This window comes from Chenopodium quinoa, unplaced genomic scaffold (genome assembly GCF_001683475.1).
Source record: "Chenopodium quinoa cultivar QQ74 unplaced genomic scaffold, ASM168347v1, whole genome shotgun sequence".
Lineage (NCBI taxonomy): Eukaryota > Viridiplantae > Streptophyta > Magnoliopsida > Caryophyllales > Amaranthaceae > Chenopodium > Chenopodium quinoa.
In genome coordinates, this window is record NW_018742329.1 from 1,933,373 (window position 1) to 2,005,461 (window position 72,089).

The following is a 72,089-nucleotide window of genomic DNA, read 5'->3' on the forward strand; positions in this document are numbered from 1 at the left end:
TGTTCTGTCAGGACGCGAGTCATCTAAGATCAGGTCCGTATGCTCACCAGCTGGCTGAGGGCGGAATTCATCCGACCGCTCCTCTGCCAATGATTGCTATTTTCTGTCTTTTCTCGCGGCCCCTGTCTGGGATGCCTTTCTCTTCTTGTCGCCTGCTTCTTGAACAGGCGCACTCTCCTTGACATTGTCAAGGTCTATTTTTCCACCGCTCGACCCAGTGGCCATAACAGTGGGCTTGACATCCGAGAGATAGCACTCTCGGGCCATCCTCTGATCTCCCCTTAGGGACCCGACTGTTCCATTATCCCTCTCAAACTTGAGCAACATAAGAGATGGGATTATAACAGCCTTGGAATTATTCAGGGTTGGTCGTCCCAGAATCATGTTGTAGGCCGAGAGTTCTTCTACTACCAGGAACCGGACTACCATGTGTCGTCCTTCTCCTTTTTCGCCCAGGCGGATGGGTAAATCCACTCGTCCCACTGGGTGGACGACTCCTCCTCCAAACCCTTCTAAAGGGTGGGATGCCGGATGTATGTAATCAGTCTGATATTTTAGTTTCGACAGACATTTGCTACTGATGAGATCTGAGGAGCTTCCGGTATCTATGAGGATTCGGCCAACTCTCTGGTTGGCCACTTTACATTCAATAACGATAGGGTCGTCATGCGGCCCTCTTACCCCTCCTAGATCTTCTGCAGTGATGACAATCTCAGGAAATGAATATTTGGAGGGCCGTTCTTGGTGAACGGAATTTACATCTAACCGTCTGATATTGTCTTTGTTGCCCCTAATAGTGGGGCCGCCTCCTGAGAAGCCGCCTGCAATGGTGTAGACGGCTGCATCATCTGTATCAGAGCTGTCGGCCTGTTGATTCTTTTTGGTCGACTGCTTTTTTGAGGAAGTGTTCCCCGTAGATTTCTTGACATAAGTGTCAAGATCACCTTGCTCAGCCAGGCGGTCCAGATACCGCATGAGAGTGATGCATTCATTGGTGTGATGACCAACATCTTCATGATAATCACAGAATTTTTCTTGGTTCCGATTGTTTGCAGAACCCTTCATGGGGACCGGCTTTTTAATTGAGATCCGTCCCTTGATTTCCTTTAGGATAAACTGGCTATCCTTGTTAAACACATACTTTGGGGAGTATGATTGAATTCTTTTTTCTTCTTCTGGGACGGCTGTTTAGAGGAATCAGTTGCCCAGACCTCTATTCTCTTCTCGTCTTTGTTTGACGACTGCTTCTGTCGTCCTTCTCTTTTGTCTGACCTTTTCCCGTCTGACTGTTTTACCGTACTACAAAGATCAGTCGCCTGTATATAGGCTTCCGCTTCAATCAAGGCCTCTTGAAGAGTCGCCCCCTCTTTCGGACCAAATCAAATTTGAAGGTCGACCCGTCTTTGAGACCTCTGAAAAAAGTCAGTATAGGCTACTTCATCCGGTAACCCTTGAATCTGTATTCTCATCAGGTTAAACCGCCTGATGTAAGAACGAAGCCCCTCCTTCTCGCCCTGCTGAATTGTTCCTAAATCAAGGGTCGTCTTCTTCGCAGGGATGTTCATGGCGAAGTTGGAGGTGAATAAGTAAGTAAGCGTCTTGAAGTTATTTACACAACCAGTCGGCAGGTTGCCGAACCATTGTTGTGCGATTCCTTTGAGAGTCGCTGGGAAACACTTGCACCAAGTGGGATCATCCAACCCTTGAAGGTACATCAGATTGGTGAATGCCATCAGATGGTCTTCTAGGTTAGTAGTGCCGTCATAGGCGCCTACTAATACATTTTTCACTTTGGCCGGCTGAGCGGCTTCAGTAATTTCCTTGGAGAAGGCCGACGGCTGTTCACCAAGTCTAAGAAACCGTAGCTGCCAGTCCATAGGTTGGACATTTTTTGCTGCATGTCCACCAAACGGAGGTGGCTGTAAAAAATACTGTTGTTGCGGTACAAACGGTAAGTTTGGTACCGCCTGGTCGCTATGAAAGCCGGACTGACGGGAGGTGCCGCCTGACTGACTCTCATGATACGACTGAGTATGCCTCATCGAGGTATTTCACAGACTGTCTTGGAAGTTTGAAGTAGAGGCCGACTCTGACAATCGGTCACTCTTCTTCTGCTCTAGCAGTAGCCGAGCGTCTGTGTATGTTTTCCTCGACCCGTCCGCCTGAATATGACGAACAGGTTTCCTATTTCCTGGAGTAGGAAAACGGTATTTTGTGAAATCAAGGGCAGGTGGCTCCCACTTCCTAGATTTAGGATGAGGGGTCGCCTCTCGCCCTTGAACTGGTTTCCTCTTCCGTGAGGTGGAGGGTTTCTTAGCCGACTGCTCCTTGTCCAGAGCAGGCGGCTTCTTGTTGATCAACTCTTGAATTTCTTTCTTGAAGTCCCTCATGAAGGTCATGAGTTCGTTCCTTGTGATGGGAGCAGACCCATCAGTCGGCTGCTGCCGAACAGGCGGTGCGCCTGCTGGCTCGCTTCCAGTTTGAAGATGTTCCCGTTCCCTCCTTTCGGTATGACGGGTACGTCGGGCCTTTAGGGTCCCGTCTGAAGCTGTGTGAGCTGCAACTTCAAATTCATTCTCAGTATCGTGGTCCGACTGAACTAGAGGGTCGTCCAGGGGACGTCTCTCTTCAGGAGCCGGTACAAACGTGGATGCCATCTCAGAAGTACTCTCCCCACAGACGGCGCCAAGATGTTTCGGGGTTTTCTGATGTCCTGCGGGAGAGTTACAATTCCGAGACTGGAACCGGACGCCTGTACCTGCAAAACAAACGGATGCTCCGGATGATTGGAGATCCGCCTTCGACGGTCAAGTTAGTACTTGATTAAGGAGTAATTAATGCGGAAATTAAAGTGATTGGGTCTCTCTAGGTGAGAGTGTTTAATGTGTGTAATCTGCGTTTTTAGCGTAATCTCCCTTAATGTGGATTAAGGGAGGTATTTATAACCTCGGGAAACGTGTCAATATAGGTTTAGGTTAACCTTGGGCTGATTGGGCTTCCCTCGGAAGTTGGGCCTAGGTGACCGGTTATCCCAGGTGTCATGGGAAGGACACGTGTCGTGTCGTAATTGGTCCATAGTGGACGGATCATTGCTTGACACGTGGCAGGCTCCTATTGGCCCATGTGACGGACACATGGCGGAACCTGATTGGTCCACTTGTCAGATGGTGATTGGTGGGGAAAAATCCCCTAATCACCTAGGGTCTTGCTTTTATGCTTTAACATGATTATGATTATTATTATGATATGATTATTATTATTATCATGATTATTATTATTATGTTGCTTGGTACATTATTTTATATTTATTTCTTGATCACGCCTTTTATGCATGTTTATAGGGAATTTGGTATTTGCAATCATGCTTAATAAGATAATTAATAATCTTGTTAGGGTTATATGATTATAATTCAAGTGATCGCCAATAATAGTTTATTTGTGCATTATATTCAACCAACATAGATTAAACAGGTTTAGGGTTAATCCTATTGATTGCATGTTAATTAAAAAGCGCACATGAATATGATCAGAATAAAGTAGAGGCCTATTATTAGGGCAGGTTCAATCTCTTTTAGGTTGGATTTGTACCTTCATCCCCGAACCCTTATTTGGTTCATGACCTTATGGAGTTGACGATCTCTTGGATCGTTAAGGGGTGTAACCTTCACCTCGTGAACGGTTTACAAGTTCCTTAAAAACTTGTTGGCGACTCTTTTGCTCTATCTTCTTCCCTTTTGGACGCCACCGTACTTTAGTGTATGATCACAGTGGGGTTCAAGCTAGTGGGATTTAAGGCTTGAAATTATTCCCTACAGCTAATTGACGATTTTTTTCTGTATTTTTTTTCAGTTGTTTTACTTTGATCGCAATCAAAAGAAAAGCATCATGCCACCAAGAACTCCTATCATATCTGTATGGACAAAGGATATGGAGGTCGAAAGGATGAAGTTGGAGAGCCATTGAGTTGGATTGGGTAATATTTTGCCTAGAGCTGAAATCAAAAGGAAAACAACACAAGAAGAATCTACTAATATAACAACGGCCAAGGTTTGATTAGAAAATATATCAATATTATTGCATGTTCATTATTTTCATTTATAATGTTCATGTCTGGTTTGATCTGCATGCAGTTAGATTAAGTCTAAATTATGTATAGTTTTACAGACCTATTTCCTTGGCTTTGGCTGATTTAGTCATTGATCTGTTTGGTCTATCTTCATTTTTCCAAGCACTTGGGGCCATCTATTTGTTTGATGTTAGTAGACATTAGTATTGTTGGTGTTTTGAACTTCAGTCTTCTTTTCTAATCGGAGGACATGGATGCAGGACATGGTCTATCTTCAGTCTCGCTTTCTTCTATGTTAATGATGAAACAAGTCTCTTTGGTTTGTTCAAGTTCTTGTAGCTTGTAGCTTTGTCTATTTCAGGTTTTGTTCATCTTAATGGTAGGAAGTTAGGAAAAGAGCATCCTATTTCTGTAGTGATTTGTGACCTGCATTCTATTGGTTAATGGTAGGAATTTCTTTTCTAAAATGTTCACATTCACTAAAGAAAACGATGATTGTGTTCATATTTTGAAATGCATATGTTCACATTTGGAATTGCTTATGTTCATATTTTCATGCCTATGTTCACTTTCTGAAAATCTTTTATTCACTTTAGGGAACTTATGCATATGTTCATACTTTGCATGATTATGTTCACTTTATTTTATTTGTATATTCACTTTTTTATGCGTATATTTCATAATGATATTATCTTTTATTTCTTTATATTTTATTTTCATATTTGAAGGCATTATATTCATAATGTCTGTTCTGTATGTTCTTCTGTAGAAGGAATTTATGGAAGAGTTTATTAATGTGGTCAGAACTATGGGTGGGAATTGTGAAAAACTGTGTGAAATGATAAATCATGCTGAAGAGCTTTTCCCAAATAATCTTCTTTACAAAACAGTGGGAGATTACATGCAAAAGAAATTTAAGGATCCTTCAAATCCTTCAGTTTTGAGTCAAGATGAAGAATTATTTGGTACAGATTCTTTCTTGAATGCTTTAGATAAGGTTGAAAAGGAGTATTTGGAGAAGGTACAAGCTGAAAAGAAAGCAAGAGAAAAAGAAGAGGCAAAGGGGAAGAAGAAAGTAAGAGAGTCATTGGATCCACAAACTGCTTGGAATTTAGGGATCGACAAAGAACAAACTCCTAGTCCAATGGTTCATCCAACGGAGACTCAGATTGGACAAAACATTGATTTGAACCTCGGGCTAGGTATGGGAGGGTCAATTAGTGCAGGTGTGGAGCAGGAGCAACCGGTGATTGAAGCATCGAAATTTGATCATATGTTCAAAACTCAAGACCCTACATTTGAGGACATTTTGAACAAACCATTGAATTCAGAATTTCAATATGCAGGGTAATGTGACTCCTAAATATGATATATATTTTGTAATAACTAGCTAAGATAGTCTATGTAATGTAAAGAGAAAACTAATGTTAATTTTTTGGATGAACAAACTAGAAAAAGTAATGTAAATTTTTTGGACATCAAAAATTATTATATATTCTATGAAACTTATAAATTATATTATGAAAATATTTTTTTACTATAAATATCTATTATTGTTTGATATTCATTTTGTTTTATATTATGTTCATCTATTGACAGATCTAAAGGAGAAGCGAAAAATCCAGGGTAAAAAATGGAAAAAGCTTATGTTCATTTATATTAAACAGTTGTTCATTTATATTCACATATTGATCACTTTTACTTATTATCTGTGTTTTGCAGAAATGTGTCAAAGGACAAAACAGCAAGGTGAATAATAAAAAAAAAAAAAAAAAAAACCTATTTACATAATTTTGACATTTTATAAACTAACAATGTTATTTTATGTAGTGAAATTGAAATTGGCAAACGACCTATAAGACATATTCACAATTTGTCTGCTTGTCTCAAATCACCATTCATGGTAAAATACAAAGATTTTTTCAAGGATGTGAATTCAATGAATGCAACAATTTCTGACTATGCATTCAATGATGGTCCTAAGGAGTAAGTTGCTCATTATTATATTACTTGTTCATAAAATAATATGTTTTGTTCATTATTATTGTTCATTTTTTAAAAATGGATTGTTTTGTTTGTTTATTGCGTGTGAAGTGAGGTAATGTACTTTGATGGAGAAACTAGTATTAAGAGATCTCAAATGAAGACACTAGGCACAGATGAAGAAATTGACAATTCCATTATTGATGCTTGGGCTACAGATTTTAAATTACAAGTGTCGAAAAAACAACATTTACTTCAGCATAATTCCATATGTAAGTTCATATATTAGAACTAGCTTAGAAGTTCATTAATTTTTTTTTTGACGAGCATTAATATTTTATTAAACGTTCATATATATTTGATGTTCTTTAATATTTTATTAAAAGTTCATATATTAGAACTAGAAGTTCATTAATATTTTATTAAAAGTTCATATATAGGTACTTATTTATTTATGTTTTTTTATTTATATGCAGGTGATAGTGTGCACAAACCACATTGTTAAGAAAGAGGGTGACATGAAAAAAAGAATTTCAAAATTCATTTCCAGACTTCAAATTGAAATGAAAAACAGTGGTATCAAAAAAATAAAAGAAGTCAAACAATTCTTTTTCCTAGTGTCAGCATTTAACCACTTCTACTTGGTTTGCTTCAATATGTATAATGCCACTGTTGATATGATTGATAATAGAAAGCTTCCCATGAATATGAAAGCAAAAGACAAATACAGTATCTGTCCCATAAAAATGATAAATATTAAATACTCATCTTTTTTAATTTGAACTTTCTGTGAATTTCACTAATTTATTTCTATTGTTCATTTCCTTATAACTAACTATTGAATGTGTATTTTCAAAATTAGCTTGAAGCTTTTATAGGGTTTTTGAAAAGCCAAAATTACAATGAAAAAGAACTAGATGAAATAAAAGCTTTCAAGCCTAACTTGATAAAAATGAATTGGAGGAGCAATTGGGACCATAAGAATTGTGGTGTTTATTTGTTGAAGCATATGGAAACATACACATCAGAACCTTCAGTAGAATGGGTTTGTGATCTGAAAGCTGATAATGTAAGGTTTCAACTCTTTTAAAATTCAATTTATAACTATGTTCATTTATATAGAGTGTTTGTTCATATTTTAAATATCTATGTTCATACGTTTTTCCAGATTGATCAAATCAGAAAGCTAAGAATGAAGTATTGTGCTGAGATATTACTAAGCAATACCAATAGATAAGCATACAGAATAAAGATGGCTGCAAGACGAAGGATTGAAGAATCAACTTAGTTTTTTATAGTTAATAACTTTGCAAAGACAACTTACTTTAATAGTTGTGGATTCCTTTTATGACTTGAAACATCAGTTTGCATGATATTTTGCATTTAAATTTGAGATTTATCTCATTATTATATAATGGTAGATCACTTATATAATGCTAATTGATCATCTTTCTTTTAAAAAATCAGTAAATTAATTCTTGGAAATCAAAAACATTTATAAAATAAAAATAAGTAATAATTTGTTTTGTTACAACTTTTAGGCAATTGAATAAATTGTCAATTATTAAAAAATCAAAACATTGATTGCCTTATCAAACATGGATAACATTTCATTATATTGTGAAACATTTGAAGATCCACCAACTTCACACCCTTCATTTGTAGCATTGCGCAAGCATGAAAAAAAAGAGATAAAATAAAAAATAATTACAAAAACACATAAGTTCAAAAATAAAAAGCAAATGTTCATAAATGTAACTAGGTTGTTCATATTTACCTGATACCATTTGATGTTCTCATAATGAAAACTTCCTTTCTTAGCTTAATATCCAAATTGACTTGATGAAGAAGGTTGACTCGTATTATTGTTTTTCTTTGAGGGTTGTCGTCCATTACCCTGTAAATTAATTTTGAGAATGAAGTCTGAGAAGCATTTGTTGAGGTATTAGTGTTATTCTTTGAAGATTGTTGTCCAATACGCTGTAATAAATGTTCAGGCTCTGTAGCATAAAGTTCATATAATTAAGCATAAAATTCAAATAAATGATTACCTGTGAATTGTAAGTATTTTCCCTTGATGAAGTTTGAGCATCATTTGCTGGTACTTTTCTCTTCTTACTTGCACCTTGAACACCCTAAAAATATTATAAAACATTAATAATAGAATACTATTCTTTCAAAAACAAAAATAATAGAATACTATTATAATTGAAAGTATTTTAAAAATTACCATTGATGATTGCCCATTCATCTGTTTTGGAAGGACATTAAGACTTGAATCTTTTGTTGTTGGGTGTGAATAAGTCAAAGGATAACCATCATCATCTAAAGCCTGCAATATAAAACACAAATATAGTTATGTTCATATCCCATACAAAAATATTCACTTAAATACACAAAAAGTTCATAAAAGTACCTGAAAAACCTTTTGAGCAGTACCTTTAACTTCATCGTTGTATTTATCTACTTTTTTCTTCCACCCCTTGGCCTTATTACAAGGTTTTTCAATAGTGCTCTTTGGCCTATCATTCCTTTCACCCTTTTTCCTCATTACTTTTGGATTTTGAATAGGTTGTGCATCCTTTTCAACCTCTTAAACCTCTTCTTCCTCATCAAAATCAATTGGCCCCCTAACACTCTCAACCTTATCCCTTAACATTTCAAATGTATATTCAATTTCAGCTCGTGCTTCAAGGTGATCTTGGCAAGATGTAACAAGTTGAACAAACTTTCTTAACATATGAGCTCTCCAAATAGAAGAAGAAATCACATTCTCTTGAACAACATCTTCATCAACCACATGACTACACATCGCGGTTTTGGTCCATCTCTTAACAATGTATACTTCGGGTATCTTTTGAACACAATGAATGTTGTAAATACGAAGGGAATGCGAACACAATAAACCCATTTCACTCCAATACTTACATGTACAATTGATTACCCTAGTGAATTTATTTAAAACAACCTCATGCCTAATAATATCAGGCCTCCATACCAAGTAACTAATTGTCTCATCATTTTCATACTTTCTCTCTTGAGAACAAGAAATAGCTTTTGCAAATTGATCTTCAAAGACAATATAAACCGAAATTGTATAAACCTCTCTAGCATGAATAAGAAGACTTAGGCCATGTTTGGTAATTGACTTTTTAATGGCTTTTTGGTTAGCTTTTGGCTTTTGGCTTTTTTAAGTGGTCAAACAACCAAAAAATGTGTTTGGTGATTGGCTTTTTAGTCAGCGAAAAAGCTGGCTTTTAAGTCAAAATGAAAAAAACTGCTTTAAGTGGCTTTTTTGTTGCCGTTTGGCTTGTTGGCCCAGAAATTATCTAATAAACAGCCAACAACCAACAATTAATTTACCAAACACTTTTATAAACAACCAGCTTAAACAGCCAATTTCAAAAGCCATTATAAACAGCCAAACATTCCAGCTGGTTAAACAAGCCAAGTGAACCAGCCAACAGCCAACCGCCAACAGCCAGTTGCCAAACAAGGCCTTACATTAGCAACCGCCAAATGACGATTACCTCTCAAAAACCGAAAGTCCTGCTTACTTTCCTTACTCCTCCACTCAGCCACAACATCAAGAAAAGTCTTGTAAAAATCACACAAACCATCCGTCTTCCTCAATCCATGAGAAACCGAACGGTTTGTGGTTTCACTCCTTTGGGAACTCAAAACTCCTCCGAAAAAATATTCTTTAGAATAGGCTGGACACCATCTTTCTTTGATCGAGTACAAATGATTTAACCAATCATTATCATTACAATTGTACTTGTTCATCATCCTAGCATAAGAAAGTTCACTTTAATAAACATTATATTCATATATTACATTATTATGCTCATAATATATTTATATATGTTCATAAACATGTTTATGACGTTCATAAGAATAACAACAAACAAAACAACCAGTATACAGGTTCATACTAAACCAACAAACTCATAAAAACATATATTCATAAAATAAAGGAATTTTTGACAATTACCACCTTCTGTTATGTCCATTTTAGCAATTACCACCTTCTATTTTTATTTTTTTTGAAAATTACCACCTTCTATTTTCATAAACATCAAAAGTTACCACCTTCTTGCTTCCCAACTACCACATGACGTCATTTTGGGCTCATTCTTTCCCTTTCCTCTCTATTTCCCTCACATTTCTCATTCCTAACTCGATTCTCATCCCCCCACCCTTTCACTTTTTTTCCCCCAAACAATCAAAAACACTACTTCAATTCACTCCTCCAAATCAAAATTGACGAACAATTACTGGTGGTTTGGGGGAAAAAAGTGAAAGGGGAGATGAGAATCCACATAGGAATGAGAAATGTAAGGGAAATAGGGAGGGAAGGGAAATAATGAGCCCAAAATGACGTCACGTGATAGTTGGAGGGCAAGAAGGTGGTAACTTTTGATGTTTTTGAAAATAGAAGGTGGTAATTTCCAAAAAAAAATAGAAGGTGGTAATTGCTAAAATGGACATAACAGAAGGTGGTAATTGTCAAAATTTCCTAAAATAAACCTATAAATTCATAAAATATCTAATTATGATCATAAACAATTATAAACATGTTCATATAAATAACAATGAGCAACAACAAAATTAAAGATAATTAAATTAAAACATATGTTCATGTTTTAATATAATAAATTCATTGTTTCATAAAGAAAGTTCATAATGATGTACCTTGGCCAATAATGTTCGAATTCAGCAGCAATTTCACAGTACTTGAGCAGATAATAAAAAAGATCAGTGAACCCCTTCAAAACTCTGAATTTACCGATATTTGTTTTTGAGTTCTCCATAAGATGCCATGTACACAAACAATGTCTAGAATTTGGGAAAACTTCTCTTATACCAGCTGCAATAGAAGTTGCTTGGTCTGTCATTATAGTAATCGGATGACGCCCACCACCCATTGATCTCATGAAAGACTCAAACAACCATATGAAACTGCTTGTTTTCTCATCTAGAACAAATTCCATCCCAAACATGACATTGTTACAATGGTGATTCATACCAACAAAAGGGGCACATATCATGCCATACTTGTTTGTTCTATAAGTAGTGTCAAAAACCATCAAATCACCAAAGTGTTCATAATCCCTTTTCATTCTTCCATCTCTCCAAAAAAACACAAGTAAGGGAATTTCCTTCATCTACCTCAAACTCATAATAGAAATCAACTTCTTTTGCTTGCCTTTGAGCAAAATACTTGATCAATTGATTACAATCAGAGCCATCAAGTCTATTGGCCTTTTCAGTATTCAAAGCATTGTATATATCCTTTCTAGTACACCCAAGATTCGGCGAACCACCAACTTCTTTGGACAAAAGACTTAGTGAATCAGTTACCCTAACACCACTTGCCTTCATTACACTTATGACCTTCAATTGCTCTTTATTCACATTTCTTTGAGACCTTAACAAATGTCTTTTGTCAATTGGTATAAAAGGATGATTATGATCCATCTAATGATCCACAACAGTCCATACACCTGGATCAATAATAAACTCCACAAAAGCGCCACAGTTTGTACGAAAATCTAACTTCTTAAACTTCCTCACATGCCTCTTAGAGTCATTCTTCAAACCAGCACATGAACACACATATCCCCTACTTCGCCAAACAGAAGTCTTACCAACTGTTCTTATATTTCCCTTCCTTATACTAAAACCAATATTAAAAGCATAATCATTGTACAAATTATATGCTTCATCATCACTAGTTACTGTTTTCCTCATTAATTCAAATTCTTTAGCTTTTGTGTATATAGTTTCAACTGGAGTATCTGAAATAAATAACACTGAATGTTCATAATGTATAATAAGTAAATTAATAAATATGTAAAGAATATTCATTAGACACCTAAATGAATACAAATAAAATATTCATTATCAAATGTAATGTTCATTATTTAAGACTCAATGATCATCATTTAATAGACAATGTTCATTATTTAATAAACAATGTTTATAAGTTCATAATTTTTAAATGTAATGTTCATCATTTAAGAATCAAAGTTAATGTGCAATAAACAATGTTCATAGCTTCATAATTATAGATGTGATGTTCATTTGTTAAGAGACAATGTTCATAAAAAATAAAAAATTACGAAAATCATAACAACAAACAATTGCAGCACGCAATAAGCAACAATTAATCACAGTAATCACACAAAAATCAAGATTAGCGCAAAATCAAGACGTAATTATACGAACAAAAATCAATTGATTTTATTATTGATTCATCAAAAATATCACATTCATCAAAATTATACGATCAATTTCAGTAAATCAAGACATAATCTATAAAATTAATATAAAGCATAAAATATATACATAAAATTGATTGAAAAAATGCAGAAAATCACATAAAATTCAATTCATAATAATAAAGAAAACCATATAAAACCTAATCAATCAAAATTAATCAGCTCATAAGAACTCGAAATTTATACATAATACATCAAATTGATCGAACATAACCAAAAATCAGATGAAATTGAATAACTGATCAATCAAAACTAATCGAAGCTAACCTAAAATCATACAAAAAACAATTACAATTGAAACTAACAAAAAAAAAATCTAATTACAAATCGCAAAATCAAGCAACTTACCTGCATTGACGATTTCTTCATTGAGAACAACCTATTCCATATTTATCCAATTGAAACAGATGCAATCGCAAAAACAGAGGATAATTTTTCCAGAAAAAACAGAGGAAAAAGAAATTAAAGAAGGAGAAAAAAGATAGAATAATTTTTCCAGAAAAAAACAGAGAACAAACTATAGTAATGAAAATTTTTATGGAAAACTTTGATGAGAATTAGGAAATATAGGAGAAGAGAGAGAATTGGAAAAGAAAAACCAAATTATTTTAAAAAGGAAACTAAGAAACTTGAGTGGGAAGAAACATTAGAGAACACTAAACAGGCGGGCTGCGTTTCACGTAGTTTCTCCTGCGTTTTGAGCAGTGACACCTAAGAATATGTGAGAGCACTACCCAGTAACATTTTCTATCCAATTAAAACGTTACCAGAGCCCATTTTTTTTTCACTGTAGCCATAATTAACTCTCCTAATTTGTTTAAAAGTTTTTATTTACCTTTAATTATAATTCACTTTAGGGGTCACGAGTTTAATATTATTTGGGGATTTTGATTTCTAAGGTTTTAGGGTTTAATTGAATTGGGGTTTTTGCTTGTTTTAGCATTAATTGACCATTGTAATTGAGGAAAGTGAAAAATTGGACCAAAATAACGTTTTAATTGGACGAAAAACGTTATTGGGTAGTGCTACTCAAATGTTTTCAAACTTTGCGGGTAAATTTAAACAAATTATAAAAAAAAAAATGGGTAGTTGTTCACAAATAACCCTATCTTTAGGGTAATTCTACACAAAATTTCCGTTAAATTATTTAATTAAAATTTTAATTCTTTCTTAGGTCCCAAAAGGTGAAAGAAAAAATTTAAGGTCCAGGTCCAAAAGATAAAAAAATAATAATAAAAAAAATTAATCCCTAATTGTTACCTTAACTCCTTTTAAAGCCCTATTCAACAAATTGGAAATAGAAGTAAGTTTTTTGAGGTTGAGGAGTAGGTAATTTAGGGCATGTTCTCATTGGCTAAACTCAGCTAAATTGAACTGAGCTGAACTGAACGTATTAGATCTGAAATGAACTGAACAGAAATGAATATTTTATACGAGAAGGAAATTAGGAGCTGAACTAAACTGAACTGAACTTATTAGAGCTTAACTGAACTGAACTAAAATGAAAATAATCATATGAGAACAGACCCTTAAAGTAGTAATAATTGACAATTATCAATTTATTAATAGATAGATGTTAAATGTCAAAATAAACAATTGGTAGTATGAATGTTTGGCAAAATTAGCAGCTGAAATCTATGAATGTTACTAAAGTTAAAACCGCTTACATCATCTTTGTACACATATAATTTTTTAATTAAAAATTTCCCTCCAAAATTGAGTATGACATCATCAGTTTTTTTCAATCATCTTTTTTTCCATTTTTTTTTATCTTTCCAACAAATAAATTCAAATATTAGAAAGATTATTTTAAAAAATAAAATAAAAATAAAAGTATCAAATACTAAATACGCATTAATGACCTTTTTCTTCCTAAAAGTACTCTTTTACTCCGTATATGATTTGTTGCAAAAGCAATCAATTAATTAATAATATAATGTTAATAAAAATTTCTTAAATCGTGCATCACAAGTATTAATCTAGTACTAGAATACATTAAAATCCATATGTATTGTTTTAAAAATAATATAAAAAAATAAATAATCAAAAACGCTACTTGCTACCTTTAGGATGCTAATATTTTGAAATTTTTTATTTATACTAGGGTGCAAAGCTCATCAAAGGGTACTTCCTACTCATTTAATATATTTATACTCATTTTAAAGTCTTAAGATAAGTAATAAATAAATAAATAATCAAACTAGGTTATCCCCGATTAAAAATAATCTTTTTTAAAAAAAAAAATTATGTTCAGTTGCATTACTAAACATTGTGTTTGAAGATTATAATTAGATATAAAAATAATTTACTTTGAAGGAAATAAAAATTGAAACCACGTTCAAATATCAAACAACTTAGGTATGTGCAATACGAGTATAATTTAGGAGAGAAACTTGATTTATTAAATTCTATATACACTTATAAGTGTAGATAAAAATTAAGTATGAATAATAAAAAAAATAAAATAAAAAATCATGAGTGATTGATGACATCACACATAGAATTGGAGGGAAAGTTTTTAATGCGTGGATGACACGAAGGATAGTTTAAAGGTTGATGATGTCAGCAATGTTTTGTTTTAGTAGTAGTTAATAGATGAGTACCCGGGTGTATATAAAAGGCCTACCTACTATTTTTAATGTTTAAGAAAAGTTAATCAAATGCTACCAATATATTGAGATGTTTCATTCTAACAATAACTAGGGGTGAAAGTTCGGTTTGTGGTTTGGATTATAACAAAAACCGAATCCAATCCGAATTAATTCGGTTTCGGAAATATCAATCCGAATCCAAACCGAATTAAGATTCAATCCAATCCAATCCAAACCGAATTAATTTAGTTTTTCAAATATCCAATCCAAACCGAAATTTGTTCCCTTCTATTGCAACATTCAAATCCGAAACTCGAACTTCACCCTGAAAATTCTTACAACCATTTCTTGATTGTTAACTACATCCTTTTGTGAGAGAGTAAAATATTGAGAAAGGAGAATTGAGAATTAGGTTCTTTTGTAAAGTTTATATATGAATCTGTCAAAAAAAAAAAGTTTATATATGAAAGGGGAAAGTGGTTGGATACTTTGAAAAAGAAAATAGGCTTAAAGTATTTGGTCAAAATTCGGTTTGTAATTCGGTTTTCGATTTTTTTAAACCCCAAACCGAATCCAATTCATAATCCATATTTTTTTAATTTTTCCAATCCGATCCAATTCGAATTCAAAAAAAATCAAACCGAATTACTAATTCGATTAGATTTTCGATTTGGTTCGGTTTTAACCCGAATTACTTTCACCCCTACAATAAACACAATTACACAACTATGTTACATGTTAGTAATGTTACCAAGCAAAAGTTAGTGTTGCGAGATGGTTTCGTGAATGAACTGTGACAAATTTGATGTGGGGATTTCTTTATTAACTTTCCCTCCTTGGCTCCTTAGACTAGATTGAACTGTGACCAATTTTGTTGTGGTCAAACCCTACTCCTTATGTAAACCATAACATTACACTTTTTATCAAATCGCAAACAGAAATAATAATCTAATATATATATATAAAGGGGAGTTTTTTCCCAAGTTTTTAGAGAGCCACGTAGGATTTAATTTTTTCAGCGCGCCACGTAGGATAATAAATTTTAGTGGTATCTAATTAAATACGAGATTATTAATTTCTTTTAGAATTAAATAATTTAACTGACACGTAAGCAAAATTTGCGAATGAGATTATCCGGTTTAAATTAATTAAATATAAAATATTATCTTTTAATATGAGGAATTTTATCTAAATATTTAACAATTTTTAGCACATAAATATATATGTAAAAATATTATTTTAAAAAATTCAACAAACCGTGCTTCGCACGGGCTTCATCTAGTATATTACTAAAATCCAACATTTTTTTTTTGAATAGACTAAAATCCAACATAAGAGTATCTTTTATACACCATAATACCAAATATACCTCTCCCCAAAATCCAAAATATATCCTATATGATTTACTTCTATCTATTTTTTTTTCTTTTATTTTTTTTGAGAAATCTTGTATCTAATTTAATACTCCCTATTATTTATAAAAAATCTTCTAGAAGGGCAAAATAATAATACAATTCTTTAACAATAAAAATGAGTTGGATAAAAAAGAAAGCCAGATATGCGTGATTTTCTTTATCTTTTGCCTTATTCTCTTTTAATTAATACCATACTTATAGGCAATTTCAGCTGATTTTTACACAGCACACATTCTGTTGCCTCTCTCTCCGATTACTTCTCACAGGTCGTTGTGTTGTATTCAACTCAAAGAAATTATATACCACATTCCCAACATATAAACGCTACTCCAACATCACAAAAACCCAAAACCCGAAATAAATTCTTGTATCAGACGGTCTCATTTTCCGATCCCAAAAATACACAGTTATCATAATATCATCCCCTTTAATCCTTCTCCATCACCTCAACCCTTTTTTTTCTATTATTAAAACCCTACTTCACTGATTTTGCATCATATTAATTCTCCCGCAAGAAAAATAAAATTAGAAATTTCAGAGAGAGAAAATACAGAGAAATATGGGAGATGAAGAACGAACTAGAAATAGTAGTAATGGTAATAACAGAGAAGTTGAGCAAAAAGTTGCATTCTATAAATTGTTTAGTTTTGCTGATAAATGGGATATAATATTGATGATTGTTGGAAGTATTTCTGCCATTGCTAATGGAATTGCGCAGCCATTGATGACTCTTATTTTGGGTCAGATTATAAATTCTTTTGGTAGCACCGATGCCGAACATGTTGTTCATGAAGTTTCTAAGGTAATTCTATTCCTCTTTTCTTTTGATTCTGTTTTTCACGAGTTGTCGAGTTCATATGGGTTATTATTATGATTTTTATTTTTGGATGACCGGATGAAAAATAAAGTGGGTTTTGGGCAAAATTTTATTTGAGTGATGAACAATATTTGTTCTTAATCCATGTTAACTTAGTATCACTAGTATTGTTAGTCCATCACGATTAGGATTGTCGCGTTCATAACGGTTGTGATTGTTTTTTCTTTCGTATGGGGTAATTTTGAGTAACTTTCCGGGGTACATGTTCATGGATATGATGACGTGAACAAATTTTGTTTATGATGAATATAATATAATTTATTTTGGTGCAATCACAAAATTAACAGAAAATCTAACCCTGATTAGATAGATTAATTAATTAAACATATTCATAATTTAAGGTCATTCATTCCTTGTTCTAATTCTTTAATTCATTTTTCCCGGCATAATTTCCCGGTATTATTCGAGTGGTTTATATGAGATTGGTTAATCATATGGACTTGGGAGATATACGAAGAATTTGTTAATATTGTTAGATATACGTACACAATGATCATACATATCACCTCAAAGTTGCGTAACTAACTATGAAAAAGTCTTATCAAAAGTTAGGAGGTTATTGAGTCAAAATTTTGAATTAGATTCCAAATCAAATCTATTAGGATATCAATTATGTGTATTTTTTAGAAAACAAACTTAAGGAAAACTTTAGGAATTGAATGGTTTAATTGTATTTTTTGAATATGAAATAAATGTTGGATTAATGGGAGGCTATATACACTCCGGGGTAATTTTTGCATTTGATGATTAAATAAGCAACAACCGGTACACCATGTACCCAAGTGTATATAACAATTTTTTCCGACCCCATCTTTCAACAAGTTTAAGAGATTATTAAACATAATTCATTCCTTATTTCAATACTTAAACTATATTTATGACATGATTTCCTTTTATATTTGTTCTACTTTTACTTAATTCTAATGTAGAACATTGGGTTTCGATTTGAGAATGTTTTTGGGTGTTTTGATTCAATTACGTATACGAAGTTGAATTAATCATATTACCATTAATCCATTATGGAGTTATATTTGTTGAATATGCACATGTTATTCACATCATGACTAGGTACGTCTTTATATGGGTTAGTAGCAAGCTTAGGACTCTTAGGAGGCTATTGGCTATTGAGTCACATTTTTTATTAAATTAAATTGATTACAATTAGGTTAATTAGGATTGGAACTTAAGGAGAATTTTCGAAATTCAACCGTATGAATTATCTATAAACGGGAGGCATTCAAAGCTTTAGGGTCTGTTTTCTTCAGATTATTTTCAGTTCACTTCAATTTTTAATTTCCTTCTATCATTAAATATTCAGTTCAGTTCAGCTTCAATAAGTTCAGTTTAATTCAGTCAATCATAACAGGCCCTTAATCTCTCAACATATAAAATTATTTGAATTATCAATATGACCTGTCAAGATAAAAATTGGAAAAGAATAACCAAAATGTATAGATTTAAAAAAAACAAAGTAATCGATGCACAGCATAGGTATAAACTAGTTTGATAATGAGGTTTGTATGTCAATGAGATGTTGATAACTATTTTAATTTAATTGCCAATAAAGACTTGCCAAGTATTAGAAATTTTGAGTATTTGTTTTGCCTATTCTATTAACTATATTAAAAGGACTTTAAATATTAAATTCCAAACTTAGCTTGGAAATGATGTCTTGTTTGGTGGCAACTTCATAACATGAAGTTGCATAGAAATTTTGCTCATAAAATGACAATTGGATTCAGCACATATACACGACTTTGCTTCCAAGGAAAGATTATGTTAATATAATCATCAATACTAGTACATTACTTTTATATAAAGAAAATAAGTTAAATCAAATGAGATAAATGTGTACATCAGATTTTACACGCGAGAACATGATGTCGACTTTATATGTGAGAGCATGAGGTCGAATTCGTGTGCATAGTCTATGCGTTGGGATAAAGGGAATGGATCTATTGTAAACTTGTAACGTCTATTAAGATCAACAACAGAAAAGCCACACGACCATTTGTTCCCCACCTTACCTTTTTTAGTATTTTTGACGAATAAAAATCCAAATCTGACTTGGGTTTGTATGTCATGTAGAGTCTGAACGTGGGGAATAATAGTCAATTGTAGGGTTAAACTTAGGGTCCAAGAAATACTTTCTTTTAAAAAAAGTTTTATATTATAAATATCCAAACAAAACATGTAACATGAATTTTTGAAACATTATTATTATTGTTGTTATTATTAGTTACGTGGATGATTTTTTTGCCCAAAAAGTCTTATATAAAAATATATAAATGTATATATATATATTTTTTTTACAACGTATAAATGTATTTTGGGTCAACAAAGGAGATCATATTCATTAATGAATTTTTTTAAAAAATTTAACGGTCAACTATTTATTTTTAAGATGATATAGTATATAGGGCATGAAACAAACAAAGAGAAGGCATGAAACAAACAAAGAGAAAGCCTAAACTAGCTCATTTAACATCATGTCTAATGACCAAAATTTTCTTTTTACTATATTTTTTTCCAATTCAAAAAGATAAATACAATATTAATAATCAATATGACTTACCCTGTATAATACATGGTGAAAGCAAATACTTGAAGAATCCTTCTAAGACAAACCACTCGATTTAGTTTTTGTAAAGGGGCCGAGGATATGTCTTTACATGATTCAATTCCGTTATTATAAACTAAACTTGATTTACTGATAATATTTTGTAGGTATTGTATTATATTTGATTTCTCTAACATTGCCCTTTGCAACACCTTATCCATATTTGTTATGTAAAAGGTCAATTAATTCTTGTGTGAATAAGGAGATGAAAAACCAATCATGAACAAAATTGAGCAAAAATATGAAAAAAGACAGTTCATTAACTAGCAAAAAACCACTTATATACTGAAAGTGACAAGATTCTTCCAGGGTGTAGCAAAATTAGTGACGAACTGATTGACAAGTTGAGATTTTTCCTTTTTACTTTGTTTTTTATATGTTTTTGGAATTTTCTTATCTTATCAACCAATCAGAAAGTTTATGTTGGTACTTTTAATTCTTGTTATATAAGAAACTAAGGTTTTCACATTGAGTGGCCGACATATGTTAAAGGGGCATATGTTGTTATAGTGTGGATCGTACAAGATGGATGGTGCGTTTGAATTACTACTATTTGCCGTGCTCTAGTTCATCATTATTAGGCTCACCTCTTTTGACCCTTTTTTTACTTTATTATTATTATTATTTGTATAATCATATGTACTACTTTTCTAATTGACAATTTAGTTTAGATAGTGTCTTTATATAACTTGAAAAAAATTGATTTATAGCTAGAGTCGAGAATTGATTAAGGGGTTAACAATAGAGTTCTCATATTTCGACAATAAGAGGTCAAGTTGAGGTTTGATTCTCTTCTTTCTCCAATCTTATGGGGGGTGTGGGTTTAATTATTTGGATTCCTTTTGGATAAAGTGTCCACTTATCAACGTTTGACGAGGTTTACTCATTGGTTGGAATCTTATGAGAGTTGTGCAATCCAAACAAATTCGCTCAATATAAATGAGATTACTATTTACAACTCGAGTGATCTTTATGTAAATACGTCTTGAAGTGATAAACTAATAATTGGGTGACTTGGTTTCATTTGTCAAATTCTATATGGTAGTGTGTAGTTCTCTTTATATTGTATTAATTTATTAGGGGACCCTATCTTGATAAGGAATGGCACACACAAATCATGCAATTTGAGGAGGTCTTGATCATAACCTTTTTATAGTGGATTTGAACCAAGAATGTATACTTTTCTAATTCTTATATAAACTATTATTCCATATGTTTGGTGAATATATATATTAAAAGGACAGAATAAAATTATAGCATAAAAGAAAAAAATTGTAATTTTGCTGCTTATTATTCTTATAATACAATAATATACTCCCCATCATTGGTCTATATAAAGAAAAGAATGAGTATGGTTAATCATTTTGAATGAGCCAAACAGAGCATATTTCATGGAATTAAGTGCATTAAAGAGATGGTTACAACTTAAAAGTAGTACTACAATTGTTCTTGTTCCCATTTTATTTTAAGTTGATGTACATTTAGACAGTGTCTCTAATCAGTGTGTTTTGTTTTGTTTTTTTAACAATCAACATAATGTGAATTAATTAATTATAATAATTGTCCTCTAATTACTAGCTTACTGATTTGTGATTGCAGGTATCCTTGAGGTTTTTATACCTGGCAATATATACTGGCATAGCTTGCTTCCTACGTAAGTATAATCGTACAAGTTCATCTTTGGAGTAACACTTAAACAAATGAAGCATCTGCACAAGATAACATGAACATGAACTATCTCTAAAAGATTTGAAACAAATTCAGAACAAAAGCAATTGAGAAATAAGTTTTCATTCAATAATACTACTTCAGGAACACAACAAAAAATTTGTGGAGGGATCAATTAATTATCATCCTTAAATTTTGCTCACTGGTATATTCTTAATAAAGTGTGCATGACTCTTTCGTTTCTATGATGCTGATGTAAATCTATGCGTTGCTTTGACAATAGAGGTAACATGCTGGATAGTAACTGGAGAAAGGCAAGCAGCAAAAATTCGAGGCCTGTACTTGAAGACGATTCTAAGGCAGGATATAGCCTTCTTTGATACTGAAACAACTACAGGAGAAGTCATCAGTAGGATGTCAGGGGATACTGTGCTCATTCAGGATGCCATGGGAGAGAAAGTTGGCAAGTTTATACAGTTAATGGCAACATTTGTTGGAGGGTTTGCCATTGCCTTTATAAAAGGTTGGCTTTTAGCCTTAGTTTTGCTAGCATGCATCCCGGCCCTGGTTATTTCTGGTGCTACCATGGCAATGTTGATGATGAAAATGTCAAGTCGAGCCCAAATGGCCTACGCTGAGGCTGGAAATGTTGTTGAGCAGACTGTTGGTGCTATCAGAACAGTAAGTTTCTTTGTTAAGATTAATGCAGTTGCTTCTTGTGTTTACTAATGATTTTATTTTCTGATATGCTGTCTTTGATGTATATGATTAGGTTGCATCGTTTACAGGAGAAAAAGATGCAATAAAAAAATATGATAACAAGCTTATAATTGCGTATAAAGCTGCTGTCAAACAAGGGTTAGCCTCAGGATTAGGGCTTGGTGCCTTAATTTTCATAATATTGTGTACATATGCTCTTGCTGTCTGGTATGGAGGGAAACTTATCATAGAAAAAAATTACAATGGTGGACAAGTCCTCAATGTAATTATGGCCATGATGACTGGTGGAATGTAAGTTTACCCTTTTCTCTTGAGTCTCTTCTTTCTCAAGGAAAATGATTATTAAAAAAAAAAATAGAAATGCAGTGAATTTTTAACATTCTTTTATTCCTTTAATTTTGCAATCAAACCAAATAATAGAATTGTTTGTCTTTTTTTTCTTTAAATTAATTTTTAAGTACTTAAAAGCATGTTTAAATCTTAAACAGGTCATTAGGACAGACATCTCCGTGTCTGAATGCATTTGCAGCTGGACAAGCAGCAGCATACAAGATGTTTGAGGCAATACATAGGTCACCAAAAATAGATGCCTCAAGCACTGAAGGCATTGTATTGGAAGATATCAGGGGTGATATTGAGCTAAAAAATGTTACTTTTCGGTACCCTGCAAGGCCTGATGTGTTGATTTTTTCCGGATTCAGCTTGCATATTTCCAGTGGAACAACTGTCGCTCTAGTAGGACAAAGTGGGAGTGGAAAATCTACAGTCGTTAGCCTCATCGAGAGATTCTATGATCCTGATTCGGGTGAGGTTCTCATTGATGGTGTTAATTTGAAGCAACTTCAGTTAGCTTGGATTAGACAGAAGATTGGATTAGTGAGTCAGGAGCCTGTTCTCTTTACTACTACTTTAAGAGAAAACATAGCATATGGGAAGGAAGGTGCCACTGATGCTGAAATTAGGACTGCTATTGAGCTTGCTAATGCTGCCAAATTTATTGATAAGCTTCCAAAGGTAACCCCTTTAAGAGAATGTTCACTGAATGGATATTTCATTTTCTAGAACATTTAAACAGAAGTATCTCCAAGTCTGAATTCGTAGATGAGCTAAAGAAACAATTAGGATTTTCACTTTATGCTGGCATGCATAGGTAAGAGAGAATGCTTTATAACAAGCCAAAGAAGGTACTTAAGTGGATATTTTATTCATTATTTGCAGGGTTTGGACACTATGGTTGGGGAGAGAGGAACCCAACTTTCTGGTGGTCAGAAGCAAAGAATAGCCATTGCACGAGCTATTCTGAAAAACCCGAGAATTCTCCTCCTAGATGAGGCTACTAGTGCCCTTGATGCTGAATCTGAACGCATTGTACAAGATGCACTTGACAGAATTATGTCAAATAGAACTACTGTCATTGTTGCACATCGATTGACTACCATCAAGAATGCTGACACGATAGCAGTCGTTCATCAAGGGAAAATCATTGAGAAAGGTAACACACCAAATGCCCTTGTTACTTGTGTATAGTTTCGTTAAGCTACTAATAAACAAATTTTGGATTCTGTTTTCCTAATTAAAGTTTTACCTCATGAAGGCTATGCATTTATTTAAAATCATCCTAAAATAGTTTAATTGAAAAGACACTGAATTTTCCAACTATATTTTAATTCAGGTTCCCATGAGGAGTTGATCAAAGACCCTGAAGGGGGGTACTCGCAACTCGTGAGACTTCAAGAAGGGGCCAGAGAACAAGAAGCTTCCCTTATGGATCCTAGTAGTCTAGATATGAATCAAAATCTTGAAAGGACAATGAGTAGATCAGCAAGTCAAAGATATTCTATAAGGAGATCAAGAAGTAGAGGTTCCTCCAGTGGAAGGCATTCCATTTCCATCAGCTTTAGTGTCCCTGGTCCTGTAAATATTCAAGAGACTAACGAAGGGGATCGTTACGGTGATGGTAATGACTACGAGAAAACAAAAAAACCTGATGAAGAAGCAAAAAGGGAGAAGAGTAGGAGTGTTTCTATGAGACGTTTGGCTTACTTAAATAAGCCAGAAATTCCAATTTTGCTTCTTGGAAGCCTTGCTGCTTCAGTGCATGGGATTATCTTTCCTATGTTTGGATACCTTATCTCCTCAGTCATCAAAATATTCTATGAATCAGCACATTTGCTTCGCAAGGATTCAAAAAAATGGGCACTTATTTACATGTCATTAGGTGTTGCTAGTTTTATAGCAATACCTTTTCAGAATTTATGTTTCGCGATTGCAGGAGGTAAATTGATTAGAAGGATCCGTTTCATGACCTTTGAAAAGGTTGTTCACCAAGAAATTAAATGGTTTGATGATCCTGCAAATTCGAGGTTTGTTTATTCTATCTCTACTAGTTTGATTACATTTGTTATATTGAAGTATCTCATTTCTGGACCTTTTTTTTTATGATTAGTGGAGCACTGGGCGCAAGGTTGGCAACAGATGCAGCGAATGTTAGGAGCCTTGTAGGGGATCAGTTGGCCTTAGTTATGCAGAACATAGCAACAGTGGTTGCTGGTCTAGTAATTGCTTTCACAGCTAATTGGATTCTAGCTCTCATTATTTTAGCTGTGGCACCCCTTATGTTTTTTCAGGGGTACCTTCAAGCAAAATTCATGAAAGGATTTAGTGCTGATGCTAAGGTTAGTTTCTTTGCAATTTAACACCCCCCCCCCCCCCCACAAAAAAAAAAACTTTTTTTTTTTTATCCTTTAAAATGTGAGTTTCAATCTAAGAAAGCTTAAATTTCATGTATTATTGTAGATAATGTATGAAGACGCAAGCCAGGTTGCAAATGATGCTGTTGGGAGCATCAGAACAGTTGCATCCTTCTGTGCAGAGAAAAAGGTGATGGATTTGTATGAGAAGAAATGTGAGGCTCCTGTAAAACATGGTGTTCGTCTAGGGCTCATTAGTGGTTTAGGATTTGGTTTCTCTTTCCTTGCCCTTTATTGCACAAATGCCTTCTGCTTTTACATCGGGGCAATCCTTATTCATCACGGTAAAGCTACATTTGCAGAAGTGTTCAAGGTAAAATAACAATAATAGTTTTCCTGTCATCACATCACCCTTGTTATCTGTTACTGTATTGCTTTGGTGAGCTTTGGGTCTGATAGGCAGTTTTTTGTTGCAGGTTTTCTTTGCATTAACAATCTCAGCGGTAGGTTTATCCCAAAGCAGCAGTATGGCTATGGACAGGAACAAAGCCAAGGACTCTGCTGTCTCGATCTTCAAGATTATTGATAGTAAGCCTAGCATCGACTCAAGCAGTGAAGCTGGGATAACACAAGAAACTGTCAAGGGTGATATCGAGTTCAGTCATGTTAGCTTCAGATATCCAACTCGGCCAGATATCCAAATATTCAGTGACTTGAGTTTGTTTATTCCATCTACAAAGGTATTATTTATTACACAAAGTCAAATTCTTAGTCTTTCCTAGTTCCTAACTGTAAAGGATGAATTTTCATTGATCATCACAACCTCAATAAACAAGCACCTCCATAATAATTTCCAATATCTCAAAGCAACCCAGTACCCAAGATACCAAAAACAGCCCTGTGATGAACTCAGAACAGTCATCACAGTCAGCAAGCATTGGAAAAAAAAAAACAGAACTTGTAAAATGCCCTATTTGTATAAAGTAACAGTCCACGAATCATGCATGCTTGAACTTTAGCTTTAAACATCTCCTGATAAGATATAAATGCCCTTATAGATGGCTGCTGAGTTTTTAGAAAGAAACAATGTTCTTTTGTTCATCTTCTAGGGAAAAATTAATAAAAAAAGTTAAGAAGTGGTAGTATAAATTAAGGGTGATTTAACATCATATTTACATCTTATTCATTGTTGACATCATGTAGACTGTTGCACTTGTGGGAGAAAGTGGAAGTGGGAAATCGACAGTGATCAGCATGATTGAGAGGTTCTATGAACCAGACAAAGGTCAAGTGTTCCTAGACGGGGTAGAGATTCAGAAGTTCAAATTAAGTTGGCTAAGACAACAGATGGGGTTAGTGAGCCAAGAGCCAATACTCTTCAATGAGAGCATCCGTGCCAACATAGCATACGGAAAGGAAGGAGGTGCCAACGAGAATGAGATCATCGAAGCTGCAAAAGCTGCCAATGCACACAACTTCATCTCAGGATTGCCACAAGGCTATGACACCTCAGTGGGAGAACGAGGGGTGCAGTTGTCAGGGGGCCAGAAACAAAGGATAGCCATTGCACGGGCGATTCTAAAGAATCCTAAGATTCTGTTGCTTGATGAAGCCACTAGTGCTCTGGACGCTGAGTCTGAACGCATCGTGCAAGATGCTTTAGATAGTGTGATGGTGCATCGGACAACTGTAGTTGTCGCTCATCGGTTAGTCACAGTCAAGAATGCTGATATAATAGCTGTAGTCAAGAATGGGGTGATTGCTGAAAAGGGTAAACATGATGAACTCATGAAAATACCTGAAGGTGCTTATGCTTCACTAGTTGCTCTTCATGCTAGTGCTGCTTCAACCTTATAGAGTTAGGATGCTAATCCTGCAAAGTTTTTGTAAACATTAGAAAATATAGAAAATGTTGTGGTGCTTAACCTTGATTCAAATTTTGTCTTTCCTGTAATATTTTTTTTTTCCCACTCTTTAATCCTAATTCCTGATACACATAGACAGAAATTTTCGATTCGGCTTCCATTGGCGTAAAGCTTGGAAATAACAACTTCCTATCCGAATTAGTAAAAGTGCAATCATGAAGCAACAAAAACAACCATCATAGTGGTTATTGTGATTATTTTTAAGAAAATCTTTATAATTGTTATAATTAGTATCATAATGTTTTAGTTAGGTATGGAGAGACCTACAAGAGTTTGTAATGTAGACCGGATTTAGTGTGAAATTTACCAGTTGACATCTACTATAAGTCTATAAGAAAGCTACAAAGTGAAGTACATCATGGCTTTCTATAATTCTATCGACTCTAGTGAGGCTATAAATGACAAATGCACTATTTGATTTTAGTCTCTTAAAATAACGTTTCTCCCCTGCTTGTTTACTGCATTCTGTTTCACGATTTTGTTTCAGTAATAATAAGATAATGAGAAAATAGATTTTCTAGATTTTTTTTTTTTTTTTAGAAGGGAAGATACTAAAGTTAGGTGATCGAATTTCTATATACTATCTCCATTTTCGTGAAAACCCATTTTTTGTGATCGTATTTCTTTATACAATCTCCGTTTTATATTATATTCAATGATTTAAAATAAAATGTGTGTAAAAAATACTTAATCGTTGCAAATAATCTAAATACAGGTAGTATTTAATTATTGACTTAACATATGTGGAGTAGGATAGATTGGGTGAAAAAGTTTATTTTTTAAAGAGGGAAAAGATTGGAAGAATAATTCCGGCAAAGATATCCCTTCATTTAATCAAGACTCTTGCACTGATATCATTGAATATTGAATATTGAATATTTCTTTAAAAAAGATGCTCCGTATTTTGTGAACCTACACCTGGGAGGCTGGGACCCTACGAATCCAAAAAATATGCATGACCTTAATTACAACTATACAAGATCCTACGAATTTTTTTGACAAAAGAAAGATCCTACGAAATTTGAATGACCATAATCTAGCAATCCAAATTCCAGTGAACAAGTCTTTTTGTACAAATCATACCTTAAATAAAATTGATTTTGACACATGGGAGAGCACATTTTTCCATGGAGACGTATTTTAGACCATTTATACTAAAATTATACTATGAAAGTAAACATTGTGACAACCCTAATTGATATATTATATAATAACATTTATTTATCTTATAATAGCAGAAAAATTAAATCAAATATAACATGTAAATAATGTAAAAGTCAAACTGATGCATTAAAAAAAAAAATTGAGGGAGTAGTTGTTAGGGATCAAACCCTTCACCTCGAGGTCACAAGATCAGAGTCATCATACATTTGCAAAACACATACATCGATACTACCTAGCAAACCAGGCAAAATAAAGATGCCAATCTATACACTACCTCCGGTTATTATAACTCGCAACAAATGAGTATTATTTGTGAGACATAAAATATCTCTTTGTTGCGAGTAATAAGAACCGGAGTTAGTAATAAGGCTCTTGATCATAACAAACAAGAGCTGTTGGTAATAAGGCAGCATTCCTTGCCGGAATCCTCTGACGATTCTCAACATAAGCTGTTGGAAACCAACCTGCTTTACCCTTGCATTCTCCTTCAGACCAGCCATCGGGGGTCACCTGTATAGCAATAACATAATGAAAAGAATCAGATTACCCCAGGGCATTAGCTAAAGATAAAAAAAAACACCAAAAAAAGAAGCATTTTGAGAAAAGTCCAGAGACCATTGGTAAAGCAGCATGCCAAACAATAGGTTTGCCCTCGATCATTATTTACAAAAAGAAGGTAGACTCAAGGGTCAGTGTTACTATCATACTATGTTTGCAAAAGAAGATTTGGAGGGAAAGGGAGGGAGGGGATCTCTCTCTCTCACTCTCTTATTTTTTTAAGAAAAATTTAGCATTAAACCACCTTTTTTTTTTGCAAGAAACCACCTTATTAAAATTTTTTCGCAAAAACACACCTTAATCTAAATTTTTTTTGCAAGGCCACACCTTTGGTCGGAAAATAGTTTTCGACCTTGTATTCCGTGGTTGACCCGACCACGTGCCTCACACGTGACACCCTAAAACCACTAACCAATTTTCCGGCGGCCAACCAATTTCCCCCACCCACTGCCAGCCCCTGCCAGCTGCCGGCGCTGGCGACCACCTCCCTACTCCAGTGCCGGCAATCCTGCTCCCTTCCCTTTCCTCTAACCCATGAATTCTCTCTCCTCCTCTTCCACCTAACCACCATCACTTCCTTCACTCACACCACCCGAACCTCGAGATCCACCACCACCCACTTTCCTCCACCCCAACCTCTTAAAACACCGTCTCAACCTTAGTTATCTCATAAACAACCACCACTCAAACTACCTCCATCTACAAAAACCACCGACAACCTCAACAACAACAACAAAAACAACCGACATCCACACATAATTTAAAAAAAAAAACAAAAAACAAAAAACAAAAACCTAAAAATATAGACAAGAATTCTCCCTCTATTTGCAGATTCCAATTCAATTGCACAACCTCAACTTCACCCGATTAATTTTTTGGAGAAAGAATCAGTTTTTTGGGTTACACATTGAGGGTTTTGCTTCAATTGAAAGATTAAGGAAGAAAGAGTACGAATTAAGGGGTAATTCGTGTGGTGTAGCTTGATTCTTCGTTTGTGGGAATTAAATAACAAATTTTGTCACTTACCTTGCTTAATATCGCTGAAAAGAATGGAGCTTGTTGCCTTAAACGGAGATTTATTGAAGGAGAAAGAAGAACAGAGGAGAGAGAGAGTGCAATTGGAGGAGAAAATGGGGAAAAAATGAAAAAGGATGGTATTGAGTGAGCACGTGACTCACACATGGTGGAGTCAACACCGGAATATACGATCAAACCCTTTTTTCTGGCCAAAGGTGTGGCGTTGCAAAAAAAAAAAATTGATTAAGGTGTTTCTTTGCAAAAAAAAAATTAAAAAAATAAAAAAAAATAAAAAAAATAAAAATAAAAATTATAAGGTGGTTTCTTGTAAAAAAATTGGTTATAAAAGGTGGTTTTTTGCAAAATTTCCTTTTTTTTTAATAATCTTTTTCACTCTTTTTTTTTTTTTTTTTTTTAAATAGTCAACATTTACACAGACACACAGTAATTGGACACAGTAGTACAGTACTAAATTACTAATAGCTTTTGAAAGAATACTTTTGCATTGAAAGCGAAGTGCAAGGCCAACAACAGCAAGAAACATAGTAAGAAAAAATAAAATAAACAAACCTTGCGAACAATAACATAGTCGCCAACTGCAAGACTCAGCTCTTTGTCAGTTTCAGCATAGAATGGATGGATTGCCTGAAAGAGAAGATGATCCTTGTAATCTCTAAGTTTCAGTTATGTACAATATAAAGCCCTAAATAAGATTAGGCACTGCAATCACGAGGCACACATCTCCTGAGCTATTCAATTGTTAGACTCTACTTTATCAACAAGTCGAGTAAAACTCAATTCGAAAGGCTCGCTGCTCGCAGGAGTAATAACATTTTTTTTTCTTTTTTTTTTTTTTTGACGGGAGTAATAACATATGGGATATATGGAAATGTTAAGTCAACCTTTTTTTTTTAACATATACGGGAGTAATAACATTTTTTTTTTTCCTTTTTTTTCTTCTTAATATATGGAATATTTGTAAATGTTAAGTCAACCTTTTGGCCATCCACTTTTATTATGTCAACCTTTTGATTATTTTTGGACACGTCATATTAGCATTAAATTTTATTAAGTTTTTTTACTTTGAAATATTGGGATGGAAAAGTTGAGTTGGCATTTAAGGATGCCAACACCATACACTCCAACAGTCCAACTTCCTCACAACCACCGTTCCACCACCCTTCTCCTTTACGGGCTAGCCCCACTAATACCCTCTTAACCAGCCACCTCACTGCGTTCTTCTTACGCATTCACATTTCACCTTTTTCACGTTGCTACCCATGCCCACACTTACTCAAACAACTATCCGCAAAATTCGCTGGCAACCGTATCTCTCACACCTTATCCACAAAATTTCCCTCAACGCTTTGCCCAAAAAAAAGGCACCAAATCCTCAGCCATCCCGCAATCATGCCAATCAAATCACAGCCGCAATTCACAACAAATTTTAACCAGTGATTCGTACACCCGGGTGTACCATGCGGATTAAAGCAGAAATTACATAATATATAATTATAAAGAATATCATAAATTTATAAAAGAATATATATATAAAGAACACAGTAACTTATGAGAAAATGCTTAAAAAAAAAGGTAAAAGATACTAATTGAGTTTTACCAAAAATTTATTGTCAAATCATTTCAAAAAATTCAGATATCAATAATTCCTCTATCTAAAATTACTTTCACAACAAATATAATTCAAAATTTCATTTTTAAATTTCAAAAATTTTAAAATATAAGAACATATTATCCAAGTAAAAAGAGCATAATACCTAATGAACATGATCAATTTATATAACTTAAAGAACATTATTCGTAATATAAAGAACATATAGTTTAGACTGATGAGACTAAAAAAAAAACATATTTATTTCAATTAAAAAGGATAAAAGAACATTTATCAGAATATGAAGAACATCATCTTCAACATTAGAAAATAACACCAAAACAGAAAAATAGATTAAATTGAAAATACATTTTCTCTAGACAACGAATTTGTTAATTACATCTTAAAGATTCAAAGGAATGATAAAATCAACTTCTTAATGACATTAAATCACTTCGAAATTCAAAATTTAACATGGTTTCTCTCTATATAAACACAATTTCTCTCTCTGAACAAAAAAATGAAATTTTTTGTTTACCAAAAGTAATATAAAATGTAAATAATAGATCAATAACGTGTTTTTTACAGGTCACTTTTTTTAACGTAACAATTAACGCTATTACATGGTTGACGTGTTCAGAATTAATTAAAAGGTTGACATAATAACAGCAGATGGCCAAAAGATAGACTTATTGTTTACAAATTTTCCTTTTTGTATATACATATATCTACAGTATTTTGAGAAATGATAAACTTGGTAAAATATAACCCTCGTCTTGTGCATATAATTTGAATAAAACAAACAAGAATAAAAACCTCAGCAAAGCCAACTTACACTGAAACATCTTCAATCTAGATGCACAAATTTTTTTTGTAGGTTTGAATTTGTAAACTTAAATATATGAAGCCAAATAAATCAATAGCAAATCCTCAAACACGTGTTCATAAAGAACTTAGAGCACAACAGGGAACAAGTGGTACCAGACTACCAGTGTCCATATCCTATTGAAGAATAATAATAATTTTTTTTTTTTTTTTTTAAAAACACCTTAGGGAAAACCAGTAAGTTAATCTAATGTTTGTATAAATATGAACTTTTAAAGTGTGTGTGTGTGTGTGTATTTTGGAATGCACTTTCCTTCATCCATACAGTTCATACCCCCCTGCACATATCCATATTAGTGATACCTAAAGTATATATATGTAGTAGTTGTATATTTTATCAATTTGTGGTACTGATTATATATAAATTAAGTTTAAATATAAGGCTTCGAGATCAAAGAACAAACCTCCCCCCCCCCCCTCTCCCTATCTTTCATCTCTACTTGTCTGCTCCCACTCACTGCCACAACCAACTTTAGAAGTTATTACTATCAGGCTATCAGCAGTTGTATCTGTGTGAGGTAATCAAAGCTGATTGGACAGATTTTAGCTCCCCTATATCTGTGAAATACCAATTCAGCAATCAAGGATAAGAGTGACTGAATATTAACAGATCAACAAGTAAAATTAGAACATCACCCACTCGACTAAAAGATTATGTTGGAAGTCTTTGTCTATATAATGCTTTCATGAACTACAAATTTTTAAGGCTCTCTTCACATTAATTTGTAATCTGAATGGCCCACTCTAATTTAGAAATATACGCAACTCTACTAATTCAGGTTTTTAAGACAGGCAAAAAATCAGTCCTAATTTAAGCCTATATAATTCTCATTCCATAGAAAGTTGACTTACCCTGTAACAGCACTCCACTTCACAAAACTCTAACAGAGAAACTCCAGCCCAGGAACGCAAGCAGTTATAGATCATTCAAAACTTTAAACATAAATAGAATGTAATAGATAGATAATGATTTCACATACTTCAGCTAAGCAGTACAATTTTTTCCCTGAGTTGTTCTCTATTGAGAGGACAGGAGGAGCTGCTTCTTTCTGCTGCTTCTCAGACACCATCTGAAACAGAGGAAAGGCCAACGTATACATATTTTGTTGGAGGATAAAATCAAATTTCCAATTCTAGAGATCGTAACTGCAGGTATACCTCAGCTTCAACCTCATTAAGAATAGTTGCTATTCTAACATGGTAATTCTTTTCCGCTTCAACCTTCAAGAGACGCATTAGATTGTTAGTCTGAGGAACTAGAGCCACCAAATTTGTTCTATGGTGTACCAGCATTATTTAATAGGATTACACATAATCTTATATACCAGTGCTACAAGCCTCTGAAATGTCAGTCTTTGCTGCTGTGATTCAACAGCAGATAAAGCACCAGCTGCTTCTTTGCCTAACACTGCCATGTTAGCTTTCAACTCTTGCATTCTAGCTTCTGCTGCTTGTAACTTTGCTGAATTTTCATGAGTTGAAGCCTCCCTAACACGTGCCCGCCTTCGATTAACCTCAACTGCCTGTTTTGCTTTAATGAAAATTCAATTTAAATAATGAGATAATATAACAGTAACGGTCACAGACTACAAAAGACTCGCTTTGACACTTTAATCATCTTATTTCTAAATCATCAAATGGCTATATTATTAATGATTGACCTTGATATAGAGGAGTAAGAAAACTGTAGTAAGGAAATTGGATGATAGCTGCAACATGGGGTTTTTTTAAACAAATGGAGATGGTATATAACAAGTACAGAGCCACTATATTATGCAGGGATAGTCACATACCTGTGTTTCTGCTTCCTGTCTCATACGACTATAACGTTGTGCAAGATGGCGAGCATCCTCTAGAGGAGTGCCAGTACTCATTTGCCTCAAGGGATCCAATATCTGGAAAGAAAAACACTCAAGTTAATAAGCCTTTAAAATTCAAGAGAAAGTGGAGAATGGATAAAAAGTTTCATAGATAAGGCTTTGGGACAGAGGTAGATGCTCAATAGCAAGAAGTATAATAAGCCGAAAAGTACAGAGCTTGAAGAAGTTGATTATGAAAGTGAACTAATACATATCAAAAAATATATGGCCCAAACCTGAACCCCCACAGAGGCACAGACCAGCCAAGAATGGGCAGTTCAAGGATTAAAGCGAGATGGGTTACCTGGCTCAACCCAAAAAACCAAAACCAGTTTTATATAACTGACTATCCAGAAATTTTGACAGGGAAAAAAAAATTATAAAAAGTAAAATAAAAAAAAAATGAAAAGAAAAGGATAATGCATGGGTCAAAACTGGAGCAGCCTAGTACTGGTCCAGTCCTGGTTCAAGGGGGCTCTGCTCTCCTGAACTGATTAATACTTGACAGTGGCTGGACCTGAACCACGCCATTCAAGATCCACCCTGGCCATGCCAGCCTCCCCTGTATAATTCATACATATCAGCAGCACTAGGCTGACTCATGTATTTTCAATATGCAAGGGTTCAAACTCATCCCAGAAAACAAATGTCGTCTGAACTGGTAACAATTTAAGATCATGCATGTGTACAGTTTAACACATAGATTTCAAAAACACAAATACTTCAGATTTACTATATTTTACTAGTGTTCCCACACACTAATAGTTGCCATCCAAAATTTGCAACTGCTCCAACCCTTGCTAAGTTAAGTTCCCAAATTCTAACAAACACGAGATGTCCCTTCATACTCCATTATTTATCATGTTCAGGAAAAAGAAAAGATTAGGTCACACTATTCCTTGTACAGTTGCCAATCACTATGTCATGGATCTAAGTAACCCACACACCAATCCGGGGTCAAGCCTCAACTTGGGTCAAACCCGGCCTGGTCAACCACCTTTAGTGGTGTACATGAGGCACAAAGGGAGGAGCAAGCATTGGCAGCAACAAGCAACAGCAGCAGGGGGCATTTCTTAGCAACAAGACAAACTCCATTAAGGAGAAGAGAAGGAAAGGAAGGCAGCTAGTTTCATTGTGTTCTATTTATGTTTTTCTAAATTAGCCAAGTATCACATGTTAGCCTTAAGGTCAGCTTGACCATTTTAGTATAAGTATGGTAGTTTGAGTAGTGGGAAGATTTTGCAGAAATTGAGTGAACCTCTTGAGAGACTTGTAGCCTCAAGCTACTAGAGAGATTTGTAGCCTAAAGCTACTGAGAGATTCATAACCTCAAGTTATGACTATCCTTATGTTATCCAACCTTTAATCAATCAAATGTTCAAGCTTTTAGCCTTAAATTAATATTAAACGTGCTTAATTAAATCAGTATAATTCAGTCTATAACACACTATTTAATTTTGTGGCGTTTTATATGCTGTTTGCATGTAAACAGAAAATTGATACTATTCATAATTATCTAAAAAACAGGAAATTTTGACAGAAAAGAGAAGACCAAGGGAGCAATTCTTACAAATCTTAACAGTTAGACAATCATCAGTTACACAAGACAGAATTCTGGCACATATAATTAATATATTATTCAAAAACAAGCTGAAAAATTAAATCTTCGTGGGGAAGGAAATTTAAACAGTGAACCTCTTATCTTATACTTCGTAATGGAGTTCGTATAATACATCCACTGTTACTATTCATACTCTCCTTTGATCATCTTTTATGATGTGTACACAAGGAAAAATAGTCATATAGAATCTTATTAGATTTGTCCTAATTTACATACAAAAAAATCGATTTTTTTTTATAAAATTATACTTAAAAGATATTAATTGTGTAAGTTGTGCACTGGCAAAAAGAGAGAGTAGATATCATTGCGACTGAATGTGCATGCTGGGGGACCAAATCTTCTATACTGTTACAAGGGACTCAAAGTAAAAACAACAAAGGATAAAAGACAATCCAATAACATACAGTTATGAGGGACTTAAATATCGAGAAGAGCTATAGTATACAAATTAGAAGATTAGATGCTTGCTTTCATTGCTTCTAGAAGTACCAAATGTATAAACAAGAAATTAAGCCACCTGAGATAATAGCAGTTTATTCAAATCCTCCTGCTCCTTCTCTACATGTTTTCGAGCATCGCCATAAATTGATGCAGCCTTAGCCAAAATGTTGTCTTCAATATTCTCAGCTCCATATTTGCAACACTCCTCGGACAATTTAGTGCCTGGCATTGAGAAGGTTTTAAAAAAATTATAAGAACAGCATTTCATTTGATTGTTTTCATATTACAGAGAAGCTAATCTAAATATACATTAGACATATGCTGACATACACTTCCCATCTCAAAAGCACAACATGTAGCATGCCTTTATCCTCCATATCAAACACTAGCATGCTATTAGGGGCCGTTTGGTTGGACCTTTTGTAATGGAATTTATTCCATCCAATTCATTGTTTAGTTAGACTTTTTAGGTATGGAACCTCATACCATGAAGATTTTAACTCTACCCCATCCCCTTAGACTCCCATACCCACCCCACCCACGAAGATTCATAATCTGTTTCATTAATTAATTAATGTTGAAACCATTCCAACAAATAAACCAAACAACTCTAAAATAGTATGGGATTTAGAATTCATGCCTCCCTAGTATGAGAATCCATACCAATCCAATCCAGTTTAATGAACCAAACATCCCCCTTAGTCTAGGTAGAATCTAAATTCATATGTACATAAGACACATTAGAAGATCTAGAGTTCTATGATAATTATTATAGGGAAGGGCCTATGTATATATATAACACGCAAGATGCGCTAAAGCAAGAGGGGTTATGCTGCACCAGGTGTGCCTCTTTGAATGCGGCTTGCGTAGAGCAAAAAAGAAAAATACTCTACCCTAATCACCTAGCGCCTCTACACGTAGGCACACTTTTTATACTATGGAAGTGACTACTATTAGAGGAAGCAAAGCCTATATATCTAAGCTAAGAAACCAAAGATGCAATGCTGTAGTGAGAATATAATAATGATCTCTATGAATAACTAAGAACATTCACGTAACAATGATTATCTTGCATATGTTAAAAAGTGATAAACTCGACATTTACTACAAATAGCTAATTAAATCTTATTCATGAATAATGAAATTAGGAATGCTATTATTGTGAGAGAAAGAGAGAATGTTAAGGAGAAACATTCATTTATTAGCATACACAATATTATATAAACGCAATATGTACTCATTTTGTATAAGAAGAAAGAAATAGAAAAAGTAAAACACACATAATATAAGAGATATAAGAGTTATTGTTTAGTGCATTTGTTTTCCTCTCTATATTACTGTCTCAAATTTATTTGTGTGTCCACCACGCTTCCAACAAAGTGGTACTAGAGACACGCTATATATAAAACATGGCAACAAAAAATAATGTCATAGCTTTTCAATACCCAAAACTCACAAAAGAAAATTATGATAAGTGGTCTCTACGAATGAAAATTATTCTTAGCACATAAGGACTTTGGGAGATTGTTGAAAAAGGTTTTATACAACCAGAAGATGACTCAACATATAAACAAGGTTTGGAAACCGAGAGGAAAAAGGATCAAAATGCACTTACGGTCATCCATCAATTTGGATGATGATATGTTTGAGAAAGTTGCTAACGCAACTAACTCCAAACAAGCATGGAATACTCTTCAAAATTTGTTTGAAGGAGTAAGTAGAGTAAAGAAGGTTCGACTTCAAACTCTAAGAGGAGAGTTTGAACACCTTAAGATGCTGATAAAGAATCCATCTCTATCCATCTCTACCATCTCTATCTCTGATTATTTTGGAAGAGTTTTATACATTGTGAATCAAATGAAGAGGCTTGGTGAGTCAATGCTAGATTCTCGTGTAGTTGAAAAAATACCATGCTCTCTTAATTCCGATTTCAACCACGTAGTGGTTGCTATCAAAGAGGCCAATAACGACTTGGATTCCATGACGATTGATGAATTAAATGGGTCTCTTAGAGCCTATGAACAAAGAATAGTTAAAAAAAGGTAAAAAGGAAGATGAGCAACAAGTGTTGCAAGCTAAATCTTTTTAAATAATAAAGGAGACACACGTGATAAACAAAGATTTCAATCACGTGGTAGAGGTGGTTCACGGGGACGCGAACGTGGCAATGGACGTGGCCAAGGAAGAGGGAGAGAAGACCAAAACACCAATAATTATGTTAGAGGTGAAACTTCTACTAGAGGCCGAGGAAGAGGTAGAGGAACGAACCAGTTTCAAAGAAACAGTAACAAAGCTAATATTCAATGTTACAATTGTGATTAATATGGCCATTTTGCATGGGAATGTTATTTTAAAAAGGTGCAAGAAGAAACAAATCTTATTGAAGATAAAGAAGATGCTAAAGATTCAACCATGCTATTAGCTCTAAAAATAGAAGACAAGTAAGATGAAAATTGCACATTGTATCTTGACAATGGAGCAAGTAATCATATGACAGGAGACATAAATAAATTTGTTGATCAAGATACCGTGTCAGGGAATGTTACTTTTGGCGATGGCTCAAAAGTAAAGATTGAAGAGAAAGGTACGATAATGATTGAAATAAAGGATTCTAGTCACAAATTAATTCCGGATGTTTATCATATTCCTAACTTAAGAAGTAATATGTTAAGCGTGGGTTAACTCTTAGAGGTCAATGGATGTTAAATAATAAAGGAGGGACAAAAGTTGTGGCTACGTGATAGATACTCTAAGCTTATAGCCATAGTCTCTATGACAAAAAACAGAATGTTCTTGATAAACTTACAAACAATGGGACCTATGTGTTTGAAGACGTGTATTGAAGATCCATCTTGGAAGTGGCATATGAGATTTGGTACCTTAATTTTGAAGGACTAAAGGAACTAAGTCACAAGAAAATGGTACAAGGATAACCCCATGTTGATCATCCAAATCAACTTTGTGAAGCATGTTTGCTGGGCAAACATTCAAGGAAGCCTTTTCCAAAACAAACTAATTCAAAAGCTCAAAAGCCACTTGAGTTAGTGCATTTAGATTTATGTGGACCTATCAAACCCACATCACTCGGTAACAGTTCATACTTAATGCTTTCCATTGATGATTATGGCTGGAAGACATGGGCTTATTTCTTAAAATATAAATCTGAAGCTTTTGACAGAAGTTCAAAGCATTAGTAGAGAAAGAAAGTGGTTATGAAATAAAAGCATTAAGGACCGATAGAGGTAGTGAATTCACATCTAAAGAATTCAACAAATATTGTGAAGAACAAAGAATTCGACGACCGCTTACTGTTCCTAGAACACCACAACAAAATGGGGTTGCCGAAAGGAAGAATAGAACCATTCTCAACATGGCAAGATCCATGCTGAAAAATAAGAAGATGCCAAAAGAATTTTGGCAGAATCACTTGCATGAGCAGTTTATTTGTCTAATCGTTCACCAACAAAGAGTTTGAAGAACGTGACACCTCAAGAAGCTTGGAGTGGATGGAAGACAAGTGTATCACATTTTCGAGTATTTGGTTCAGTTGCTTATGCACAAGTTCCTTAGCAACTAAGGTATAAACTTGATGATTCGAGTGAAAAACTTCTTTTCATTGTATATGAAGAAATGTCTAAGGGTTATAAGTTGTTTAATCCAAACACCAACAAGTCAGTAATTAGGAGAGACGTAGAGTTTGATGAAGAGGAAAAATGGGATTGGAGCATAGAAGAGGAAGAATCTTACAACTTTCTTCCTTATTTTGAAGAAGAAAATTCAACACATGTTTCAGAGACTCCCACTACTCCACCATCATCTCCTCAAATGTTATCACCTTCATTACATTCAAATGGAGATTCATCTAATTCAAGTGAAAGACCAAAGAAATATAGAAGTATTTCCGATCTTTATGAAACGACATAAAGGTTTGAAGATAATACTTCTTTATTTTGCTTATTCAGTGATATTGAACCAATGAGCTTTAATGAAGCAACGAAACAAAAGGAATGGATTCATGCCATGAATGAAGAAATACAAGCCATTCAAAAGAATGAAACATGGGAATTGACACCACTCCCATAAGGAAAGAAGGCGATAGGAGTCAAATGGGTATTCAAAATCAAGAGGAATGCTAATGGTGATGGTGAAAGATACAAAGCAAGAGTGGTTGCTAAAGGTTATAAGCAAAAGCAGGGAATAGACTATGAAGAGGTATTTGCCCCAATTGCCCAATTAGAGACACAGACAGGAGTTTGCTAATCTCAATAACAACACAATTTCAGTGGAAGATACATCAAATGGATGTAAAATCTGCTTTTCTAAAAAAAAGAAGTGTACGTTGAACAACCAGAAGGTTATGCTGTGAAGGGACAAGAGAATAAAGTACTTAGAATAATGTACTCACCACACATGGACTATTAAGTCGTTTGATGGAAAATCAATCTACTTCTCATCTGAAAGTGGCAAAGAGAATTCTCCGATACTTAAAAGGTACATTAGACCATTGGTTGTTATACTCTACTTCACATGATTTCAAGCTTATGGGATATTGTGATAGTGATTTTGTTGGAGATATTAACGATCGTAAAAGTATAACAGGCTTTGTGTTTCTACTCGGAAACAATGTTGTTTCATGGAGTTCAAAGAAACAACCAATTGTTACACTATCTACATGTGAATCAGAATACATTGCTACTACTTCGTGTGCATGTCATTCGATATGGTTAAGGAGATTATTGAAGGAACTCCAATTGCCACAAAAGGAACCCACCGAGATCATGACTGACAGTCAGCTCTTGGTTTGGCGAAAAATCCTGTCTTTCATGACCGAAGCAAACATATTAACACGAGGTTTCATTTCATCCGACAATGCATCAAATAGAAAGAAATCGAATAGAAGTTCGTAAAGTCTTTGGATCAAATTGCTAATATCTTTACGAAGCCATTGAAATTTGAAGATTTTAATAGGATGCAAAAGTTAATTAGTATTGCGAGAAAGTCAAGTTTAAGGGGAAGTGTAAAAAAGTGATAAACTTGACATTTACTACAAATAGTTAATTAAATCTTACTCATGAATAATGAAATTATGAATGCTATTATTATAAGAGAAAGAGAGAATGTTAAGGAGAAACATTCATTTATTAGCATACACAATATTATATAAACGCAATATGTACTCATTTTGTATTAAGAAGAAAGAAATAGAAAAAGTAAGACACACATTTTATAAGAGATATAAGAGTTATTGTTTAGTGCATTTGTTTTCCTCTCTATATTACTATCTCAAATATATTTGTGTGTCCACCACGCTTCCAACAGCATAATGCTCCATGCCTCCAAGCCTATTATCAGGTTTTTGACTAGCCCTTTACCCTAAGACAATTTAAATGTACGCCTTCCCACTTCAGCATTTATTCATTACTTCACCGGATTCAAATATACTTCGTTTCACAACTATAAAATCAACATCTCAATGGCTCTTTCTCTAATCTTTTTACTTATATATCTCCTCTCAGCCTCTCTTCATCTTATTTCAATGACTCTCTTTTACTGATGTACCCCTCTCCAGCTCGTAGCTAAATTAGATCAAGGGAAAGCCTTCATTAGTATGTCCTTTCAAAGTTTCAAAAACTGAACAATGGTTACTTTGATGAAATAAAAAAGAGTTTGGGAGAATAAGAGCTCAAAAGATGGTGGTGATTCGAACAAGTATGTGAGGTTTTGCCATCCAATTCCAAAGGTAGGTATATCAAGTTAGGTTTTGCATAGAGAGGCAACTCAGTGATGATTATCGCTCGAGGTAGGCAAAAAGATGTGATGCAAAAGCAAGAAAAAAAAAAAACATATGCTCTTAGTTCCAAACACCTACTCCAAAGACGTGTCAACTTCTTAATGCAATAAAAGATACGCCCCATCTCAAATTACTTTGTTGGCCGGTGAGTTTGTAAGTAACTAGTATAACTTCTCCATAAAACAGCTATCTAAACAAAGGCTTTATCCTTATTTTGTAACATTAGATTTACAAATGCATGTGGCCTTAAAATAATGAGATAAATTAAAAAAAATCTCTTTACGTGATTATAGAGAGATGCATAGGCAAACTCCTTATACAAGACTACAAGTTCTAATCTTGGAACTTACAGTACTATTTTAGACTTTCACTTAAAAACCTTCCTATATAAGAATGATTTCTACAAGGATTTAACCTTGAAAACTCATTCTTCCTATAAGGGCTTCATATGCTTATAATTCACTTGGATTTTCAAGGTAAACAACATCCCACAATGAGAGGAAGACCTCCCCTTGGGAAAAGGAAATCAATCAACCTTTAAATACAACTTGCATACATCAAAACAGTGGTAGAGCCTACAAGTATTATGGTGTTAAATAGAAGTGTGATACATCTCATATGCATTGACCTGATAGAGGAAGACAATTTATTGGGATCCAAGGCATGTTAAATACATGCAAAATCACCTAAAATAAAGAATGCAAATACATATATCTGATTTAGAAACACGCAAATCTCCTTTACCTGCTTCAATCTTTCTGTAGCCAAGAGTTGCAAATACTTCAGCAGCTTTGACAAGCTCTTTCTGGAAATCCTGAAAATGCCATTTGTAATAAAAGGTCATTTAAATGTATCATGCAAATAAGAAATAATAAAATCAAGGTCACAATCATACCAAAAAGAAAGAAAAAAAATTGTCTTAATGCCAAGAAACCTACTCATCTTTCCCTTATTCTCCTTGAGTACACGAGTCAAAGTATAAAAAAAATTTAGAGCCAAATATCATACAATAATCTAAAATCAAAGAGCAACATAATGTAGGGAACACACAACATGAAAAGATATGCAGAAGTGAAAGGTGACATAAGAATAAAGCAAATATCCACAACATTTATGATCAACATGAATTAACTAGCTAACAAAATTTCACAAATACAAATGGAAATGCTAAGTAATACTTGAAACCGATCCTGAAAAGCTTTTTTTTGTTTCTGAACTAATTTATAACACTTATTTCCTCCGTTTCCTTTTAGTTGACACGTTCAATTTAGGCAAACACTTTAAGGAGAGGAGAGAGGATGCTAAAGAAAGTGGGTAGACCATGCGCTTAGCATATTTAATCAAGTTTGTAGTGGGGTCAGCTAATAATAAACTTCCCAAAAAGGAATACGCGTCAACTAAAAAAATTTCCCAAAAAGGCATATGTGTCCACTAAAAAAACGGAGGTAGTATATAATAACATGTGTTGGACACCTACACTTGCCACATACCCTCATGGCCTCATTCGTTATGCACTTGCCATGAAGCACCATCACACCCATCATGCACTTGCCCCACAAGAAAGCTTGAACTTATAACCTTATGTTTGAGACTATAACCATTATTCCAAGGAATTACTTTTAACTTCTCTTCCACAAAAATAAATTATTAAGTCAATATTTCTCAAAGATAGAAGATGGAAAGAAAAGGAGGATAATGAGACCAACTACACGATGTTCATACTCACCTCTGCCTAACTCCAATACTTCAAATCCCAAATCTTCCTCCCAAAATCTACACCCCGAGTTAATGACCATCAATAATCCAACCGCAATGCCTCATATTTAACGCTTTTCAATAATTTAGCATAGTTTGATTCAAGTGAAGGATTTATACTCGGGCCCATGAACTAGTGATTCACCAAGTACACAAGACAAGCTTTGTTATTAGCTAGCTAATTGCCATCACATCTCTACTTGCCCATCTTTTTTTTTTTGGTTTACTCCCCAATTTTAATAACAAGGTAAGTGAACCAAACAATATAAGCCCCCTCCCCAGCTTTCTCCTCCCTCAGGTATTTGAACTTACATCTCCCTGTTGAAAAGCTGAAGGTAAAAAAAAATAACCTTTTGACTTCTTTGCATCAAATCCCATTCGACCACCTTTCACGTTCTTTAATTATTACAATTTGTCACCCATCAGAAACGTAAGTTATCAGAAAATAGAAATTAAAAGCTAATTATACTATTTTGTACAGCAATTTAAGGTAATCATAATGCCAGCATAGGAGACCATATATGGTTTTGTAGATCAGGAATCATATAAATCACTAAGTGTTCATCAGCAACCAATAATAAAATTGTACCCGTATTTATTAAAGAGCATACAATAAACACACTGACATGAAGAGATGGAAATAAGAAAAAAGCTATATTACCCTTCCTGAACGAGTTGATTTGTACAACTTGTCAAGTTGTTGATGTCTCTGCAATTCAACTTCGTCAATGACCATTATATCTGAGCTCTCATAGCCAGGTCCACTGATGTGCTTTATTACAGCCTGAAAAAACCCGATTGACAGGGATTTCCTATGTTATTTAAATACTATAGAAGATACACAGAAAACACCCACAAAATGAACAAATAAGACTTATAAATCTTCGAACATGAACTAAGCTTTAGAACACCATTCAAGATCCAGAATATCAAATATCAATAGCAGTGAATACTAACATTTTACTAATTAGAACTCATAGTGATCACGTTCATCCATGACCCAAAAAGCTCAGTTGATGATATTATTATATTCGATGTATATCTAAAAGACTACAACTTGATTGCCAAATATCTAAGTGTCCCTAGGGCTGTCATTCTGTCAAGGGACGACAAATGATACCAGTAGGCAACAAACAGTGAAGAATGCTCTATGCCTCTACCATTAATGTGTGATCTAATGTATACAAAAAGATTTGATAAGAACTTAATCAAATTCTCACCTGAATAATTGATTAGAGAAAAACACAATTTATGACGCTAATGTGGCTAATCAATCTCAAGTTTGACAAACTAGCTCAAATTTACAACACTATAATTTACAACTCTATAAAACCAGCCACACATAATCAAGGAAGCTATAACCCACACTAAATATTCCCATACTACACTCTCCCCCAACAAATTGTGCTTCGTACCCAAACGGAACTGATTTACTGAATTATTCTGATTTACTGAATTATTTATGAGAGAAGGAAATTAGGAACGGAACTGAAGTGAAATGAAGCTGAAGAGAACACGTCAACCAGCTAAGTATTCCCATACTATGTCAAATGAAGAATTCATCTTCACCCAAAAGTTTTTCCCGAGGGCTAAAAGTTTGAACACTATCAAATTATGGATTTGTCCAATTTGATATTCTCAAATTGGGTATTATGGGATTCGATATACTCGAAACAAGTATCATTTCATTTTTCATAGTATAGTAAAAATGTGCAGTGGGAACTCCAACATACTCAATTTTCGCAATTAGAACCCAAAAGAGTTACAGTGCCATTTTGATATATATGGAATAATTAGCACAAGGGTTTAATAAAATTAACATTCCAAATCTAACACAACCTTTATTTATCACCTTATATTACAAAATTCGAGCCTATAAATTATACTTTTCTATATCTATATATATATAAAAATTGATTTCAAATTACATATATTCAAATAAAAACACATATAACCCAATTTATCACCTAAAATTGCTGAGGTAATTTGGCAACTCAAAAAGTATCAAATAAACATTATAATCACAGAAATACACTAATTTTTTTACAATGCCATGAATTTTACGGGATAAATTGAAAATAAAAGAAAAAAAAATTGAAAAGCATGAATTTTGAAATACCTGTTGCTGCTTTGCAACTTGATCTCGTAATTTACTGGCTTGTCTTCTGAAAGAATCCATTGCTTTTCAATTAATTTGAAATGAGAAAAAGATTGAGCAGATGATGAGATTTGATATTCTGGGTAATTCAAAGGAGAGCAAAGAATGAAACACAATTACACAAGTGAAGTCATATCTCAATATGACAGCCAACTTCAAGTTATGCAAATTTTTGGGTCTCAAAGATGGCACTGACCGGGTCCAGACTGGAAAAATGGATCGGTCCAATCACCGAGTCGAGAAAATTATAGACTTGTTTGGTTGCCTAATAAATTCATAGAAGTTTATTTTCCTAGGAAATAGATTTCTATATACTTGTTTGGTTGACAATTATGTAGGAAGTGGGACTTCTTAGGAACTTTTACTTCCCACAAAATGGAGGAATTAACTTACCTAGTCCCCCTCAAGTAAGTTAAACTTCCCATGGAAAGTAGAAATTCCTACATTCAACCAAACAAATTTTGACAATTTCTAGGAATTACAATTTCATGGGCATTGAGTTTTCATGGAAATTTCTACTTCCTCCATTTAACCAAACAAGCTCTTTATTTCCGGTCTTCGATCCGATATGGTCCAAAACCCTCTAAAACCGGTATTGGACCAAACTATTGCTTATTATTATGCACAAAAACTATGGATTATTTTTAATAAGTTAGAAAAACTTTAATTTTATAAGCTTTATCTTTTTGTATTGGACTTACAAAAATGTTCTAAAATGGGTTCGGGTTTTGTATCGATTTTTCCGGTAGAGTATGAGTCTTACCTAGCTTAACCAATCCGATCGTTAGTTCTTGAAATTAAATTTTTTAGTCATCGATCCGGTCTTGAACCGGTGAACAGCCCTAATAACAATTCAGGTTTCAAAGATATAGCTAGAGATGTTATCAATGGATTCAATTCAATTCAGGTGGAGCTTCATCCACATCAATCTATCATTTCAATAACTCCATCCACACATTCATTCGTCACCCACTTCATCCTTTACCCGTATTCGTTCGTTCGTTCGTTATCCATGGATGAAACAGATGGATCTGGTGACTATTGGATGAATATTGAATGTGAAAAAATCCATATAAACTCTAATTTATAGTTAATTCAACAATTAATTTTTTTATTTAATTATTAACTAATAAAAAGGAAACAATAACAAGATGAAATATAAGGTTATATCCTTTGTTAATATTTTTTGTTTATAAAAGGGTACAATGGTCTCTTTAATCTGTTTAGCCAGGCTAGTAAAATAAATTCACTACCAAGAACAATACTACCTCACTAGATACTAAATAGTGTCGTTAACTCCGTCAGCATACATCTCCATTTTCACTTCTTCTTCACTCAAAATTGAAACCATTAATGGAGAAATTGACTGTTGCAATGGACAAATCAAAGGTGATTACAAATCTCTACCCTTTAGGGTTAACCATGCCCTTTATTTTACCCTTTATTCTTAAAATTTCGTTTATTTTGGCTGAAATTTTTCCATGGAGGCGGATGCACGATGCTCCATGCATAGGAATGAATATATAGTTGTTCAGTAAAGAACATATAACTAATTTATAAAGAACATCACATATAGTTGTTTTGTAATGAGCATATAATTATTTTGTAAAGAGAATATAGCTATTTTGTATAAAAAAAAAACATCCGCTTTATGTTATTTATATGTACAAGCTAAGAGACACACGCACATTATGTGCAATATTAGAAACCTATATGGCTTGATTCTTCATTTTTTCTGAAAAATTATCTACGTTATTCAAATAAAAAAATAATAATTATTGGGTTTTAAAAATTGGTGAAGTATGGAGGTTAATAGTAGGATATTACTTCCAAAAAGAAGAGGTTTTTTTTTAAGGTGGTAGTTTTTTTTTTTTTTTTTTTTTTTTTACAGTAAATGAAAATAAAAGATGAGAGGGATATTTTGGAAAAGTAAAATTTATCACCTAAAACCCTCTTTTACTTTATACTAGTTTTTGGGTCCGAGTGATGCCCCAAATTATTACATGAAATTAACTGATCATTAATATACATTGTAATTTATGATTTAATTTTCTTTGAATGAATATGTGTTTTTTTAAAAAAATAATTAAATCATGTGGTTTATACTTATATATATTTTTCCTTTTCATATTTAAAACATGTTTGATAATTAGCTTAGATGGCTAAATAGTTAATTTTGCAGTAAATGGTTTGGGGTTCAGATCCTCTTGTCTTCATATTTTTTATATTTAGTGATGGTGTGGCATGTTGTGATTGTTGTTGGGTAGGTGACGTGGCATCATCAAGTGTTTGTGAACTGACGTGGCATCATGAATTGTTAGTGAAATGACGTGGCGGAATTTGAAAGAAAGTACGTGGCGCATGGACGTTTTTATAAACGCTTTAATATATTAGTATAGATATTAACAAGTTAAGAGTCACATGCTACGTGTGTAGCTAATAAGAAATTAATTATTTTAATTTACTCATAAGTTTATAATTTTTTCTCATTAAATTTTATAATAACTTGGTTTTGAAAGAATCTCCATAAATTTTCACAATCATACACCATAACCAAAACTCAATAAATCTTTTTTTTTAAAAGTAAAAACCTTGAGGAGACAATAGAGAGAGCGAGACAAAGGGCAGCAAAGAATTCCTCTTAATTAACCAAATGAGCAATTAAACTACTCGGTTGTATTATGAATTACACACTAATACTCAAAATCTTCAACAATTCATGCTCGCCGATTATTTATAAAATGTCATATTGCCACGGCATATGGAAGTTATGCAGTCATGAATGTCAGCAAAATTGGAGCACCTTTGAACTGAGAGAATTTAAATAGAGAAATAAGATGAAGTGATAAATGAATTGAAACTATAAAAGTAGATTAGAATATATATCCAACACAATAGATAATAGTATAGAATATTTTCAAATGTATATCAAGTAATAATGATTTAGAGAGTGTGGGATAGCTTAATTGGTTCGAGCTCCCCTCCCGATCACCTGGGATCGATTCTCATCACCCGCCCTTGTGGCTTTCTAAACACCAAAAAAAAAAGTAATAATGATCAAATTTATTTAATTACTATCAACATAATTTAATACAAAAAAAATTAAAGTACCTTAATTAGCGATGAGTATGTGACATTGATGATGAAAATTGGATTCTTGTATTTGTATTACATTCTTCATTTGAAGATTACTTGCAGAGGAGTTGTGGTAATTTTAGAGGCATAGAGGTTTTTTTTTGTTTTTTTTTTTTTGTAAGAATGGTAATTGGAACAGTTGTCGACTGGTGGTAACTGATAAGTGAGAAATATTAATAAGATTATGTAGAAGTTTTCTGTAAAAAAAAAATAGATGTAATTACGCAATTTAAGAGGGGTAGTTTTGTAAAGTGAAATTTATCACCCAAAACCCCCTTTCTCTTTATATATTACTATAGATCTAAAGAACCTCCGAAATTTTAATAAAGAACATGGTAATATAATGTAATGAACATTATTTTTATTCAACCACCATAATCTAAAGACAAAATTCAAAGAACATTTCAAAATAAACAATTCGCATTATGTCATAAATAAAAGTACATTATACTTACAATCAAAGAACATTATTTAACAGCATGTTGTGTTCTTTACAATTCTATAACATATTCATTTCACTTTCACTAAATGTCCTTTACATTTCTATACAATGTTCTTTCTACATTTTTTTTTGATTTGGAATGGATGCACCATGAGGATCATGCATCCGCCTGCAGTAACCACGCGTTGTATTTTGGCGGCAAAGCCGTCGGAAAGTGGTGGCAGTGACCATGATTGTGCATCTTTAATGGTGGACGAAAGCTTGGGCATCTTCAATGGAGGACGGAAATTTGGGCATTTCACTTCACGTTAACAACTTATTTGTCGCCGTTGCTAATAATTAAATTTTAGCTTTGGGCCACCACGTCCACATCAGAATTGGGGGTGATATAAACATCCTATGTTTATATAGGATATTAATTGGGACAAGCTCTAATAACAACATATCGTTTGAAACAACATATCTATTTAAATCCCCTTGAAAAAAACAGTTACAATAATTAAATGAACTTGGCCCTGATACCGCTGTTGGTTTTGTGATATCCGACATCACGCAGAACAAAACCCATCCCATGACCCGCACTCAAAATAAAACAACTAAAACATGCATATTAAATAACAACATAATTAATTAACAAGACAGAGAATGATGGATTTACCCTTGACACGTGCTTAGCTCAACTTGAGCTCTTACTTCAAAGCTTACAGAGCTTCGCACTCGCGATAGCCTTCGACGGCTCACATTCTCAAGATTGACCAGTACAACCCCTACCCCAGAGTTTAGCCGGGGCTAGACCAAAATACGTAGAGAATCAAGAGCGAAAGTGTTCACACACTTATGATGATCCCTTCAAGCTCACAACTCAAAGTGATTTTCCCAATTCCCAATGATGGGTATTTATAGGCAAATCCCCTCAAGAATTCCAATCTCCCATCAATGTGGGAGAGTTGGTAAAATGTCTTTTTCTAATTTAATTTTAAATCAAAAATCAAATCAAAAAGCAAAACAATCAGCAAATGTCACATTGTGACTAAGGGAGTAGGCGAGGACCACAAGGAGGACCACATGGCCTCCTTGCTCCCCAAGCCTTCCCATATAAAACTGACACCCACACTTGTGGCAAATAGCATAACACCAGCTGGCGTGGGATGCCTTGGATGCCAAGGCTACCTGCCTAGCGGCCTGGCCCCTTGGCTGAGCCTGCCAGCTAGTCGCACACATCGGCAGCTTGCGCTAGCACACCACGCATTATTGCGGGCTGATGGGTGCAGCTGCCTTTGCACATGTGCGCGAGCCCCGCAAGAAATTGATGTTAGCCTCGCTGTGATGGTGCAGGCTGTGCGAGCTAACACACCTAGTGTCACGGGATATAGTGACTATGATGCCTAGCCATTGCTAGCAGCTGCTAGCGAGGCACAACACGCATTGCTTGCGGCTTGCATTTCTAGCACTATTAGCTTGTGAGCTCGGCCAGAAAGCACCAGCCAACACCCTCATGGGCTGTTGGTTTTGCGGCTATGGCTAGCTACCACATATAGCCTAGCTCTAGGCTAACCCAAGGCTAGGTGTACTGTAACACCCTACAAATTCTTTTCCTTTAAAATACCTGTGTTTGCCCTTTTTAAAATTCGAAATAGGAAATTCTCAGACATTACTGCCACCGTGATAACGGCTAAGACAATTATCAAAGATACATAGTGGAAGACTATTTTAAAATCATCCAAAATAAGTCAACTTTAAAGTCAAACCCAACAAAATTAAAGTTAAACCAAAGTCAAACGAAGTCAACATACAATTTGGAACCATTGAAGGCCCTTATTAAAAACCGAGTGATACCAAAACCTTTGTGTTAGTCTGCAAGCATAATAAATAAATAATAATAAAGCATTAAATCACATCATATTCCTATGAGAACTAAGCATGATTTACTCTTTAATCATGCGCATCATGAATATGCTTCATCACCTGAAAAGCTTCTCTCTACTTGTCCCCACTACTCGCTTAGAAATGGGTCATCATAGGGCTAAGATAATGTATGGAATATTTCAAGCATTACCCCAAACTTGAACCCCACTGTGATCATACACTAAAGTACGATGGCGTCCAAAAGGAAGGAAGCTAGAGCAAAAGAGTCGCCAACAAGTTTTAGGAACTTGTAAACCGTTCACAGGGTGAAGGTTACACCCCTTAACGATCCAAGAGATCGTTAACTCCAATAGGTCTGGAACCAAGACTGGTAGTTCAATGATGAAGGTACAAATCCAACCTAAAAGAGATTGAACCTGCCCTAATAATAGGCCTCTACTTTATTCTGATCGTATTCATGTGCGCTTTCTGACTAACACGCAATCAATAGGATTAACCCTAAACCTGTTTATCTATGTTGGTTGAATAATATTAATGCACAAAGAAATCTATTGTTGGCGATCACTTGAATTATAATCAAATTAACCCTAAACAAGATTATTAATTATCTTATTAAGCGTGATTACAAGTACCAATTCCCTTTAAACATGCATAAAAGGTGTGATCAAGCAATAACAATTATAATCACCAAGCAACATAATAATCATCATAACAATTATAATCATAAATCATAAAATAATCATGTTCATGTTAAAAATAAAGCATAATAATAATAGCAAGATCCTAGGCATGATACTAACAAGATTAATAGCAAACCCTAGCATGTCACTAAACATTAAAAATCAAAGCTTTATCCCTAACATGATACTAACATGCTATTAGGAAAGAAAATAGGAAGCATTCTTTTAATCATACTTGATATTAGGAATTTTTAGTTGTTACCCTAAACATGATACTAGGAAGCAATAAAACATCCTAACATGATACTAGGAATCAAAATAATAATCTAAGCATGATTTCTATATCAAAATATCAATTAAACAATTAAAGTACTTACTTGGATGTCTCGTACCTCTTTCTAATAACAAAATACACATGTTAGTAACTTCAAGGAAATTATAAAACAAACAATTAAATTAAATAATTAAAAGAGAGATTTGGGACCAATCCCTCGGAAATATCAAACCTTTCACGTCTAGAGCGAAGGCAGCTTCGAATTATGCTAGGTGTGTCTAGATCTTGTGAATGCGGAATTTTGTTTGTGAAAAGTTAGTTTAGAAAGAGAGAGAGAGAATCAAGAATTTCTTGATGAGAGTTCGTGAGAATTCATGAAGGTCTAAGGACGCTATTTATAATGAAAATAGTTCGGATACGTGTGGTACCCATTTTTTTTTACTAATTAAAATTAGAAGTCAAAATCCCACGCAAGTCGATAATTTGACTAAAAAATAAAAATTAGAGTCGCCACTCTATTTTTGCCCGAATAGAGACGGTGTTTTTGTTTATGATCGTTTTCAAATAGAAAACGACATTGACTCCATTAAGTGAGGCACTATATAAGTATGACCTTAGGAAAATTAGAGATCTAGGTACGGGGTATAAGTTAGGAAGATCGAACGTTTGGAACTCGTATCTTCCTCTGTTCTAACGAACAGGCTCTTACTAATACATTATTAATTGGTTATGATTATTCACATACTTTTCCTTAAACTAATGCATAAAAACATGAAAATTTCCACATTGTCAATCACACTCAAATGTAAAATAAAAGTGAATTAACCTTACGATTTATGGTGGGTTTGAGCATTAAAGTTGCACTACGTACCGTTCATTGTGGGATTTGAATCCACTCCCAGATCAAAACCCTACGTAGTTCTTACAAACGTCCATTTATACATGGTCGAAATTTCATACGAGGTTTCAAGAAGGTTTATATTTTTCTTTGGGAGAGGTGGTCGATCCATATAGGGTCATTTGAATGAGGTTGAGAAATCTTGCTTTCAAGGTGGAGGTCAATTTATCAAGGTTGAGGAAGTCACTAGAATCAGCGACACCATAGGAGTTTCTTTGAGGAGAATAATTTTGTTTGTAAAATGCGTTTCAATTAACGACTTTATTTAGGGTTGACCAACTTCCAAAAAGAGATTGTGTGGGCTTATTAGAGTGTGCTAAAAAGGGAATTTTATTTGGTATGAATCGAGAAGAATACAAAGGAAATGTATTTGGATCGTATGTGTAGGGAATATTTCAAGCGTTACCCCAAACTTGAACCCCACTGTGATCATACACTTAAGCATGGTGGCGTCCAAAGGGAAGGTAGCTAGAGCAAAAGAGTAGCCAACAAGTTTTAGGAACTTGTAAACCGTTCACAGGGTGAAGGTTACACCCTTTAATGATCCAAGAGATCGTTAACTCCAATAGGTCTAGAACCAAGACTGGTAGTTCGGGGATGAAGGTACAAATCCAACCTAAAAGAGATTGAACCTGCCCTAATAATAGGCCTCTACTTTATTCTGATCGTATTCATGTGCGCTTTCTGACTAACATGCAATCAATAGGATTAACCCTAAACCTGTTTATCTATGTTGGTTGAATAATATTAATGCACAAAGAAATCTATTATTGGCGATCACTTGAATTATAATCAAATTAACCCTAAACAAGATTATTAATTATCTTATTAAGCGTGATTACAAGTACCAATTCCCTTTAAACATGCATAAAAGGTGTGATCAAGCAATAAATAATCTTCAAGCAACATAATAATAAATCAAAATCATAATAATATTTAAGCATAAAAATAGCAAGATCCTAGGCATGATACTAACAAGATTAATAACAAATCCTAGCATGTCACTAAACAATAAAAATCAAAGCTTTAACCCTAATATGATACTAACATGAATAAATATTAGGAAAAAAATAAAAGGCATCATACTTTTAATCATACTTGATTTTAAAGTTACCCTAGACATGATACTAGGAATTTATTGTTGTCACCCTAAACATCAAATTAAGGAAAACATCATAACATGATACTAGGAATCATAACAACCTAAGCATGATTTCTACATCATAATAACAATAAAAACCATTAAAGCACTTACTTGGATGCCTCATACCTCTTTCTAATAACAAAATACACACGTTAGTAACTTCAAGGAAATTCATAAAACAACAATTAAATTTAATAATAATTGAAAGAGATATTTGGGACCAAACCCTCAGAAATTAAAACCTTTCACGTCTAGGGCGAAGGCAACTTCGAATAATGCTAGGTATTTCTAGGTCTTGTGAGTGCTGAATTTTGTAAAAGAAGGTAGGTTTAGAGAGAGAATAAGCTTTTAGCTTAGAGAGAGAAAGAATTGATGGTTGTAGATGAAAGAAAACGGAGTTTTCAGGAGGCTATTTATAGAGAAAATCAGCCAAAAAGATAGAAAATCGAACCAGAGTTCTAACGCGAAAAAACGAGATTAGCGCCAGATGCTGACATTAGCGCCAAGCGCCAAGCGCCAAGCGCCAAGCGCCAAGCTTAGCGCCAGGCGCTAATGCTGGCGTTTGGCGCTAATTAAATTTTTGACGCGTTTTCTAAAATCAGATAGAAATTAACCGTATAGGAGGATAAAATCATATTTTCCTCAAAAACATTCTTTTATTTTGATTAAACATGTGCACGGGCCGTGCCCGTGCCGCCGCGGGTCGTGTCTGGCCGTGCCATGGTGGGGGCCGTGCCGTGCCTGAATTTGGCACACCCCAGCCCACGGCACGGCACGACCCACGTGCCTTGCGGGTCGTGCCGTGCCGGGCCGCGGGCCAAACCATGCCAGCTTATTTATTTTTATTTTTTTTTAATAAATGAAAAAAAAAACGAATTAAACGATATATATTTTTTTTAGTACAACTTAATATATGTGATTAATTTATGTTTATGTTAAATGTTAATGTTAATATATTTTGTTTTCATTTTTTGAACAACTTTATTTTAATTTAGGTTATATAAATTATTTATCTAATTAATAATTATGTTTAAGTTTATTTAAACAAATAAATTTTTTTTTTATTAATTTAGCAAAAAACAACAATGCATATAATAAAAAAAAATACGAGTGCGATAATCCGAAAACACAAAAAATTGAAGAATAACTTATTTTATTATATGACAGTAGCCGGTACGAATGTACGATAATTCAATAATTCAAAATAAGTAATGATAATTAAAAATCGTACAATAGTGTATGAATATTGAATAACTTCATTTATTATACGGAATACGAAGTTCGATAATACAAAAAGAATACAATAGTGTATAATGTAAATATGTAATCATGTAATTATTATTGGTCGTCTTCGTCTTCGCCTTCGTCTTCGTCTTCGTCTTCTAGAGGTTCAAGTTCATCCGCCAATTGAGTTGATTGAGAAGTATGAGAACTAAAAGAAGTCGACGTTCCTTCATCGTCGTCGTTTTGTGCATAAGTACGATCTTGAGAACGAGTTTCGGCATCCAACCAATCCTTGAAGCAAACACACATTTCAAGTGTTTCGGGTTTTAGTCTTGTTCTTCTATCATCTAAAACTCGTCCCGACGCACTAAAAGCTCTTTCGGAGGCAACGGAGGAGACTTAGATTGCAAAAATATCACGAGCCATTGCCGACAAAATTGGATGTTTCACGGTTTGTGATTTCCACCAATCGAGGATGTCGAGGCCAAACTACTCTTCATCGTCCATGCCTTTCATGAAGTCGTAACTTAAGTACATTTGCAACTCCGAAACATCGCTTTGTGTTCTCTTACTTGATGATGATTCCGTACCTGAAAACTTGGACATCATGTTAGCAGCTTGTGCAAATAAACCTTTGGCCCGTTTACTTACATTTTTGGATGTTTGAGAAGGGGCAAATCGAGACACGGTTCCATATTTACTTTCATAAACTCTATATAAAGAAAAAAAATCATTTGTCACCTTACGTTTAAAAGTTTCAACATCATCTTCAAAATTCATGTTACTATAATAAATATCAATTAATAAAAAGGTGCCATCATATTTTGCCTAGGATCTAAAATAGAAGCAAAAATATAAATCATAGGAATATCGATGTAATATTTACGCCATTTTTCCTCCATGGATGGAAGATATCCACGATAAACAAGTTGAGATCGGTGTTCCGCAAAAAGTTGTGCAAGTAAACATGCATTGCTAAGAAAAGAATGAGAACAAGGATTATATACAGAAGAAAAACAATGTGTTATACCATATAGTAATTGTAAAAAACTGCATATATTTTTCACAATTAACCCAATCATCTTCTAGTAAAGCACATTGTGGAAATTTCATATTATAAAAAAGTGTTAAATGAACCTTGTACTCGATTGCCCGACTCAACATTTCATAGGTGGAGTTCCACCTAGTTGGACAATCCGGTGCTATTTTTATGGTTTTTATCCGTTGTTGCCTGCAAAAAACCTTTCCATTCTTGATATCTCATGTTAGAGCTATTAATAGACATAATAGCATTCCTTATTTTGTGATAAAATGGACCAATTGCTTGTGTTCCATCCTTCACACACAAGTTAAGAACATGACAAATGCATCTAACATGAAGTGCATCTCCATCTAATATAACATCGGTCAATTAGTTTTTGACCAAATTCGCACTATATGTCATAGAAGTTGCATTATCGAAAGTCATAGACATGATTTTATCCCTAAGACTATATGCATCAATGGCTTCCATTAAATGATGTGAAATGTTAAGACCGGTATGAGGGTATTCAAGCATTTTGAAATGAATGATGCGTTTTTGTAACATCCACTCATTATCTAACCAATGACAAGTAACACATAAATAGTGGAGTCCGTAACCACCATCCCATGCATCGGCGGTTAAAGAAACTCTACTAGGAAGATTAGCTAATTCATTTACTAATTTCAATTTGTATTCTAGATAACTCTTCATGGCAGCAGATCGAACGGTTTTTCGAGAGATTTTTTTGTGTTTTGGTTGTAGTGCTCGGTTAATATAGTTGTTAAAGGCATCATTTTCGGCGAAAAGAAAAGGTTGTTCCGCATGTACAATCATTCTCCCAAGTTCATCCCTATCTCTCTCGTAATTGTAAATGAAGCCTTGTGGATGGAATTGAGAAATTTTGGGTTGGGTTGGATCACTAGATGGTCCACCACATTTTTTTGTATGTCTACTAAGGTGTCCTGTCCCTCCCTTGGTATCGGCCGAGAAAATTTTACCACAAGTCCGACACTTGGCTTTTTGTCCATTTTTACTTAATTGATAATGTGACCAAACTTCACTCTTTCTTTTGGTTTGAGCAAAATCCTCATCGGTACACCACTCTAATATGTTAGGATTTTGGGTGTTGGGCATTTGGGTGGATGGTTCACTTGACCCGGAGGCTTGTGTTTGGCTACCTTGGGAAGGAGGAGGAAAAGGAAATTCATGTTGTTGAAATTGGCTTTGTTGAAATTGGGTCCAAGGAGCCATATCATCCATTTGTTCTTGCCCTCCCGTGTTTTGGGGATGAAGGAAAGGGGTGGAAGTGTTTGGAAAGGGCATGTTAGGGGGGGGTATAGGCATTGAAGTGTTTGGATTTGGTGATTCCCTACGTTTTGACTTGGCTTTTCTAGAGGAGGAGGAAGCGTTCGGGTTTGATGCCATGATTAATTAATAATAATAACAATAAAAGTAACAATAACAATAATAATAATAATACAAATAACAATAACAATAACAAAGTAACAATAACAATAATAATAAAAATTCACAACAATAATAATAACAATAACAATAAGAATTAGTAAAAAGTTTTTATATAAATTAAATTTGTAAAAATAATTATAATAATAGTAGATTACTTGGATCAATGAGATCCCAGGTAGGAGAGGTTAGGAGCGACGTTGTCCAGAGCCCAAGTCCCGCCTTAGACAAATTTCAACAATCCAAATAACCCACAATTAAAATACAAAGTAGTTTTTATATAATTAAGTAGTTCCAACTTCGAAGAATACAATAATAATAATAATAATAATAATAATAATAATAACAATAACAATAACAATAACAATAACAATAACAATAACAATAACAATAACAATAACAATAACAATAACAATAACAATAACAATAACAATAACAATAACAATAACAATAACAATAACAATAACAATAACAATAATAATAATAACAAGATTAACAACTAACAATAACAAATTAAAATAAAGTTGAGTTAGATCTTACAATGACGCTTCAATGCTTTCCCAAATTTATAATTTCCCGAACTTATAATTTCCCGAATTTATAATTTCCCGAATGTAAATATAACAATTTTTTTTTGGTAGTAGACTAATAAAAGTAATAATAGTAAAAATGTAAAATTTATAAGAGAGTAGGAATTTTTTATTTATTTTTTTCACAAAAGAGAGCAAGATTGTAGGATTTGTAGGAATTTGAGAATTGAGAATTTGGGAGTAAGAAAATTAGAGAATAAGAGAGAAGAGATGAGTTGATGAATTGTGAAAATTTTGGAGGAAAATATGAGGTATTTATAGGGAATTTGGGTGGGAAATGGGGTGGAAAACTAGCCGTTTATAGCTGTTGGAAAACGGCCAAAAACGGCTAGTTTTCCAACGGTAATTTGGCACGGGCCGTGCCGTGCCGGGCCGTGCCTTGCGGGCTCGTGCCGTGCCACGTGCCGTGCCGCCAGGTCGTGCCAGCGTGCCGACCACCGTGCCGCCCGGCATGCCACGTGCCGTGCCCGTGCCAAATCCCAGAAATTTGTTCACGGCACGGCCCACGGCCCACAGGTGGGCCGCCGTGCCGTGCCGTGCCGGAGTCGTGCTGGGCCCGTGCCGCCCGCGTGCCGGCACGGCCCGTGCCCATGTTTAATTCTGATTAAAACTCTAAAAAGTCAACAAAAGTCAATTTATCAATGCTAATTGAATTAGGAATGAAAAGAACCTTCTAGAAGAATTTAGAAGACTAAAACCATTCCTAATTGCATTAGGAATGTTAAATCCATATTAGGCCCTCCTCTAGATCATTGGGCCGCATATAAGGCTCAAACCGGGCCCAGTTTAGTAATTTGGACATAACTTCCTCATTATTCATTGGAATTGGGCTTATAATATATCGTTGGAAAGCTCTTTTCAAGCACCATCCAACTACACTATTAATGGACCCATATCATGGACCAACCAAACTGGATTGGCTGTTTTCTCAAAATAGATTTTCAAAAACAGAGAGAAGAGAAAAGAAATTAAAACTATCCGCAACACTAGACTTTCCACACTTTCACTTCATTCGATTATGAATCAATGTGAAAGGTACTCATCACCGGGTTTGGTTTTGGGGAGACACAAATGGGTGTCTACAATATGAAATTGACTTATGCAGAATGGACGTTCTATGTGGCTTAAATCTAAATGATTGGTAGTATATATTGAAAACCTTAATCATGTTAGATTACGTAGGCGATCTATCAGAGATAATAAAACTTTAAAAGTATAATTCTCTGCGGCAAATAGATCATCTTATAACCTATCATGATTGAATATTCAACTTCACCCTCTTATTTAAATATAAGCCATAAACCATTACTCGAAAGATTTATTTTATTAATGAAATGATACAAGCATGCAATGCCATATTTTGCTTAATTAAAAGTTAGTTGTCTCTTTATTAAGAAATGCATAAGGAAATTTTGCTCTTCCGAATGGTGATGGAGTTAAAACTTAAACAAGATTTATTTAAAAATTATAAGACATTCTATTCCAAACTAAATGAATTATGTATAATGCTCCTTTCATATAGCCATAGGGTGAAGAAGACTTTTTTTGGATTAATATCAACTTGAGGCATGAGTATTTTATAGCTTCCTCAAATGAATTAAATTAAAATATATATTTTTTTAAAAAAAATACCAGAGGTATATATAAAAGGGTGACACAAATTATATAATAATGTTCATTCTATTCTTCCTTAAAAATCTTAAGGGTTTAAAATGTCTCTAATATTTCGGACATTATAACTCATGTTTTAACCGTCGTATTTGAGCATATGATAAGTTTTTGGAAAGGTCTACAAGTCTTATATAACATATAAAAAATAGGGATTCATCCAACGGTTGAAATGAAAGATAATGAATTTTCTTTAACAACATTCCAGTTTGGGACATTCATGGAGAATTGGGTAATAATGGTCAAAATACTTTTAAATTGGCATGGTCTTTTTAATGGTATGTTAAGGACAAACATTTAGATGCTCTGAAAAAAAATTATCCCTTTTTAGAATTCATTTGATATGTCAAATAAAAAAGTATTCTTGGTTGGGAAAAACAGCCTCAAATCAGTTTGACATTTTAATACTTAGTTTTGTAAAAATCATAAAAAATAGAGTATTCATCCTATGAGAACGTGTGACCCCAATTTACAAAGCTTAAGGAATCTACTTTCTAGTTAGTCAATTCAAATTTTATTATCAAAAAAGGACATTGGTCGAAATTGGAAAATGGACAGACCTGTAATCAGTGGCGGATCCAGGATTTTACGGGTGCTAGGTCACTATTACCCATCGCGCATACCAATCATAATTAATGCATTAATATTCTAAAAGTTAATTAAAAAAAGACATTCCAAAAATATTAAATGTTACGGGGAAGGAGAAGGATAATGACAAGTCACTAATGAAACTACCAAAAAAATTTCTAAAAAAAGACATTCCAAAAATATTAAATGTTACGGGGAAGGAGAAGGATAATGACAAGTCTCTAATGAAACTACCAATAAATTTTCGAACAATGACTTTAACAATGTACCAGTTGAGAACTAAGTAGGTAGTGGTAGATATATGTAAAAAGGAAAAAAAAAAAAACAAAAAAAACGTTGTCCTTAGGAGTCATACCCATATCCTTTGGCAAAATTTACAATGCCTCCCACCATTACAACACTAAGCACTTACCTGTATAATTTCATCGTTAAATGTTTATATATTACATCTTCTTAATGCAAGAAAAAAGGAAGGAAAGTAGCTTCCCCTAGGAGTCGAACCAGTAACTTTAGTATAAAAATATGAAGCCTCCACCATTGGACTACGGAGCACATATCATTACTAGTTGCAATATTTAATATTTAAACCTTCTCTGTTTTTGTGCTAGGTTACGTGACCTACCGTGCACAAGGGTGGCTCCGCCACTGCCTGTAGTAAGAAATTTATGGTGTTACTATGTCTTAATGTCTGATTTTTTGTGAGTTGGTAAAAATTTATTTTTATAAAATTCCAAGTCTCATACACTCTTAAATACATAAGCTTACTGTAAAAAATTTATTTTTTAGTTTTATGATGAAAAACAATTTTTTTACATAATAAAAGAATAAAGTAGTCGAAAGTGCTATCTTGCTAAAATTCCATCATTCATTCTTTGGAGCTTCCTTATGCATTTTGTACAATTATCATTGCTTCAATTTCATACTCTACATAAGGATGATACATACAAGAAAAAAAATCAAACAAACCGTGTATACTCACTCTCAAACTCGCTCGCGGTCGGTCAAATTCTACTTGGTTTCCAAATTAGGAAACCGGCACGTATAGTGCCATAGGAGGTTGTGGAACACACAAAAGTAGAAAAGTTAGTAAATGTGTGTAAAAAGTAGTATGAAATCACAAATAAAAAGAAAGAAGATATTACCTTTGGCTTTGAGTAGCTATCTTGAGGAATTAGTCAAGGTAGTGTTAAAATGATCTATTTAATTTTTAGGCCAAGTCCTTCTACAATTTTTTTTTATATTTTTTTTTTACTGAAAATAAAAATTTTGATTACCTTTTTTTTTTTTTTTTTTATCTAATTATAGTGCTAAAATAATTTAGACTTCTTTTATGAGTTTTTTTTTTAGCTCTTTTCTTCGATATCTCTTTTCTTTCGTGAAGAGTGGGGTGGTATATATATGGGAGCAAATGGGAGCTAAAATACAAAGAATATACTGTTATACGAAATAAATACGTACGAATACAAGAGTTAGGTAGAAATTGTAACCAAAATTTGTCTTAATGAGGTAGAGGACAAATAGAATAGCCTACTACTTTATGTAAAACTTAAGTACTATTGACTGAACAAAAGACAATATTATTAATGACTAAAAATAATCAAAAGTACTAAAATAATTTTAATACAATTGTTAATTAGTCCTACCTTCCTTCGAAGAGCGTATTTACTCTTTGTATTTCAAACTTACCATAGCTAAACAAAACTATTACAAAACCCACTTATCAGAAAATAACAAGGAGAAAAATGTTTTTTTGCCATTAATTGTGGATGGTCATATCACCTTAGCGTTTGTTAAGAAACACAGCTCAGTGATACAACGTATTGTCATATCACAATATTTTCTGATCTTCGTTGCTAAATTACAACCATGGCTTACCATTTTCTTTTTCTGTAGGGATTTGACATATCAAATGAGTGGTAATAGCAGAGGTATCTTTGCTTAGAGCCACCCTTTCACTTTCAAATGTTGTCTTCATTGCAATAACCCGAAAGAAAAATAACATGCATACTTACACTTGTTATTTCTGAGTGTATGAAACAGAGAAAAGAAATGAGTCATGAAATTATATCTATAATGGTGTTTTGGTGAGGAAGGAGGAAGATGAAAAATGGAATAGTAGTACGTTATTCACAAAGCAAAATGGTGGATTTTAACAAGTTGAATTAAGGAAGTTAAACAAAGACAAAAAAAAAAAACAAAAAAAAAAAATGCAAGTTGGGAGGAAGTGGCCGTGACTTTGCCTTGATATTAACTTAATATGCATGCATTGGAATTGTTTTTTATGCATGCATGAATGCATGATTTGCATGTTTCTCCATTTATCAAAATATGCTACATTGTCTTTTGTGATTTATATCTCCGTTTTTCTTTTCTTTTTTTTTTTTTAACAAAAAAATGATTGAAAATATTAGAATAATAATAGTAACAATAGGATACATAAAATCAGTAGTACTAAACTTTTACCCGGGATTAGAAAGTGATACTATAGAAACGGTCACGGTTTTAAAATTGTACAGATTAAAGGGTCAATATTTGATATTCTCGACCCGAATATGTCAAACGAAATAATTGTTACATATGTCAGTGGTAACACATTATTTTTATTTTATGTTATTTTTAAAAGATACACTTACTACTATTATTAGATTAAACAATTACACAATTAGGATATGATAAAAATACAGATAAGATTTATCCCCTATAAAAGGGAGATTTCCCTTATCCGAAATCATCCTTTACTCAAAAAAACACACCCCTTGCCTTTTCCTCTTCGGTTTCCATGGCTCCCGGCAACCAAAACCGTCAAGCTCCATCTCCGTTGAACGAGCATTTTCGAGTGCTAAATTTATATCTAGCTTTGATTATGGCGTTAGTGGTACTACTAATGGAGTTAATGATTTTCATAATCATGAATAAATGACGACTTGAAGTTTCCGGCACGGAGTGTACAAGGTTCGAGTTGTGCTACAAATTAACCTCGTGTTTTGTTCGTAAACTAGGGGTACAAATTGTAAGGGTTTTGTATACTCTAAAATTATAAATAAACAATACTTGAATTTGTCTCTTATGTCCAATTTATTGCCATTGTTGTTTAGTAGAATTAAAGCTGTTATTATAATCATGAAATAATGCAAAATTTATTAGTTAATTGAAAGTAACAAAGAAAAGTATGGAAAATAGGGGATCAAAATTTGGTGTCTACAATACGATAAAAAAGAATCAGAGTTCGAAGAGGAATAAAACACGTCGCTGTCGCCACAACACCCCCTGCCGCTAGGCGACAGCCTGACGTTCGGCGCCGCAAGAGATTTTTCCACACGTTTTCTATTTTTCGATAAAATTAAATCGTAAAAGTCCGTACGAGGGGTAAAATCGTAATTTCATTTAAAACACTTCTTTTATTTCAAATACAACTCATAAAAACTTAATTATCAATCCTATTCACATTAGGATTCAAAAGAACCTTCTAGAAGATTCTAGAAGACTATAATAAATCATAATTGCATTAGGAATGATAATTCATAATAGGCCATCCTCTAGATCATTGGACTGCATATAAAAATCAAACCGGGCACAGTTTAGTAATTTGGCCATAACTTCCTCATTATTCATCGGAATTGGGCTTATAATATATCGTTGGAAAGCTATTCTCGAGCCAATCCAAATACACTATTATTGGACCCTTGTTATGGACCAAACTAAACTTGATTGGCTATTTTCATAAAATAGAGTAAGTTTTCGAAAACATAAAGAGAGATTTTAATATAAACTAACCACAACACTAGACTTTCCATACTTTCACGTCGTTCGATTATGATTCGATGCGAAAGGTATTCATCACTAGGCTTGCTTTTGGGGAGACACAAATGGGTGTCTACAGAAGCCCCCAGTTTGACTGAGTTTGGAGAAACGCAAGTTTCAAAAGCAAAAGTCAAATTATCGATAGGGACGGAGAATAATTCAGAACGTTCTGCGATCCCAAATCATTCTTGTAACACCGATACCTGCAAACTAGCGTTAGTTAAAATAGATAAGAGAGTTAAGAAACACCTATCTTGCACCGTCGAGCACACGTCTCTATAGGTAATCGATTATTGCATTGTTGTTGTGACAACCTTCCACAAGTTAGAGAACGCTATCTTGCTACTTTAACGATTTTCCTCAAGCTGGGGGATACCGCCCGAAGACCGCTACGCTTGTAACCGCCTCCATTTTTCGCTATGATAGTCTTCTGCAAGCTAGAGAATCCTATTGAAGACTACTTCGCTTGAAACGATCTTCTACCACCTTGTGACCATTTTCCGTAAGCTAGGGATCATGATCGAAGATAACTTCTCTTGAAATCACCTCCAGTCATTAGTGACAACCCTCCGCAAGCTAGGGAATGCTGCCGAAGATACCTTCGCTTGAAGTCATCCTTATCTGTTGCAATAATATTCCGAAGTCGACCAACGCTTGTCGATCTTTTAAAAGTTCGCTTGAAATTTTGCTTTTGCTATGCCAGTGCGTCGGCGATTTTGTTCCTTTTGAACCAATATGTCGATGCTTCTGTTGTTTATGAACCATTATGTCGGTGCCTTTGCAATGAGCCAATGTTTAGGCGCTTTAAACTAAGTGAGATTGTAGGGAATAGTTTCAAGCGTTAACCCCTTAGCTTGAACCCCACTGTGATCATACGCTAAAGTACGGTGGCGTCCAAAAGGGAAGAAGATAGAGAAAAAGAGTCGCCAACAAGTTTTAGGAACTTGTAAACCGTTCACAGGGTAAAGGTTACACCCCTTAACGATCCAAGAGATCGTCAACTCCATAAGATCTAGAACAAAATAAGGGTTCAGGGATGAAGGTACAAATCCAACCAAAAAGAGATTGAACCTGCTCTAATAATAGACCTCTACTTTATTGTGATCGTATTCATGTGCGCTTTCTGACTAACAAGCAATTAATAAGATTAACCCTAAACCTGTTTATCTATGTTGGTTGAATATTAATGCACAAATAAATCTATTATTGGCGATCACTTGAATTTATAATCATATTAACCCTAAAAAAGATTATTAATTATCTTATTAAGCGTGATTACAAGTACCATATTCCCTTTAAACATGCATAAAAGGTGTGATCAAGCAATAAAAATAAATAATCAAGCAACATAATAATAATCATAACAATAATTATAATCATAATAATAATAATATTCATAATCATCATAAACTATAATCATTATAATCATAATCATGTTCATGTTAATATTAAAGCATAATAATAGCAAGATTATAGGCATGATACTAACAAGATTAATAACAAACCCTAGCATGTCACTAAGCAATAAAAATCAAAGCTTTAACCCTAACATGACACTAACAATCATAGATATTAGGAAGAACATAGGAAGCATCGTAACAATCATATTTAATATTAAAATTACCCTAGACATGATACTAGGAATATCATAATAACAATATAAACATGATTTCTACATCATAACATCAATAAAAATCATTAAAGTACTTACTTTGATGCCTCGTAACTCTTTCTAATAACAAAATACACACGTTAGTAACTTCAAGGAAAATAATAATCAAGCAATCAAATTAAATAATTGAAAGAGAGATTTGGGACCAAACCCTCAGAAATTAAACCTTTCACGTCTAGGGCGAAGGCAACTTCGAATATGGCTAGGTGTTTCTAGATCTTGTGAATGCGGAATTTTGTATGAAAAAGCTAGTTTAGAAAAGAAAGAGAAAGAGATGAATGAAGGATTAAGGAATTCTTGATGAGAATTAGCGAATGATTAAAGAGAATGAGAGAGAATTGAAAACTGGTTTTAGGTGAATATTGATGAAGACTGGTTGTTTATGAATGAAAACGGAGTTTTTAATACATTATTTATAGAGAAAATCAGCCAAAAAGATAAAATTAACAAAACAGAGCATTGGCGCAACTGAAACAGACTTGGCGCCAGCACCAGATGATTGGCGCCAGGCGCCAACATTAGCACTAGGTGCCAATAGCTGGCGCCAGGCGCCAGGCCTAGCTCCAGGTGCCAATGCCTGGTGTTAGGCGCTAGTCCTGTTTTTAACGCGTTTTCAAAAATCAGATAAGTTTTGTCGTACAGGAGGATAAAATCGTATAATTTCCTCCAAAATGCTCTTTGATTTTAATTAAAACTCTGAAAAGTCAACAAAAGTCTATTTACAATGCTAATTGAATTAGGAATGAAAAGAACCTTCTAGAAGAATCTATAAGACTAAAACCATTCCTAATTGCATTAGGAATGAGAAATCATATTAGGCCCTCCTCTAGATCAGGCGTAGGGATCTAGGTTTAGGGTTTTAGAGCCGTGCCGTCAGGTGGCGTGCACAACTCTCTGAGTCACGCTGGGTGCCACGCGCATCTCAATGAGTCGCGCCAGGCGCGCGCAACTGATTGAGTTGCACTAGTTTGCGGTTTGCCTTTTACGAAAGTGCGTTATTAAAACTTCCATAACTTTTGATTGCAGAGTTGCATTAAGGACTGTGAGATATCATGGTAATCTCTGAATGTCTACTTTCCAATGCCGTTAGAATTAGGTTAAAATATGTTATGGATCAAAAGTTATGGCCGTTGGAGTGCAAGGGTGTCGGTTTTAAGGCCCGGTTTAGTGTTTTGATCATAACTTCTTCGTTTTGGCTCGGAATTGGGCTTATAATATACCGTTGGAAAGCTCTTTGAAAGAGATATCCATCTGTATAGGACTTTCACGGGATTTGATGGTTAGTTTATCTGTTTGGCTCGGTTTTCAACAATGTAGGTTCTATTGGATCCAATCATTGCATTTGACGCATTTGGGTCCGTTATTAATCAAGTTTAAACATGTATGAACACGTTTTAGGCCTAATTAGTAATCGGACAAGGCTCTAAGATAACTTGGTCTCAAATATGGGTTTTAAATTACTTCATAATGCTTTTCGTAGTCCATAAACATTTCAATTTTGATCTAACATGAAGAACGGATTTTTGAAACATCATTGCACTTCCTTTCAGGACAAGAGGCCAAAAGTAGGTGTCTACAGTTAGCCCTCACTTTGATCGAGTCTAGAATAGATGATGATCGAAGTAGTCAATGAAATAAATCCGAGACTCATTCCGCAAAGTTCTCAAAGAATAGAGAATCTTTCAGAAATGTTAAGGATGTAGAAACAGTCCTTGGTTCGCTAAGTGTTCAAAACAAGTGGCTATTAAGGCTAGGAAATTAACGCGCTAAAGAATCTAGATTGATCCTTTGCAATTGTAGAACGCTTTTACAAGTAAAGGTGTTCTGGGTGATGTCAAGTCATGAGAAGAGATCGGTTTAAAAAAAAGAATAAAAGGGGATGATTTCCTCTCAATCGTGTCATCATTGGTATAAAGTCCCTTGATATGTCATTTAAACTTTAGCCTGACTTTAACAAAGTAAAAATATGAAAAAGGTGTTTTCGGTATTCGAGTCGAAATGGTCCGGTATTTGAGCCGGATGTCTACAAGATAAATACATGTCTCAGGACTGGAGGCATATATCCAAATCCAATGAGAGGGAAGTCAACAACTCTCTCAGCAGTTTAGTCCACAAGATGAGTACACGTGTCTCAGAAATAGGGGCACGTGACTACATAGGCGTGACATCATCTCGTCGCTTCTTTATACATGGGCTGGACGAACACCCTAACTGTCTAGTAAGCTAGTAAGCTCACTAACTACCGTATTTTCTTCCAATCAAGAAGTGTCTGTTCCTGATGGTTCGGCGCACCTGTCGACTCGTGAGCTAACGCATAAAGTAATCCTCTAGCTTTTAGTTCCGAGAGGTAGATCTCGCAAAGCTTGGGCTGAAGTGAAATTTTACGCAACACCTATGCCGTACGATACACCTTTTACATTTTTACGCTGCAAGACAACGCCTTCCTTTTTGCTTTGGACGTGAAAAAAGAAGAAAAGCTAGACATTTATAACGTCAGTACAGTAAAATGACAAACCTGTCTATGGGTGCTTTTACGTAAAGCACCACCACGGAACGTCTTAAGACACTCTTACGAAAAACGTTCAAAAAGTATTCTTAGGGAAGGCACAAAGCACAGTGTGCATGCAAAATGATGCAAAAAACTATCAAAGAAGAAAAGAAAATACCGGATGCAAAGAAATTTTAAAAGATTTCGATAATTCGCTCGTTATTACGTCTAACAACGTACAAAATCGTTGAGAAAAAAAATTAAAACGGACCAAAATCTGAGTACTGGTCTAATTGACCGGTGTTCGCGCGCAACTCAGTAGGTCACGCTGGCCAAGCGCGCGCAAGAAACTGGATTGCGCTAGGATGCCACACGTAACTTAATGAGTTGCGCGCAACATTTGAATTAGTAAAAGATTTGGAGAAGCGCGATCTGCAGTTCACTTTCTTCTTCTCATCTTTCTCTAATCTTAACCTCTTTCCATTTTTAGTTGTCGTTTGAAGCTAAGGAAAGTAAATCTTTCTCCTTTTATTCTACCAGACTTTGATCTTGGTCAATAAAATGGAGAAATCGAATGAAGAATCCTAACAAAAGTTGGGGTTTTCGATTTGATTTGTTGTCATGAATTTGTTTGTTCAATTTTTGACATGTTTAAGCAATATATTGCAACAAATTTCATGTGAAGTGATAAAGTATTGATCCTGTATGAGCATGTCAAGCATATATGTGTTTTTTTGTTCATTCTAATTTTGACTTTGTGCTTGATCTTTATTTCTCTCTTTTTTTTTTCTCACATAGACTATACTTGTTAATTTTATTGTAAATTGAAGTGTTTAGAACAAAAATTATGCATTCAAAATATAAACGAAATTTTGAACTTTTATAATAGCATGAATTTGTTCTTGCGACTCATATTTTTTTTCATGCGTAAGTTGCAAAATTGGCTTTATCAATGATAAAAATAACTGATTGTTATTATTATTCACTTATAAAAATGTGATTTCAAGATTTGTACAAAACTATTTAGTTTAGGAAATTCTTGAAGAGATCATCGAACTGGTGTAGCTTGGTTATATCTCGGGTTCTTAAGCCCTCACTTTACATTTTCGAATGTTGTAGCCCCTAGTGTTGAGTGACTTCGATGATTTTCTTGTTGTCAATAATTAGACCCTTTCAGTTGCTTAAAATGAGTCTATAAATCCCGTGTTTCGTCTTATTATGATAACAACTAGGATCTTGAAAACGATTAACCTAGTGTGTTTAAACCGTTTTTTGACCATTCATAGTTTTAACAAAGAAATTTGTTAAGTCTAGTAATACTGGTCATTCATTAGAACAAGTAAAGGGAAAAATGAAATGATGTTCAAATTTTTCGTCTGTTCTTGCTACTTTTGAATTCTTTCTTTTGAGCTCAAATTTTGTCACTGTTTTGAAGCTCGAGAAAGTAGATGTAATCTTCCTTGCGAAATTCCAAGGTGTACAAAAATGGAGAATAATTTAGAATGAAGACTCCTTAATTTCGAATTTAGGAGTCTTTTGTTTACATTCTAACTCATGAAATTGTTTGTCTTATGTTAATAATGTGTCTTGATACAATTTTCATGATGAATGATTGAGTACTAAAGTTTCGTATGAGCAAGTATCATGATTTTGTTGCTCTATACTAGTCATACTCTCTAATCTCTAGAGTAAATTGAAGTATTGAAACAACAATTATGCACTAAGATTAGTTCTTGAAGTTGAACTTGAAAATGGCTCGAATATGTAACTTGTTTCATGGCCAAGTTCAGTTGTAAACTTAGTTTTCAAAGGAACAAAATTATTGTGATGCATTTGAAAATTATAAGGCTCGAGATCTACAACTATTTAGGCGATTATCGAAAGTAGCTCGAATGACATGAATATTTCATTTTGTTTCTTTGTGGATATTGGAGCCCCCATGTGTCGGGTTATGCGCATTCTTGATATTTCTCAAGTCTTGGAGCCCCCAATTTGGGGTAGTTCTAATGACTTGCTATTGTTTAGGCCATTCATATAATCATGATATTGAGATGGACCTATGTATATGTCCTATTTTTGTTTTGAGATACTTAGGACAATGACATGGCTTTCACATTTAGTTAAAGTCATGTTCAAGAAAGCAAGTTAGTTGTTTGCTTGTTTATAAACCAAAACAATTGTGTTTAAGGTTTAGTATATCATACCTAATGTCTAAATGTTTGTAAAGATCATTGTGGTGATTTTATTCTCACATTTGATTTAGAATATCAAATATTTTCTTTGTTCTTATCAATCATTGATTTTAGTTTTACAGGTGGTTTGTTTACTATCCCTTAGCCAATATTTGCAGGAGAACTAAGCGAGAACAAGTTCAAGTCAAGAAGAAGTCGAATCTTAATTCATTCCTTTTGGAAATATTTATGTATATACATGTATCATCCAAACGGTTATTGAGAATCTGAAAATTTATTTATTTGAAATAACAAAAATTCATAAAGGAAATTTTGAATACTATTTTTATTAGAAACATGTTGTTTCGAACTAGAATTCAAAATTTGAAAAGGGATCCGATAATTATATTATTTTCAAAACCGGACCCAAAATGGAAAGAAAAGTCTAGCTCGAAATTGAGTGTGACTTTTTTATCCAAGATTGATGAAGATAAGTTGTAATTTGCAACTCATTTCAACAAAGATATGAAAATGTGAGCAAACTTTCATATATCTGATTTTGCTTATGTTTTTTTGCTTGTCAACATTGTCATATTTTTCTAATTAAATGTGAAGTTCTTTCAATTAAATAAGCACCGTAGTTTGAAAATGAATGTTTATCAAACCTAGGTTTGGTGAAGTGTTAGAATAATTTATAAAATCATTCGAATCACTTTCTAAAATATGGTCTCATTTTAAAATGAAAGTTAAGGTGAGACCTATATTTATAATTTGAAGCCCCCAAGCATAGACTTTAGGTGGCTTTTGGAATTCATGTATACATATGCTAGGGGATGTTTCTCATGTTTACTTAAGGCCCCAAGATTTGTAGTTTCGATTTGCGGAATATTGCATATGTTTATTATAAATTGTTTGATCAAGTAACATAATTAATTATCTTGGTCAAATAATAGGAAGTGATATTCTTCCCTTTGTCATTTAAATTATTAAGATGGTTTGTAATAAACTTTTCATGACATTGATTTTGCAGCATAAATAGCGTGTTCAAATCTGTAATTTGAGAGAAGTGGGGGATGTCCTGGCTTTTTTAAGCCCCTAATTTGAGGCAAAGAGCGAAATTATACTATTTTTGAGTATTTTAGTTGCCAAATGGGAGGGATCATCCCGACTTACCCCCTAAAAAAGAAATGAACAAAAAAGACGGATTTGTATAAAAAGGAAAGGGAATCCAACTTTCCCATAGAAGAACAAAGAAAGAAAATT

The 72,089-nt window shown here is 34.0% G+C and overlaps 3 protein-coding genes across 3 annotated transcripts; 2 read left to right on the forward strand and 1 right to left on the reverse strand.

Annotated features, from left to right (window-relative positions):
• The first annotated feature begins 3,773 nt into the window (after positions 1–3,773).
• LOC110689094 lies at positions 3,774–5,534 on the forward strand. The gene is made up of 2 exons (XM_021865825.1): positions 3,774–4,047; positions 4,836–5,534. The coding sequence occupies exon 2, from the start codon at positions 4,845–4,847 to the stop codon at positions 5,415–5,417; it is 573 nt and encodes a 190-aa protein (XP_021721517.1). The 5' UTR covers positions 3,774–4,047; positions 4,836–4,844; the 3' UTR covers positions 5,418–5,534.
• A 10,756-nt stretch (positions 5,535–16,290) lies between these two features.
• On the forward strand, positions 16,291–26,928 carry LOC110689971 (ABC transporter B family member 9-like). Its single transcript, XM_021866788.1, has 11 exons — positions 16,291–17,141; positions 21,436–21,490; positions 21,788–22,185; positions 22,277–22,515; positions 22,713–23,238; positions 23,443–23,716; positions 23,897–24,587; positions 24,671–24,899; positions 25,021–25,287; positions 25,391–25,654; positions 26,118–26,928. Exons 1-11 carry the CDS (start codon positions 16,899–16,901, stop codon positions 26,769–26,771), a joined length of 3,840 nt encoding a protein of 1,279 aa, XP_021722480.1. The 5' UTR covers positions 16,291–16,898; the 3' UTR covers positions 26,772–26,928.
• Positions 26,929–28,064: 1,136 nt separating this feature from the next.
• On the reverse strand, positions 28,065–45,866 carry LOC110689977 (SH3 domain-containing protein 3-like). The gene is made up of 10 exons (XM_021866793.1): positions 45,659–45,866; positions 44,201–44,323; positions 42,529–42,598; positions 36,070–36,215; positions 33,866–33,967; positions 33,398–33,595; positions 33,231–33,293; positions 33,053–33,142; positions 30,149–30,223; positions 28,065–28,513 (listed from the first exon to the last, which is right to left on the reverse strand). The coding sequence occupies exons 1-10, from the start codon at positions 45,716–45,718 to the stop codon at positions 28,361–28,363; spliced, it is 1,080 nt and encodes a 359-aa protein (XP_021722485.1). The 5' UTR covers positions 45,719–45,866; the 3' UTR covers positions 28,065–28,360.
• Positions 45,867–72,089: the final 26,223 nt, after the last annotated feature.

What these genes read in the sequence shown, in the direction of transcription:
- LOC110689094 (XM_021865825.1), top strand. Translation starts at nt 4,845, where the DNA reads ATGGAAGAGTTTATTAATGTGGTCAGAACTATGGGTGGGAATTGTGAA.
- LOC110689971 (XM_021866788.1), top strand. Translation starts at nt 16,899, where the DNA reads ATGGGAGATGAAGAACGAACTAGAAATAGTAGTAATGGTAATAACAGA. An exon ending in CTGTTGGTGCTATCAGAACA is followed by an intron (nt 22,186 to 22,276) that starts GTAAGTTTCTTT and finishes GTATATGATTAG; the next exon opens with GTTGCATCGTTTACAGGAGA. An exon ending in GATTTAGTGCTGATGCTAAG is followed by an intron (nt 24,900 to 25,020) that starts GTTAGTTTCTTT and finishes GTATTATTGTAG; the next exon opens with ATAATGTATGAAGACGCAAG.
- LOC110689977 (XM_021866793.1), bottom strand. Translation starts at nt 45,718, where the DNA reads ATGGATTCTTTCAGAAGACAAGCCAGTAAATTACGAGATCAAGTTGCA. An exon ending in AAGTTGCAAAGCAGCAACAG is followed by an intron (nt 44,324 to 45,658) that starts GTATTTCAAAAT and finishes GGGTTTTTTCAG; the next exon opens with GCTGTAATAAAGCACATCAG. An exon ending in ATAAACTGCTATTATCTCAG is followed by an intron (nt 33,968 to 36,069) that starts GTGGCTTAATTT and finishes TTTTCTTTCCAG; the next exon opens with ATATTGGATCCCTTGAGGCA.